We start from the raw sequence: 53,364 nt of genomic DNA on the forward strand, positions 1-53,364 counted from the left end.
GAATTTGCCGGATAATCTGTACCATCGAGCTTTACAACATCAAATTTGATGTATAGATCTGCTCTGTGGGGGTGTATAAATCCATCCCCTACATCAAGATCAACCTCAATTTCTGTGTTGGGTTGATTTAAATTTGCAAATGTCCTCCTGTTTGGAGGGAATGATTGTAGCTCATAACTCTCAATATTTTCCATTTTCTTCTTGTATGTATTTTTATTTAAATATTAATCTCTATGATTGCAGTTGTTGTGGCTCCAGCAAAATCAACTAATTCTTCTTTTTCATTAGTGACCATCAATTCAATATAATCTATTCTATTATGACACACAGGAAAATATAATGTTGGGGATGGATTGTAGATGATTGGCTCCATGAATTCAGAATTAGGTTTGAATGTTGCAATGATGCCAGTTTGTTTGTGAGTGCCTATGCCATTTGATTTGGTGATCATACCCTCGGCCACATTACAGTGAATATTCAGAGTCTCTATGGCTAAGAATTTGGGTATATTCATAGCAGTGTGTTTGATGCCTGGTTCAAGTTTTGTGTTGTTCTCAAAGCCTAACAGCTCTCCTATAGTACCCAGATCCACTGTTTCTGTGGCAGATACAATTTCTACTCTGTGAGTGACAGAATTTTGACTTAATACTACACCTCTGGGTAATTGAGCATTTAGAGTGGATAGATTATATTGCCCTGGAGTGATGACAATTTTTTCATCCCCAACTGCAATTGTATTGTTGTGGTGTGTAATATTAGGGATTAGGTACATGCCATAAAATGCCCTGAGAGCTATTGTTTTGGGATACACTATGTCATCATGCAATTTGAGTTTCAATATTGAATTTTGGCTGGTGAGATGAAATACCCCCATGATGTTTTAAATACCACAAGGCTTTTTGAAAATCTTCAATTGATGGTTTATTTATTTGAGACATGTATCTAAGAACAGATAAACACAAATGTCCGCAATTAACATCTTTGAAATTTTGAACACGGGCATTATTGTAATAAAGATTAGGTGATTTTAGATATTTTATTAAATTTTCAGGTGGAACACCTCCAAATGAATCAAATACAAATGCCTTATTTTTTAAATATTTAAGATAACAAATCCAGTGAGTGCCCTGATTTTTGAACTTATCCAAATTAACAATGCCACACTCTTTGTTGAGTGGTTGTTCCGGTAAAGAATCAGACATGTACACACCTCTAAAATGTTTGATGCCCAGTGGCTTGATTAAAGCTTTAATATCTTGGTTTGTAAGCGGCTCTTGTTTTTTTTAAACTTATTCATGGCTCTCTTAACACCTTTCCCCTGTTTCTCCATGGCCAGGTTATGGCGCCTCTGCTCATCTAATTCTGCCCTATTCTTCTTGGCATCTATTACTGTTTTTGCTATGGCGGCTGATCCCCCAGCCAAGCTCCCCACAGCCCCGAGAGCAGCTAAGATGGCAGGGATGGTAAATATAAATCCCCCCACGTGATTTTTTTCTTGATTGCTGTAATTTTTTTAATTGGGGGGTACTAAGCAACAATTTCATACCATGACCTTTTACAATACAAGAATTTTTTTTCTTGCGCTGCTTTTTGGTCAAAAGACTGTCAATAGTTTTAAGAGATTTGAGACCTGCATAAGGTACTTGATACATAACACCCTTGGCCTTCATTGTAGGTTTATTATATACATATTCACAACCCCCACCCCAGTTTTTGCTTGGTGCTCATAGCTATGGTGGTTCCCAATGCTGCTATTTTTTCACTCAAAGAAGCATCTTTGCTTACAAATCTGCCAAATGCAGCCTCTTCTAATTTCTTGTCTGCAACATGTCTCTTGTCAAGATCAGAATGTGTGTTGTATGCAATATCATGGTCTCTACAAGCAGCATCTAAGGGATTAACACCAGGATCCCCTCTGTTTAATCTATGATCCAATTTTGTGCCTGGACCACAATATTGATAGCCTGGAATGTGTAGTTCAAATGGCAGCTTGTTTATAATGTCATTAACAAGGCCCCGACCCTCAGAAATATTCCAAAATTTAGGTGGTAGAGTATTAATAATTTTTATGAGATATCCAATCCCCTTAGTGTCATTCACTATAAAATTAGACAATTTGGTGCTTATCATGTCCATAATTCCAACCTTTTCATTGTAAAAATTGTGGTTCCCAGCATTTTCCTCCCCAGCTATCACCAATAACCTATCTACAAGTTTCCTGACATCATCAACCCATACAAATTCTTTGGGCAGGGTGTTGTATTGTTTAATTCCACTGCCAGTCTTGATTTGTGACCATATGGGCTTGATTAAATTGTTGTATTTTGCCCCACTGCTCGACTTGACTCTTTTTTGTGTGGGATCATTGTTCTGGTATAGAGCATCTGATTTTATTAATATTTCTTTGTAATCCTCATAATCTTGATCTGTATAGCTGCCAGGCCTTTTCCTAGTCATCAGTTCCCATAATCCAGGTGTTCCGGTGTACTTAACAAAAGCACCTTTTTCTCCAAGACGAGATTCTGAATATACAATTATATCATCTCCCATAAATGTTACTCTGAAATTGCCAATTCTATGTATGATGCTGCCATCAAGCTCTGTGTCAGCATATAAGCCAAAGACCTCATCTTTATTGTCTTTAGGTGTGGTTAAATATTTTTGAGCAAGAAGACCCAATTCAATAGGATCCTGACTAGCCTCAATTCTTCGAGGAGCAATAGGACTAGGTGTATGAATACTTGAAAGTGGGGTGAATGGATAATCTAATATGTTCCTTGCAGCTACAGGTACAAGCTCTGTGAGCAAATTTTGATTTTGCTCTGTAACAGTTTTGATATTCTTACCTAAATTATTAATAGCATCAATTACAGGCTGTTCTGTTTGTTTGTGTTTTTCATAAATTCCTCGGTTCTCTGATTTCCATCCCTTAAATCTTTTTACAAGATAATCTCTTAACTTAAGATCATCAATGATTGGCCTTTTCATGGTTATTTATTTATGTTTCAATGTCTAGAAAATTGTTGATTTTATTTCTGTATTTGCCACTATTGGGTGTTCTTGTCATATCAATTGTGACAAACCCATAACTGTCCTGGTTCCAGCACTTGCTGCAAAATTTAGAAAAATCATTGTAACTCAGGTCCCCACCTACATATTCATCATGTATGTGTTTGAGGTTGGTATGGTCTTGATGAAACACACATATAAAATTGCTATTGTCTCGGATCAGTTGCTTGGGTATTTTTGAAAAAGTCTGTGCCAGGTAGAAGCAATCAATATTTTTGTGCCGGCCCTGTGTAAAGAAATTTCTAACCTTGTTTTGATTATCCAATATAATGTCATCAAACACAACAACAGAATTATCGAGACATTCATGGAGTGGCTTAACATCTGGTTCAAAAGTGGCAATATCCAATCCATCATATAGCTTCATCAGCTGCTGATATTTTAATTGTTCCAAGCTCTTAGAGAAGATATACAAGTGCCTGTTTTTCCAGTCTAACCAGTTGGGTGCCAATAAAAAATTATCAACCATTAGTGTAGTTTTACCACAAGCAGATGGCCCAACAATAAGACACCTAATATTATCAGGTAGCAATTTGCCATTTCTCTTATTCTGTTGTTCAGGTTCTGGCAGCCTTTTTATAACATCCCAGGTGCTCATATTATTATTTTGTTTGCATCGATCCAGCTGTGTTCTGGGAGTCCTAGCCATTTAACAAGTAACTTGTTGCCTTTTCTGCGGATAATTTTTTCTATGAGATATGTGTCAGGCTGTTTAGTTTTGCTGAGCTCTTGTTCATAGAACCTGCCTTTGAGAATTTCTCCTCGGTGATCCTTTATTATATATGTGTTAAGGGTCCCGGGTTTAATTTGAACCACTGTAAATAATTCAGTGCTCCAGTTTCTTGTAAAGCCTCTCTTGAATAAGTGCTTATATTTGCTGATTCTTACTTGATCCCCAATCTTGTATTTGGCCTTTCTTGTTGTTGGCTGGTATCTAGGATAATAAACAGTGCTGATCAATTTTTGCTCATCAGATGAAGTTACTTCAGAGGGTTTCATGTTGATTGTGGAATGGACCGAGTTGTTATATTTATGTAGAAGTTCTGGAAGAATATTAACCCATTTATAATTACCTTGCAGGGTAAATTGTTTATACATAAGATTTTTTAAGGTTCTGTTGAATCTCTCTACAATTGAGGCCTTGAGGTCACTGTAACTCGAATAATGTTGTATTGCCTGGCTTTTAATGAATTGTTGAAACACTGAATTATAAAATTCTTTGCCATTATCTGTTTGCAAATAGCGCGGGGATCTTCCACTCTGATTGATAATTGTTCTAAAAGCTTCTGTAACACATGCCCCAGTCTTGGATTTGAGTGGCACAGCCCAGGCAAATTTTGAAAATGTGTCTATTACAGTGAGTAGATACTTGTAGCCCTTGTTGATTTTGTCCAAGTTTTTCAACTGTCCACTTGCCATTTCAATCAAGTCGCTCTGCCATAAATCATCTATGCCCTTTGTGACTACTGGGAGTCTCTTAAAATTATGTCTGGCTTGTCTGTGTAATTCATCAACAATAATTTTTCTAGACATAATATGTAAACAAGAATATTGCAACTATGGGGTGTTCAGCAGCTGATACTGCAGGATTTTCTAAATATAATTTGTCCCCTATTTGTATTTTAAATTCCAAAGAGCCATCATCTTCAGCATAGGCTGTTTCTAATGTATTGGGGTCTGTAAAATCCTCTAATTCTACACGGGTGATTTTCACTTTGTTATCAGCATTTGTTATTGATAAGGTGGGGTAGTGGTGTGCCTGTGGCTGTAGCCAATATTTGATCTTGATTGGTCTCAATGTGCCCCCAACAAAAAATTGGTAATAAAATTGTGCAGGGGACAGCATATATATTTTGCCACCTGGTGTAAATGGAGAATCATATTCTTTGTTGGGGATGCTGTACAATTCAAGAATTACTGAATGTTTTGGATTCTCGATTATGCCTGTTATTTCCTTTTCTGCTGTGAGCAATCTGCTTGTTACAGATTCAAGGTGCTCATTGATGGTCCTAACAACATCATCATGGCCTGGCTTGATTTTTATGTCCACAACAAGTTTTTTGTATTGTTGCACAATTTCTTGAAGCTGGGTGGCAAAAACAGACAGAGCATTTGCTTGATTGGATTCCATGGTCCCTAGCTGTTGCTTGATATTAGCTACAATTTGTTGCAAATTTTCAACAACTGCCAATTTTGAATTTTGAGCAGTAAGATCATGGATTTGTCTTCTGATATCCTCAAACAGGGCATGCAGTTCATTAATATGTTGATTGGTTGGAAGAGTGGCCACTGTCTGAGTGAGATGTTTGATCTCTGCCTGGATATTCTTGATATCTTCTGATTTCAATATCCTATTCACTGCCCTCTTAATATTTTTAAGTTCCTGTGATGTAGGAAGATTTGATACTGTATTTTGCAAAAATTCAAGTGCCAATTTCACATTGTTTAATTCAGAAGCATCAGCCACATTTTGCATAGCATTTTGGAGCAGGGCTATATCTGCCTGAGAGGGTGTGGATTGTTGTAAAATTTCAAGTTTTGTTTGGATATCATCTATCAAGTGATGAAAATGAGATAGTTCAGATTCAGTGTTGAGGTTTTCAAGCTTTGTGATTTGTTGCTGGACACTAACAAGGGTATCTACAATCCCAGGCAATCTGGATTCTAGTACATTTGCCAAATCATTTTGCACTGCTGCTATTGTACCTTCAAGATGGGTTATGGAACTTTGAATTTTTCCAAAATCTTCATATGTTTCAAGTTGCAGCTTAATATTTGCTACACTCCGAGTTATTGCATTCAAAGCATCAGAAGATGGCAAATTGTTCATAAAATTTTCAAGTGTCTCAATTTTTTCTTTAACCTCGGCTATGGCATTGTTCAGAGGGTCCAGATTAGGTATTTGGAGTGACTGAATCTGTTCTTTTAGAGTGAAAATCACTAGATCAAAATCTTCTTGTGATTTTATGCTTTTGACAATTGTTTGGAGCTGTGCCTGGACATTATTTATTTGCTTTTCTAATTGTTGTTTCAATTGCTCAGAATTGGTGGCTTGGGTCTTAAATTTGGCTTGAAGAGCTGCTACAGCTTCTTCCAAACTTTGAAAATTATCTAATGTAGCCAGGTCAGTATATTTCTGAAGCAGCAATTTAAGTTCAGAATCAATTTTAAGAAGAGGGTCCATGCATTGTGATTGCAAATTTGTAATTTCTAATTGAAGACTGGCATTGAGTGTAGTTTGTAAAGCTTGTAAATCACTTCTTAATTTCTTGACTCTGACATCAAGCATCAGAATCTCATCACTGTGATCTTCATGTCTTGTATGGCCAAAAATATCATTAGGCATTTTGTTTAGTAGTTATTTATTATAGAGTATCTGATTCTTAATTCTATAAAAAAGGGTATAAGATCCAGGGACCTCAATATATAAGCAGTCACCAGCAGAAACAGTATAAACAGTGCCAGAAACCATGTTTGAGTGCTTAATTCTGTAAATATTTCTCCCTACTGAAATCTTGACATCACCCTCAGGGGTTGTAATAAATTGCAATTGCCCACCAACAGGTAATTGGTAATGATTTAAATTGTTGTTAAATATGTACAATATTTTGCCTGTTTCATCATCAACATCTGTAAGTATGCTGTTCAGATGAATAATTAAGAAACCACTCAGTTTAGACAGTATATCAGAAGAGGGTTGTGGTGTTGGCAGGTCCATAACAGCCCGTTTTTTGAACCCAAATAAGTTCATAGGCATGTTTATTTATTTCAAATCATGCTCTGTGCTTGTGCATTGATTGCCATTTTTCAAATCACAATGACCCCATGGTAAAGTATGTATGCCACATGATAAAATGCATCTCTTATCATCATGTGGGTCCAGAGCCACTTTTCTTACAACATTTGAAGTCAATAAGTGATCCACACTCTGAATTCTGGATTCTGATGTTTTGATTAAATTCTGGGATTTGAGACAATTTTTATAATCTTCAAATTGGAGCTCTTTTTCAACAGTTACTCTGCCAATGCCCTTGGCCTTTTTGACAACAGCACTACATGTTTTAAAACTGTACATCTTGGCACTTAACCCAGAAAATTCCACAATAACATCACCAAGTGTCTCATCTTTTAACTTGCCAGGCACTTTTTTGTTGTGGTGTTGTTGAATCTCTTTATGTTCACTGGTATCAAAGTATTGAAACAATTCAGGCTGTGCCATATCTTGATAAACATTTTCTGTTTTAATATCAAGAATAAAACTATCCGTGTCCATGTACATCAATTTTACATTATCACCATAAAAAGGTTTCAGCACATCATAATACAATTTTAACATATGTAATTTGGCCAAATCCAATATCACAGCCCCTACATAAATAGGCTTATCAAACTTAATTTTTGTTTTTTTCATGTTGAAAAGTGCCATATTTTCATTATAAATTCTTCTGTAGTTGAAATTAGGTTTTGCAACCAATTTTTTGCTCAGGCTGGGGTCAGTAATTATTTTAACATCGGTATGTTTTCTGACATTTTCAATTGTTTTGCCATATACTGAATTCACCATCAATTTAAACAAGCCCTTATCAAATTGGCTCTTTGCAGATGTTCGAAGCTCCGTGTTTGTATCAATATATGATTTCAACCATCTTGAGTGCCTGAACCTCAAAACTTTTCTAAGTTTGGTCACTTGAACACCATGTTTCATCAGGAACTGGAGGTTCTTGTAATATATAACATAGCCCTGTTTTGCCTCCAGTGTCATCATGAGCTTCTTCTGTTTAGAGCCAGGTGAGCACTGAACCTCAGGAATTGGGGGCAGATCAGAAAATTTGTTGTGTAAATCATCAGGAATTGTCAGATCAACCTCTAAGAATAAGCCATAATTACTGTCATCAAAGTTCTGAAGATCCTCAATATTGAAATTTTCAACCCATTCAAGCCCTGCATATGGCAGTTTTTTCATCATAGCGTGACCATAGAGGCTGTTGGCATCTACATACACTATATAATTTGATGGCAGTGCTGGATCATAATCAGGCATATATTTGTTATTTGCTCTGGCATATCTCTGAGAACATTGCACCATACCTCCTTTTATACATTGCTCCATAAACAGATACATATCTTGATCTTGGATCAGATCCAATTGCTTTTTAGTGTTTAAAAACATTGCATCCCATGCTAGGCCCGGGGCACTGTAAAAATATATTGGGTCCAGTCCATAATTTTGCATGGAAGATTTTCTGAATGTCTGCATTATATCTGCTAAGATGGTCACATCAAGTTTCAAATATGCCATGTGATAATCACCAAATGTCCGGCATTTTAAATTGTTCCACACCAATTGGGCATGGCGATAATCTTCATCTGTGATTCCAGAACCTCTGATTTTGCTGTAAAACTCTTCTTGTGGAGGCAGGGAACACTCATCAAATTTAGAAAAATCTGTAACATAATCATAGGGATACACACCCTTCCGCCTAATTAATTTCAGGTCCTGATTTGGAAACAATGCACGTGTGATTTTGAATTGACCATCAGATAATTGAGTGGCCAGTGTATCCAGGCTAGCAGATAAAAATCTGTAAGAATCAAGAAATCTTATGTGAATAGGAACACCATTAACTTTAATTGTTTTGCTAATAGATATATATTTTTCATCATTTTTAGCTAAAATATTTAAATTCTGCTTCTCAAACCCCTCATATCTGATCAGATGATGAAAATCATAATTGGATGCTCCATGACAAAATATGGGGACAAATCTTGGTCTCTTGATCTTAATATTACAGCTATTACACAGGGCCTGTTTATATCGACCATCTGTATGAGAATGGTGTTTCACCTTGATATTTGTATCTGAAAATTCAGAATCACATACCGGGCATTTTTCTGCTTTGTTGAAATCTTCAATCTGTTTCTCTGTTAAAGGCAACATGGGTTTTGATTTTAATAAGATGTTAGATGCTATGTCACGGCACTCATTTTCTATTTTATGTGCAAATATTTTGATGGCATCTGGCCCCATGTATGAATATTCTTTAGTAACAACACCATCCTGTACAACCACATAATAAAAGCTGGAAGGTTCATGTAGCTGGTATGGTGTAATTGAAGATTCTTCAGGATCTGGATTGCAGGATGCAAGAGATTTGAGATTTGATTCAGAATCCCAGACAATATATGCTGGGTGTTCCAACAAGGCTTCAAACTTTTTGAATTTGCAATTTTCACTTGGATTGGGCATCACCATATGAACAGGTTTATGATTTTTACAGTATTTCAGATGCTCAATTAACTTGTTTTTGGCAATTTCGGCATTTTTTTCAGGAACCCTCTTCACCATTTTTTGACCATCAAATACAGTTAAACATCTTCTACACAACTAAAATATTCTATTAGATTTGTCTAGTTGTGTTCTCACTAAAGCTTCAAGATTATGTATCAGAGTGTAATGATATTTGCCATCCTCTTCAATTAAGAGCAAATCAATTGGAATAGCAGATTCATCATCAATTGTACTGATTCTGAGAGGTTCTATTGAGCAATTGCCAGTGGAGCAAATAAATACATTAATAGATAATTGTTTGCCATTGATATGCCCGGCCCTTTTTTCAAATTTATCAATATTCTGTACAGACATTGGATATTCCAAACCATCCATCGCATCGTCAAAATCATGTTCATGTTGTTTGTAATAATTTATTCTCTCAGGATGCCTTGAAACTGGAAACAAAGCAGCTAATATACACCACAAAAAGCATTTCTGGTCGGTATTTTTTATATTAACCACGGCTCTTCTGTTTTTAATATTATCAGGTAATGGCAAATACGTAGAACCTTGTAATGGGCAGAATTCAGAAATATTAACATAGAGCCTGTGTGAAGAGCCGCATAGGCTCCATCCAGACTCTTTTGCTGCAAATTCAGAGTGTTTAATATTTAATTGATCTATCAATCTGCTTATTATTGTGTCTGAATTTGCATTTGAATATACCGGTACAGTTTCTGTTATGTGGGGCTGTGTAAATTTTGTGCCGTTTGGTTTCTTATATTGAGTATACAATTTGAGGGAGAGCTTATAAGGGCTATTTTGTGCATTTAGAATTGCCTGCACATCAGGATTTATAGTGTTCAAAAAATTGTTAATACTGCATCTTGGCTCTGATACAAACCGATAATCCCTAAGTTGGGCATTAAAACTGCTATGGATAGGTTCATAGCGTGGCTGCTTTGCTGCTCTGGCATTAAGAGGTGCTTCATGCTTTCTTTTCAGACCAGATGTGGATGGTTGTGGGGGCAATGTTGATGACTGTGCAGAGCAAGTATCTTTATGTGTATATGTGAAGTATTGCATGTTATATTTTCTATGGCATTTGGGGCAAATTTTTGTGGGGGCTTTGCATTTGTCTGGATTACAAATCTTTTGGTGTCTGGCCCAATTAGAGCTAAATATATTTTTATTGCATTGGTCACAATATTTTTGACTTGGCATTTTTGCTGTTGTTTATTATATACAATTTCCTGGGTTTCAATTCAAAACTTTATACTGAATAAAAAATATCAGTTGGGTTCAGCACTGTACTTTGTGTGTGTGTGTGTGTATGTATGTGTATGTGTGTATGTGTGTTAATATTTTTGGCTTTGGTATTTATATAAAATTTCTTGGGAATCAAATCAAAACTCTATACTGGATAAAAATAACAGTTGGGTTCAGCACTGCAACAACACAACCTTTCTCTTCAACAGCTCTCACAATACTGGCTGATATGCAATGCAAAATCTCTTTATATACCCTAGGCACGGACCGCATGGAAACAATAGGCCAATCAGAATATAACACATCATCAAATTATGTCATAAGCAACCAATCAGAAAACAACACATCTGAAACAATAGGCCAATCAGAATAAAACACATAATCACATTATGTCATAAGCAACCAATCAGAAAACAACACGTATCTAATAATTTATTGGATGTTGCACAGCATGAAGCAATATAAATAAACCAGAAATAGGCCACAACTTGGCCACAAGTGGACCGGAAGTAGTCAAACTGGAAGTGGACTGGAAGTGGACCGGAAGTGGACCGGAAGTGGACCGGAAGTAAACCGGAAGTGGACCGGAAGTAGACCGGAAGTGGACCGGAAGTGGACCGGAAGTGGACAAAATGGGTAGAAATGGCCAAAAATGGACCGGAAATAGACCGGAAGTGGGCAGAAATAGGTAGAAATAGCCAAAAATAGACCGGAAGTAAATATGGGTGGGTATGGGTGTGTGTGTATTGGCTTAATTTCTGGTATGGCCAAAAAAATATCAATTTTTGACAAGTTTATGGACAACAATCTCACAGAAGTGCCTTTTGTAAGTATGAGCAAAACAATCTAAGGGGGCTCTTCCTTTCCGAAAAATTCCTGAGGGCATTTTTACAAAAATCTTGGATTAGAGGGGGTTCCACACTTGAGCAAAAAGCTCATATGCCCATGTTGAGCTAGTTTTAAGTGTAAACAAATCTGCTGGAGGGGGGCTCTTCCTTTCTACACTTGTAAGTGGTCCTTGCTATAGCATAAATACAACTACTGAAGAATCATGCTTTGGAGTATTGTAGAGCTCTCACATACATTATCTACAATAATTTCACAAACATTCCTATTTTTACAGATGCTTTAAGCGTATTAATGGCGCTGAGTTCTTCATATCATCAGATTTGTAAGTATCCATTATTTATCATTCTAATAATCCAAAAAATCAGCATGCTTATGGAAGAAATATCAACGTTCAATTTAGTTATGTAAGAGCTCAACATGTAAATACGGGAAATGAACATGTGGACATATATGCCAAAACTGCCCAATCATCTGAATCTATCTCACTTGCGAGGCTTCCTTATACAGACCTTCTCCCAAGATTTAAAAATAAACTTCAGAATATATGGAGACAGTGGTGTATAGTACAATTTCAATCCACGGGTAATACATATAAATGGCTTGAAGAAAATTCACAAATCAAACCTTGTTCTATTCATATAATTTACCAAGGTCAATTATAACCTATATTATATGTCTTTGTACGGGCCATGTTCGCAATAATGATCACCTAGAGTGGACGAGTTGTATCTTTGCGGGTGAACCTTGACCACGACTGGCTGCGCAGTAGCAAAGGGAGGAGCTACCGGCTGCCTTAGCCAATGGGTGTCATTCTCCTTTAACTTTGTAAGAGCTGTTGACCACTCAACGGCGAGTAGGTAGCATCTACGGACTTGTATCTGCGCGAATTAGTCAAGGGCGCCCGCAGAGATACAGCTCGTCAACTTCTAGCACGTTTACACATATCAAAACAAGCCTGCACATGTAGGGAAATTAATCAAGATGCCACACATCTCTTTCTACAATGTCCAGAATTTGATAGAGAATGAGACAAACTATATAATGGTTTGCACCGTCATGGTGTTCGATTCCCTGTATCCCTAATTACCCTCCTCATGGATCCCAATCCTCCTATTATGTGGATTATTTACTGATATGTCAGAAGATGTAACTTAATAATTTAGTGATCACTGAACAGTATTTCTTCTTTTTTTGGTAAAAATTTTCCTTCCTGTGGATAACAAATGCATAGTGAATAGAGTACTGCATTGGACCACTTTCGCTCGAAAATACTCGATCGAATCTCCCACGCTCGAGCTTGGTTCGCTCGAATATATAGAATATCAAATATCATTTCAATGGGACAATAATCGTACAAATATATGTGAGTCATTCCATGCCAAATCGACACAGATATGTGCAATTTCCAACCTGACCATCTCCGATTTTCATGAAATTTGGGGAGTTGAAACTATGCATGGAACTTAGTAACTATGAAAATTTTGAGTCTCGTGCGTCTTGTAATTCAAAGTTAACATAAATTTCCATTTTTGAGCCCGCTTAACTGTACTAAATGTGCTGTAACTCCGCCTCTATTTTGCCTAGAAAGCTCAAATAAAGCTTATTGTACAGGGAATCGAACAAGCTTTCCAGTGATATATAAGAAACCTACCTTTGGATAAAAATATAATTTTGTCACGTGACTTTGACTTTTGACCTTGAATGTCTCAAAACATGTCATCACCAAAAATCGTGAAAAAAATATATTTCGTCCCTCATGCCACACTCTAAAACATATCAAAAAATCATTCTGGGACTGCAATGGAATCAGAAGATACAAAATAATATGTGTAACTATGTGACTGATAGAAGTCCCATTTCATGATCTATGACGAGTCAAATGTTCCTTAACACCCCCTACAAAATGTAAAGGAGTTTTCCTGAGTATAATGGTCATCGTAAATAATGCAGAAACCAACTATAAAAAGACTTGCCACAAAATGAAGCTTAGGAAAACAATCTCTATATATAGACTCTGCAGCAAATAAACATTTCATATTAGGTACGGTCAAAGGTAAGGTTCCCTCTGCATACAACACCATGCCTTTAAAGCACATCTCAGGTGCCGGTATGTGAGGGTAGGGCCTCACACCCCCACTACATATTCTCGATCTCGGACATTTTGGAGGTGATGTGATCAGCACCACGCTCCGGTCGCCTATCCCCTCCAGGGTTGCCCCCAGGTACACATTGATTTGAGGCTGTGCCTGGGTAAAGGAAAGAGTGTCTACTTTTTTCTCTTCTCTCTTTTATTGATAACAACTTTCTCTCTTACGTTTTTTCTTGGTCTTCCTTCTAGCTTTCGACCCCTTGCTCTCAGTTTTGGTCATGGGTATCCCTAAAGAGAGCATGCAGGCCACGAGGGTGGTCTAAATGGAGGGGCGGAGAGGGCGGTCGCGCCCCTCATGAAGCCTTTGAGGGGGCATTTTGGTCGACTTCCGCTGAGAAACTTACTCGAATTAAGGGATGCGGGGGACAGTATCTCTTAGCTATCAAAATTCTTACAAAACATCCACCCAGCTGTCTCATTGTCACCATGTTCAACCATATAAGCAGTGTGCGAATTAACAGGGGGGGATGCCGGAGATTCCCCCCCCCCCCAAAAAAATTATCCCGGCAAAATAAATTATTTTTATCCCTGCCAGGGATGTTTTTATTCCCCCTTAAAGAAAATAGAAATGAAAGCATACAGTATACCATTTAAAACAAATACAATGAAGAAACCATTCGTGTCCATTAATGGGTTCAGTGATCAAGGATTTCCTTGTGGAATAGTATGCACTGCAGTAAAGAAGGGCACCATTCTGTAACTGACCAACCTCACCGAGCCGAGACAACAGCAGGCTGTTTTCCACTTAAGTTGTCATGGCATAGTGCCGATATTTTACTTGTACGTTCACAAGAAACTTGTTGGTGGGTTAGGTGGGCATTACACTTGAAATAGGCAACATCAATTTGGTCAACCTTTCGATGCTACTAGTTTCATATATCTTTTGTGTATGAGTCCTTGTTGCTAAGTGTTTCTACATTACGTGTAAATCTTATCATAAGATTTAATGACCGAAGTCAGCACCAATGTTCTCAGGGTACTTAGAACCGCAAGGCAATAGTTTAGTTTACTGACTGGTAACATACACAGATTTGCACATCAAAACAAAATCTGTTTCTCGAACTGCAGTCACAAATACACCACTGAGTGAGCATCCGCCTCCCCCTCCCCAAAAGCAAAAATCTTAATTCGCATAGAGCATAGACGCATCCCCCAACTAACTCAACCAAATATCTCCCCCAGCTAGTATTATCCACTTCAAACGCTGTTCTTACATATTGGTGAATAATTTACACATTTGGATTTTGGAGTAAAAAGCCAACAAACTTTACGTGGCATTTTGAGAGACATAAAGCAAGGGGCGGAATGAAACGAACAAAGGAGGCGACCAAAAAACCCTTGGAAGACCCAGAAGGGGCGCTGGTCGGCGACATCCTCGCAAATGGCCTAATTTAATTTTTCAGACATTCATAATGTCCTGATGGAATGAAACGCAATCAACATTGTGACATTTTAAGATTAACACAAGAGCGGAATACAGGGGGACAGAGAGGTGGGCCGAATTCCTGGAGTGTCTCTTTTTGCAAGCCATGTTTTGAAGCACAGGCCACAATTTGTAGTCCAGAGGGTGAGGTCTGGACTCAGGACTGCCAGATGGCCAATCTGAGAAGGAAATGAAGTCGTGCACATTCGTCTCAAACACTGCTGGGTTGTTCGAGCCTTGTGAGCAGGTGCAGCTCAAAGCCAAGGTGCACGCAGGATTCTTCCTCTGGGGGCAGAGTAGATTTCATATTCTCAACATTGTCTCCGATCACGTGATGTCAGAAGTATTTGACCGTAATAAGCTCACGTATACCGCCGGATACCCTCTACTACAGCCCTGCCGGAACCCCTGGCGTCGTAGCGCGCTGTGCTAACCACTCCGCCAGAATAAGTGATGATGTGATAAAATTGATGAAAGGACACTCACAAAGAACACCCATGACTGGACCGGGATTCGAACCCTGGACTCATTCCAATCGAATCCCATCTCCATGTTCATGTGCCAGTACGGCACCCTACTGTACAACCAACGCCATACAAATATTTTTCTTAATTGGCTTTTTACTGAAAAGCAAGGTTGTTAAAGGTCCAGGAATTGTAAATAAATAATTACTGTAAAATTATTATTATTATTATTATTATTATAAATAATAATAATAATTCAAAATGACGGGGTGTGAATTATCAAGGTCAGATTCCGTCTTCGGGAAATGATTTTCCAGACTTTTCGTAATGCTGAGCAGCCACGAAATTTCAAAGGATTTTATTTAAAAGAGGTTAATTCTTGATATTTTCTTCACTAATAGTGTGTACAGATATTTTCACCGCAGCGGGAAATTTAGAAAATATCCAGTTCGGAAAATTTCCCGATCCGGTCGAAGAATTTTCTCAGTGTAAAATAGACTGTAAGCTTACTTCAAATAATAATAATAATAATAATTGCTGTAACTTGCAGCCTGTAAGTCACAGAAAACAATATTTTGTTTTAAAATATCGCTACAATTTAACCATTCGAATTACATTAACTCTTTCCAGAAATCTCAGGGGCTCCTCCCTGCCGGTTCGCTTGATTACCACTACGCCATATTTCAGACAACTTATTTTTATAATAATAATATTTTTTTATTGAAGCATGCATGTTTCGGCCTCTTGGCCGTGCTACAATTGTAAATTGCCACATGAAAAATAACCTAGGTGACATACTGGATGAAAGTCTCACAACTTGTATACACATGTTTTCAATAGCTGATTTGACTAGCTCTCGCAACAGACAGTTGCTCACTAGGTTGCTCACGTATTCTTCGACGGCCAATGTCACGGGTGTGCAGTTAGGGAAGGGAAGTGCCTTGGTATATGGCAAGTTGATCTGGAACCAAAGCGAAGGAAAGGAGGTGAGTGATAAGCATCGGCCTGGTCTATTAGGCTAAATCTCTTCCAAGTCTGTGTACAGGAATGTAGTTCAATCTTCTGCAAATGTCGCAAATGACTCCATTATCGACCATAAATGCCTAATGTTGTGTGCTCGAGAATTATAAGGATTGAGTTGTATGTTTCTACAAAAACAGCAGTCGAAGAGGGAGCAGCTACATTTTCGTAACATAAGTAAACTTAGTTCTCGTGTTCCTTTTTTGTCGAAAGCGTAAAACATATCTAGCTGTGCAGTACAATTATCAAGTAAGAACCGACAATAATAATAATTTAATGAGCCAACGCTTGCTCTTTACAAACTTTATATCCTTTTGACCGGTGCCTGATTGCCTCGTCTTTCGTCCTGCTGACTCCAACTACGGTTCGGTTTAGGCCACAATTTTAGAAGACTGAACAGTGGCAATTTAACAACTTTGAGTTGGATTGACGTGAAATTATAGTTTTATTTAAAGGTTCTTATTAGGAACAAAATTCTAGGAAGTTATTTGGGAGGGACTAGGGAAGGATAAAACCTCGAAACACAAACACTAAATATCTATTCTGCATAAACACTTAACAATTTTGTATTTCATCAAAATGTTCATTCGAAAATGTACAATTTACGAAAGTGTGTGTGTGTTTATTACCACACTAACATTGTAAATACGAATATTTTAGAATGAACAGTTGTAGTTAAAAGCTACGCGCTACCAAGTTCAGTTCCAGCAAAGCAAAATTTATTTAAAGCAACGAAAGATATCTAGTAGGACTAAATGCTCTCCACCGAAAATCCAGGGTTCTGGCCCCGACCGAGCATGGGTGTTCTTTGTGAGTGTCCCTTCATCTATTTCATGAAATCGCTGCTCATTCTCGTCGTCGCAATTAGCCAATAGTGGCAGAAAGGCGACGCTAAAATAACAAAATTTAAATGTGAGTAAATGCAAATTAGAAGCAAATTGGGTCAACAGACACAAAGCGGCGTTAGGTATGTAAATACCTTAATAGATCGGATCTCTCCAAGCTCGCTCAGCGAAGGAGAAACTTTCCACATTTGAAAATACATTGCGACCAAGGATGGGTTTCATTTTTTGATAATTTCTTGCTTCATAAAAAAGCATTTAATATTTAATTACTATTTGTAAGACAGGACAAAAATATTCCGCGTTAATTGTCTATTTGCAAGATCTCTTAAGCCTGGTTTACGTTGGTCGAGTAGACAGGAGAGTAGCTGGAGCGAGCTACTCTCCCCGTGTAAACAACTGGGGAGAGTACTGGAGCCAGTATTTGCTCCAGTAGTCAGGACAGTCTAGTGGTTGTCCACGGAGGACAGTGACTTGACAGAGTTGCTTCCTCTCCCATCGATTTTTTCACTGGCGCGTAAATTCGACAGACCACTCTGTCAATGTAAACGCTTTGAGGACAGTATAGAGTCTGGGTTGTGTGAGTGTCCAATGTCCATGGAATTTGTGTAGATTATAGGAACAAACAAAAGAAACTACGGGCGTATGATGCTTTAAGTGTAGGAGATGAGAAGTAAAATAAAAAATAAGTAATTTACGTTGTACTCAACAAAGAACGATCGAAAATAGAAAAATCAAGGAATTTGGTTCTCTTTCGAGACTATTTTTAAGTCTCGCCCGTGCATTATTGTATTCTTTTCTCGTGAAAAAAAGTGTGTAAACAGTTTCAGAACTTTTTCAAAGAAAATCGGCAACGACGTCGATGGTTCATTCTGTGAAAAGAGCACCAAGCAGCTGCAGCTACTATCCCAGCGAAGAAACTTGTCGACAGAATGGGAGGCTGACTTTGCTATAATGACTATTTTCTTTCAATATTGGGTTGATGCACAAGTTCGTATCGTTTTTTTCACCGTGGCAAAAGTATTTTTATTTGATACTAATTTGAGATGAACAAAAGACATAAATGAATTAAAGTAATTTATTTTTCTTCATTGTCTGTGACTGTCTACTAACGCTGGGACAATTTTTTCAAAACAACGCCTAATGAAATCAGGTGATCCATATACACTGTGTCCCAAAAGTCCGGTAACACTTTTATTAATTCATTATACAAAAACTACAAGTCATATAGCTTTCGTGTATATGTCATATGAAAGAGTATCTCAAATGTTTTTTTTAATGTATGAGTTCACAATGCCTCGATATGGGAATCATGTGTAACACGACATATGTCTACACGGTAATACAATTCTTGCCAGAGATATGCTCCAAAGAGTATGGCAAGAATTTGATTACCATGTAGACATGTCGTGTTACACATGATTCCCATATCGAGGCATTGTGAACTCATACATTAAAAAAAACATTTGAGATACTCTTTCATATGACATATACACGAAAGCTATATCACTTGTAGTTTTTGTATAATGAATTAATAAAAGTGTTACCGGACTTTTGGGACACGGTGTATGTATTTAATCGGAATATAATCCAGTTAACGGAAACTTCTCAATTTAACATTTCACGAAACAATGTATATACTCTGAAAATTTTGGGACTAAACTAGGGTTTCCAGATTTCTAAAATAAAAAAACGGGACATATAGACATGGATATAGTTAAATTTATTTTTATAACATTTTTAAACATTACAAAATCAATTGCAGTTTAAACCATTGTTAATGTCGAATTTTTAACATTTTGACAATATATAGTAATATTTGAGTGAACACTTGGCGTCTTTTAAGAGGACCTTTGTTTAGAATAATCACTACTATAAGAACACTTTCTTTTTGGCATGACGAAATAAAGAAAACTTTTTACATCACCTAAGCCCTGAATATTATCCACTCCACTCTGATTCCATTGACCAAGAAAAGGAACAAGTGATAGCTGTATGGGGGTTATTCCTGAGTAAACAAAAAATGATCCATCAGACAAATCGATTATTGATGGCGGGGAAAGAACTTCCGGTTTGGCGAATTTTCCAATGTCAACAAGTGGAATACAGTTCGTCACCGAGCTTATTTCCTTATAAAAGATCGGGAAAAAAATGGATCACTTGAAATTTTTGAGTGCCCTACCGACGTCCATGGAGAGAGCGCTTATCAACAACCAAAAGGCAAATGCGTTATAATATGATTATAAATAGTTCCAACTTTTAAATTTAATCAACACATGTGCGCTAGACAATTATAATTTTCGAAACACGTAAAATATTTTCATTTGATTTGATGAAGTGCTGACTGTAGAGCCTACTCCCTCGTGTTTGTGTCCAATCATTTCGCTTTACTGCCTAAATCCACTGATCGGGTCTGTCTGAAAACGATCCATAGATACCTGAGAACAATTGATTGTTCCCTATCTCATGTTGAAACCAAAAGCCACACAAATACTGTCTCCTTTTCCGAAGACACTGCCTTTACACCTTTGAATTCAATGGTGCTCTTTTCAAAACCGGAAGTGCAGTCCCCGCCAGCGCCAAGGAAATACAGAAATGTAAACATCCGGTGCATAGCGCCCATTCTGCCTTTGCCAGTCGTGAGTCGCTTCTTAGGTACCGTCGACGCTCCGTACCCCCGCGATAAGGTGATGATTTTTGTGTCATTTATGAAGATTATGTTCTATACGAACGATTTGTGTTTTTAGCTTTAGAATATTTATTATAGTGGGGTAATTAGTTTCTTGATGGGACAATTTATGACGTTATTTTCATAATTGCCATTTGCATGTGATATGAAGGAACATCTTACGTTATTTGTGTTTTGTAACTTGGAGCAGTGTTGGAAATATCAGAGATTGAAAGTTGGCAATCTTGGTGTTACGTCAGGCCGCGCGAGATTTACTGCAGACGATGTTTCGGTTCATGTCACATGGTACAGGGATTTTGTTTGCAAGGTGGGCGTGCGTTTTTAGTGTGGTAAGTGCTATTTATTGAAAATTCATATTGGGGAGTGTATAGACATTTTCAGTATCGTGGCGTTCTTCGGCCGGGCAACCACCTAGCAGAAAGTGCATTGTTTTAAGCTTAGTACTTTCTTTTAAAAAAAATATATATTCTCGTTCGTATTGGAAATGGTTGTGGCATGATTTTTACAATACCGGACGGTTCCTCAATTTCTTTCATTTTTTGCATAGTCAATAATTTAGGCCTCGTAATCACGAATCTGCACTTAAAATTTGGCGCTGACTTCATGCACGGGTAGCCCCACAAAGGTTAGGTTAGGCTTATAGTTAAAATTTGGGGTCGTAGTAATGTCAGGATATGCCAGGAGTGTTAGTTTTGCTGCTGTTTGGGAAATTTTTTACGGGAAAAAATGAGCAATAGTAGTCCGGAATAGGAGTTTCTTGTGCTTACGCGGGTCATACTTTGCGATCAAATATCTCCGTTATTTGTGGTTTCCTAACGCTGGAACCACTTTTATATTACGTAAAACGTTGAAATCTGTCGATTTAAAAAAATCGACGTAATACTCTAGGGGGTACACTTCGCAACATCTTATTTGACCGCCCCAAAATAATTCTAAGTCCCGAAATCGTAAACTTAGCAACATTGCACTTCGGCTCCAGGTGAGAGTAGCCAACTTTGAGTAGGTCCTTCCACTAGACGAAAAACGCTGCGGTGAGAGGTTTTCAATTTAACACTTTCCATGAACTTAGAAACTATAAACCGCTATTATAATACACAATCAAACAGAAATAATAAATTTGAAAAAGAACCTTGAGGGATATTTACGATTCTGCGTGCTCGACTTGAAATTTGGGGGGTTTGAATCACTGAATAGAGTTTTTCTCCACCTGGAGGAAATTGCCATTAAGTTTGTCCAGAAAGAAGCAAATTTGTGAGTAGTTTATGCGACATTTTATTTACAATACCTTGCATAATATCGAACAGTTCTCAAAAACATATATTTTACACGACTTGTCGAGAAATGGTGCTTGAAACACAGGAAGGTGGGAGTCTTCATAAACGTCAACATGTTTTTAAGGGTGCAACGTCATTCAGTTAAAGTAGAGTAGTTGGTTAGGCGCTGCTATCCTTATTTTTCGTCGAGCGTGAAAGGTCGCTGGTTCAAATCCCACCCTCTCCTCTTTCTTTTTTTTTGTTTGCTGAACAGAATATTTAAAAAATGAATCCGATGCACATTTGAGGGACGTCCCTTCTGGCCATATTTTCCCTTAGAAGTTGGAGATTTCCAGGATTTAAAGTTAAAACTTTTGTTTTTAGTTATTGTTCATATGTCGTGTTAACACACACATCATGATTAATTCACAAATCACATATATGTATTCAGGATGAAAAATGTAATGTTATTTAAGTTATGTATTGTTTGTTCTTCACTGACACCTAAAATATTGATTATTTGATTTCGATATACTAAAAAAAGATATGCAGTTATGTTGAATAGTGATGTAGTGCATTACTGTAACGAAGGGGAGCGTTTAATGAGTTCAAATTGCTAAGATTGGTAATTGTATGTCCGTTCCTTCGTAATGACTGTTGTCAATCCCCTCACCACCATCTTACCATGCGTCTAAAACGAATAGTAAATCGCTAATTAACATAAGTAAATTGTTATTGCGACGATTTATATAGTGAGTGGCAAACAAAAAAAAATTCAAAACCTCATAATGATCGTTAATTCCTAACTGCTTTGTATCTAAAATGTTTGTCTTCTTTGAAGAGAAAGTACGAGTATCAGATCTAACAAACTTTCCGCACTAAGTTTGCAATATTCGAAACCACCATTACAGATTTAGCTCTATGTAACTTGATTCTGCGCATTCCACGTGTCATGTGACGTCCTCCTAACATCGAAATAACTTCCTCCAACTATTTCCTTTCCTCTCGTGAAATATAGAGACCAATGTTAACTTCTTAGCACGGTGGATAAACTTGACATCCAACGATACACTCCTGAAAAAATTCTGCCTATGTGGAGAATCGAACCTATGACCTCCCTCGTGAAAATCAAGCACGCTACCTCTTCTCCAGATAGCTCATGTTAAAATTTGCTACCAATTTGAAGAAACAAATTCACACATAATGTCATATCTATAATTTCCTCATGGCAATTTTCATGAGGAAACGAATTCAGATATAATCGAGAAACGCTGTAAGGGAAAAATGATGAACATGTCTATCGGCGTTTTGTCATATTTTGTAAATTGTGTAAAAATTCCGTGTTTTGAACAAGCAATTGTTTAGTTACGAAGTATTTTGTTGTTTGTTTAAAGTAGGAACAGGAGAGCGAAAAGGAGTCATTTGAACCAGACCCTGTTTGACAAGAAACTTCAGCTTTTTTCCAAAGACTGTATGAAATGAGAGAGGAAAGGGATATTCAACGTATGGAATATAAAATATGTGTGAAATTAAAACAATGGAAACCTTGAAAGATAATACTAACGAACTTCAAACTATGAAAAACATATTTTCGTGGTGGAAAACTCCAAGTCGTTTTCGAAATATGAACTTGATTTTTTTCTGTATTATAAAGTGGAGGTATGGAACGATACGATCCCTCAGCAAGAAAATTTTAAGTAAGCTACCTCCAACTTTTTCAATGGTCATAATTACTAATTAGGATCCGGAAGTTGATGAAAAATCAACTTTTTTTCTGACCCTTATAAACAATGCTAAACCTGATATCATGTCCGTTTCCCTTCAGTTAGAGCCGGAAAACACTTTCTATTTTACATTTTTTTTTTTTGCATTTTTCGGCCTTTTTTGCTTTTATTTTATTTGTCAGTATTTTTAAAAGTTTTTGTTGCATTTTTACTTATTTTTGAGGTTTATTTTTCTCCTCCCCTGTTGTTTCGTGCATTTTATATGCATTTACTAGCAAAACCTACACATTTAGATTTCTTGACGGGGTCCTTTTAGCAAATTCACCATGAATCGAAAATAAGGTCAATGGAAAAGCATAATATTATTCTTAACTGAAATGTTTGGCAATAGATTAAAATACTTTGTGACGATCTACTTTGAGGTTCTTTTTCTGGACACTATTATCGCTTTAATCTGTAGTTTTAAAGTAAAATTAGTCACAATATTAAATGCTATTACACTCTGGTGTACGCGAAGCAGAACTGTATTTTCGGATGCTGGCCGACTAGGAAAAAGCCCACTCTGAAAGGAGATGAATTGATTGATTTGGTGTTTTAAGTCAATTTTATGCATAGTAAGGCTAATCGGTACTGGACCTACAGTTTAAAGTGGGATCCGAACCGAGTGCATGTGTGGTGTAGGGGTATCGTTTGCTTGTGGAATGAAAGGTCATGGGTTCAAACCTACTTCCTTGCAAAATCTTTTTCGGGAAGTAAACTGCTTTTTACGAGAATGCTTATCTACGTTTCTTGGATATTTCAGTTGATATTTATGCGATTTATGTCCAGCATTTCCGGATGCAGAAAGTTGATATGTAAGTTCTTAATATGTGTTAACTTATAACAGCTGAATGAAAGGAAAAATATTTCCTAAAATCCTGCCAATCACTGAAAGATTAAAAACATTAGTAGAAGCATTACTTGAGGCATGCACAGTGGTGACGATTATGGAGTGTGGAGGGGCAGATGACACCGCACTATACTTAACATTATCTACCAAGGGAAAGAAACTGTCCTTGCCCCCCCCTCCCCCACCTTGCCCCATCAGTTTTGATCGCCGCCACTGAGCATGCATCGCATAAATATTTACAGTAATATCATATAATATTATATTACGTTATTAGAACACTTCGTACTCTGCAAATAAAAAGGAAGAAATAATAAGGAAAGGGTGGGATTTGAACCTACGATATTTCTATCTTGACGAAAACAGTAAAAAAAACACGAATGTGCTGTCATTTAACCAACTACTCCAGGAGATTGCTAACAGAAAGCTCAGTAAAGCACGTTAATCTCAGTTGAAGCAACATTGTGCCGGAGTTTCGAACCATTTTTCGCCAAGAACCAAGGAAAAGACACACTTTGCAGAATAGTTTGGTGTTGTGCAAGGTATCTTTACTAAACATTTCGCATAAAATCATCATAAATTTGCCTTCTTGCATTCAAATGTGACCGCAATTATTTCCAGGTGGATGAGAACCTGTTCAGTGTTTCACAATGCACATAAATTTCCCTATTTTCAAATTCAGAACGAAGAATCTTGAAATATTTTCAACATTCGTATTTGTACTTAACATTTTTTTGTCTACTCATATATTTTATTACTGCTTTAGGGTATCTCTACTTTATGGAATGTGAAAGAATGAAAAAAATAATCACGAGCGTTTTCATTCAGGAAGAATAAATGTCACAAAGTTGGCTACTCTTAGTTGGCTCTGAAGCGCTATGCTGCCAAATTTACGAATTCCGGACTTTGAAATTTTTCAGGGCGGTCAAATAAGATGTTGCGAAGTGTACAGTGGGTCGACGGTCCAGCTTCTTATTTGACATATCGACAATGAGCAGTTCTACGCCAATGTTAATATGATTGTTGATTGAATTGTTGTTTTAAGTCCACGTTATGCACAGAAAGGCTAATGGGGACTGAACCTATAGTTTAAAGTGGGATCCGAACCACTATGTGCCTCCACCGGGTATCGAACCCGGGATCCTTAGTTTACAAGGCAAGGACGCCACTGCGCCATCGGGGAGGCCCAATGTTAATATGAGGATTGAGTGGTAAATGGTAATTGGTATCCAATTAGGTTAGTTATAAATTATTAATTTGTAGTTAGGGTTGCCAGACGTCCCGTATATACGGGATTGTATTTACGCGACATTTAAAGAAATGTCCCGGTGTCCCTGAAAATGTTCTCGGGACGCAATTTTTTTCGCGAGTGCCGAAATGAACATATCTCGTTTAAAATTAATCATGAACTACTTGAAAACTAACATGTTCTTTTTAAAGTAAAAATTGCTTGCCCAGGGTGGTATTTAAAGGGAGGGGACAGGGGCGTAACATAACAGAGCGGGCGGGCCCAAAGTAAGGAGATCGGAGAAAGAATACAAATTATTCTCGTATTTCTCATGTACAACATTTATACAAATTTTCACGATAACTTGCTTCAACATTTATAAATTTAATCATGTCTTGCATCTCTCTTTTTTTCCTTACACTGTACCTTCATAGTGCAGAGATTGCCCTCTGTAACGAGTAAAAATAAGATTTATCCTCAGAATTTCCCCTCAATTTCTTTCCGCATCCCTAGATGAATAATCCTGGCGCCACCGCTGCCACGCTCGCTCAACCAAAGAGAGAGGCCTACTTCCCACATTTGAAAATATATGGCGAGCTTTTAATTTTCTGATAATTGCTTCATAAAAAGATTTAGATTTAATTACTATTTTTAAGACTTGACAGGGCAAAAACATTCCATCTAAATAGTATATTTGCAAGATCTTTTAATTTTTTTTTTTTTTTAAAAAAAGCTGAATATAGGGCGTACCGCTCTTTCTTCCGGTGCGGGACCAGCCTTTCTGGCAGACGCGCGCTGTTGCAGCATTTACCTACGAAGAAACTTCGGCGACAGGAGTGTGCTATTCGCTCATTTAGTATTACAACTTTATAGCTAGCATACATATCATTGTACTATTTGAAATCTTTCCAGGCACTGGCGTGTACAGAGGAGGGCTGATGGGCTACAGCCCCGTTCGAAAGAATCAACATTTTTCAAATAACAGTGAAAGACCCGGGAAAAACCAAAGTGGTAAATGTAAACTTTCCTTGAAATGATCCCCATTTACCATTTTTGAGTGTAAAGTCCTAAATAAACTAAATATTTTGTGCATTGCGCCCCCTAGTAAGCAGCTATGTACTATCTCTCTCTTTGCAATTCGAGCCCCTCCTGGGAAAAATCCTCCATATGCCAGTTTTTAGGTGAGGGAGGGGAGGTTGCAGTAAACTCTTCGAGAATGGATATCATACCCCAAAGGGCTAAACATTTGCAACCAGAAGGGGAAATGTTCCCATATCCCTATCTGAAAAGTGTCTTGTCAGTCAGACATTGGCACATACAGCTGTAGGAAGATGCAGTATCTTTGTAATCAGCAAATACCACTGTGCTGCTGTTGCTGGCACCTCGAAAGTGACTAATTTCCTTTAGACATGACTAATTGGTGGAAGGAGAGTTTTCTCAATCTTTGTAAAATGAAGTTTTCAGTTTTGGAACGTCCTTGTTCCACCTCCCTGCTGGAAATTTCTACTGTTTTCAGTAGACAAATTCTACTGTTTTCAAATGTCTTCTACTGTGTACTGTGAAATGTACTGAAATCCTATTGTAGATCTACTGTACAGCTACTGTACTGTGCAGTAGGGCTACTGTACTGAAAAAAAAACAATGTGAATAATAATGCATAATAGTTGCTACAATATATTATAAAATCATGAATCCAAGAATAGACAAATTAATTCTTGACACCATATTTTCAGTGATTTTGAAGTGAATTGGAAAAACAGTACATGAACTGAATTTCTACTGTTTTTCTAATGAATACTACTGAAAGTCTGATATATCTTAATGAATAAGTTACTACAATTCTTTCTTAAGAAATAACTAAACTTTAAAGCAGCTAGCAGTTTTAATACATGATCATATCAGTTTATTTTTTATGTAATGAATTTGTTTTCCAAAAGCAACTGTTCCTTGTGACTGCATTATTCCAAAATATATTATTAAGTAATGTATTTGCATTTCTACTATGTTGCAGGAAACAATCAATCAATCATGCCAAGATCTAAAGGAAGAAGTCACAGCAGAAGGTCTGATTGTCCCTGTCAAGATTCAGACAGTGATTGCTCTTCAGATGACATAGTTTTCCACTGCCACTTTTCTCGCATGTCCTCAGATAGTTCAGCCGATAGTTCAGAAAGCTCCAGCGAGACTCCCCCATGCAGAAGTGTTTGCAAAAGAAATGCCAAATCAGCTTCTTCAGCTTTCAAGCTATCTGCTAATTCTGACTGCTCCAACAGGAACAATAAATCCAGGTCCACAGCAGCAGTATGCACTGATCTGGGACTACGGGGTTGCAAGGGGATTTTTAATGCTGGTATTATAACTTTAAAGGTGTGCTTTTTCTTGGGCAGGCAGCTCTTCGGTATCATGTCGTATATTTCCAAAAGATCTTTCTCCAGCACTGCATTTAAGCAATTTCCTCAACTAACAGAAAGACCTTCCAGCCATTCAGAACATAAGCCTTCTGCAAGGCGAAGCCAGTTGCCAGAAAATGCAAGTTCTCAAGATAGCAGTTGCCCAGTGTGCTTGGATTCGATTGAATCTATGAAAATGAATAAAACCAACATCATGTCAACTTCTTGTGGACATATATTCTGCCAGCCTTGCATAAATTCTCTGTTAACAAATACAAAATCTTCAAAGTGCCCCACCTGTCGTAAGACTTTAAAAAAATCTTCTGTGCATCAAATATATCTATAGACCAATGTGAAGTCTGTCGGAGCATCATGATTGAAACTTAAAATATTCATTATTACAAAATCAAATGTCACTGGAGGTAGTTTTAGATTTTATATGCTAACAATTCCTTTATGAAAACAATTCGAAGAGGTTATCTGCAATTATAATTATTTTAAATGCAGTTGTATTCGATAATAAAATGTTGAAGCTCTAACACACACAAAATTATAATATTGTAGCTCAAATTAGTTTTAATTTATTCTAATTTTGCATGTTAAATGTGGGTAAGGATCATCTTATTGTATTGAAAATAATTTGTAATCCATTAGAAAAGAGTTTTGAAATTTAGAATTGTATTGTCTTGATCAAATATTTCATTATATTTCATGTTGGTGTATTCTTAGTTTTCACTACTATCTTTTATACTGTATGAGTGTATATTTTTATGTGTAGTTTAATAAAAATCAGTGAGAGTAATTGGCTAATTATTGAAGTTAAAATGTAATTATAAGTATATACTATCTTGGTCATTTTTAAAATACCAGTGAACTAAGGTTAAGAATTTTAATAATACGAATGTTCTAATTTTGTTAAGAAATGTCTAGGCTATCTACGGTGCACCAGTGATTTAAGAGGTGCAATAAAGGACGCAAAAGTTTAGAAACACATTTTTTTTCAATTTCCATTTCGCATTTCATTTTACTTGATACACATTTCTTCATCAGTGCAAATTATTGAAAAATGCTATATACCTTAATATTTTTGTAATATATTTCTAAATATTTCATCCATAGATCTAATTCTTGAATGATCTTGTTTCACAGTTTACCAATAATTTATATTGGAAATTTGTTTATAATTTATAATTCATTCTGTACAGAGCTTTCCAACTTTTTAAGCCACTTGAAATTTATTTCTCCTGACATACGTACTTATCATGATATAAAATATATCTATTTAATGGGGAAAAAACCTACCAAAGGGCAAGTTAAGATAAATTGAAGCTATATTTGACAAGAGAATTGGACTTGCTTTATCTATTTATGCATCCTGGACTGCATTTGGCAGACTAGAAAGGCTCTGGCATCTGGATACTTAGCCAGTATAATCTTATATGGGGCTCGTGTTGTCCCTTTATGATAGCAAAAATTATTGACCACAAGTATAATTTCTTGACTTTTTATTGACGACTTGGCATACATTTTGATTTTTTTCTTGACTTTCAGGACTTTCTTCACTCGTAGACATCCTGCATATTTACCATAGTAGGCCATTTTTATGTAAATTTAAAAGTTTAGGGCTGCTCGTGTGATAATTTTATTATTTTTCATCTACAATTGACTTTGAATGCGAAATGTAACATAGTTCAGGGCTGCTCGTGTGATAATTGTATTATTTTTCATCTACAAGGTGACGGGGTGAGAAAATGCGGGTTGTGTCAGCGGGCAGACAACAAGTGATCTTCTGCGGCGACTTCATTCTGAAGAGACAAATCTTAGCTACTGCAAGATAATTCTCATGGTTGGGACGAACGATATGTTAAAGGCAAGTTATTTTGTTTGATTAGCTGTATTCCGAATGTTTTAGTACAAAGAACGGCAGTGAACATTGTCACTTCTGAAATAGTATCTTCAATATAAATATCTTTCTAGTTGCTTGTTTAATTGATAGATTGAACGAGTTAGTGTTTTAACTTCACTATGCACATGAAAGCTACTCGTGACTGTATCCACGGTTTAAAGTGAGATATGAACCACTAATTGCCTCCTACGGGTATCCTTCATCGCAAGGCGACGATGCTACCACTACGCCATCGGGGAGGCCAGCTTTCAAGTATTTCATGTATATACTGTGTGCACATGTGGAATGAGCTAATAGTTGTTTATTTTCAGGGACAAGAGGCAGGCTATATAACAACCAATATACGATGCATCATTGAAATTTTGGAGAGGATGGGAAACTCTGTTACAATGCTTTTTCCACCTGTTGTTCCGTATATGATGAAGAAGGGATGTCGTGAAAACTTTATAAAAAATTTAAAGGCTGCTTGGAGTCTCTGAAGGCATGTGTGTAGCTTTCTTCTATCATGAAAATTCAATTATTAAATGCTAGTTTGGACATACACATCTCGAAATTTTACATTCATTCTCATTGTTGGTGTATGATAACGTACGAAAAGATTGGGCAATTGTTTTATTTTCAACTTTAATTACTGCAATTATTGTAACTACTTTGATTATATTATTGTAGAAAATTCATGCATTTTTTTCATATCTTGTTTCTCTATTCAGGTAACCGGAATGTCTTTAAATGTCGGACAACTATTCCAAAGGAGAGATGGACACGTGCTATATTCCTTGTTTGAAAGGTTAGTCTTATGGTGTTTTCTTCCCTTTGTGTATATTGCCCTAAAATTACTGCTATAAACATTGGTTTCTTGGCCTAGAAAAGCAGTTCCCAAGAGACACTGTAATATCACATAAAGAGAGAGCATAATGTTGGAAAATATAGAAAATATATAATATGAAGTAAGCTTTGTTCTTAACATTCAGTCCTGAAGTCCTGCATGGGTTCAAAAGTACATTGAAAGATTCTTTTTTTTTAATAGGAGATATGGAAGAAGCTCCAGGTCAGACTTAGTTCACTGGAATAAAGATGGAATGCTGGCCGTGAAGAACTTTCTAGAACTGAATCTATAACAGCAGGAGTAACAGGGACAGGTTATATTGAAATTCGGACAATGCGGAGAAATTTCCTCTGCAAAAAGTAGGCTATACATGTGACAAGGTATTTACGAAAGAAATACCGCAATTTCTGTGTGTATCACAATTAATGTTTCTGTATTTCGGTAGGGAATGGAATTTTATATTGCACTTTAATAACATTTAATGGTCAGTCTGTTTCAGTCCCCTATATTTAGGAGAGAATTGTTTCTAAATATTAAGTGTCCTCCTTCCTGAATTTAGGTAAAAATTGCAAGCGGAAAAAATGGCAAGAATAGAAATGGGAAATGCAATATATTCTGATTTTGTGAAAATTGAGAAATTATGTCTAGCGTTACATCATTTGTAAAATATAATTTTGATGTCTTAACACTGTCTTTGAATAGTTAATTTTTGGGAACATCAAATACAATTTATTATTATGCTGTTTAAATTCTTCATTCTTTAATCTGGTAGAACTTGCGACTTCTATAAAATTACTATAAAATCGCATGTTAATGAAAGGTGACCTTTTTGAATAATTTCAAGCATGTGAAATGAAACTTGGAGGCTAGCATAGCAGGTGTTTTAATTTTGACTGAAAACAAGTTTACATCTTGCGCGCACCTGCTGACCAATCACATGTCTAATACAAGTGTGACTTCACTCCAACCCTTATCTACCCCCATCACTGATTTGTGTTACTCATTCCGCTCAGGGAGACGAACTTGTTTACTTCTTCGAAATGGAAATTATTAGATCGCAGAAAGGTGGAGAGAAGCTCTTCTTCCTAGGATACCCGTATACAAAACAGTCTGATCTGAAGAATGTTATAAGGTGCAGGTGTGCTGACAGGAACAAATTCAAGTGTCGAGGAATTTTAAAAACAAATTCAATGAACAAAATCCTGTGTGTTCCTATGACCATACGCATCCACCTGATTACGATGCTGTAAAGATAGCGAAGTGTCGTAATGATATGAAGAATCGAGCTAAACTCACGGCCGGTGTACCATCGCAAATATATGCAGAGATTCTTCAAGGGCAAGATTGTGTTCGTGCACGACTACCTCGGGAAGATACCTGTAAATGTACTATGAGAAATCAACGTCCGTGCAATCCAAGTGATCCTAGAACTCTAGAAGATTTGATTTTGGACGGTAAGAGAACATTTCATTTATTTATTGTAATTTCAAAGTTTCCTTGCTCCGTGTTTTATGACTAGGCACTCTAAGGGACAGTTCGTGGAGTGGTATGCTGCATCTTAAGTTTCCATTTATGACCTTATGTAGTAATTTCATATCTGCAGCGTATCTACTTCATTCTGGACACTTTCAATATACTTCAAGCTTGCCTGTTTTCTGATTATATTTCTTTGTGCATTGTTTGTCTGTTAGAATATAAAGTCAGAGATTTAACATATGAGTCATTCCATGCCAAATCAACACAGATATGTGCAATTTTTAACCTGACCATCTCCGATTTTCATGAAATTTGGGGAGTTGAAACTATGCATAGAACTTAGTAACTATGAAAATTTTTAGTCTCGTGAGTCTTGTACTTGTTAAATTATTCAAGGTCAAAGTTTGCAGAAATTGCCTTTTTTGAGCCCGAATAGCTATACTAAATGTGCTGTAACTCCGCCACTATTTCGCCTAGGAAGCTAAAATAAAGCTTATTGTACAGGGAATTGAACAAGCTTTCCAGTGATATATAACAAGCCTACCTTTGGATAAAAATATAATCTTGTCACGTGACCTTGACTTTTGACCTTGAATATCTCAAAACATGTCACCAAAAATCGTGAAAAAAATATATTTGGTCCCTCATACCATAGTCTATAACATACCAAAAATTCATTCTGGGACTGCAATGGGATCAGAAGATACAAAATAATATGTGTAACTATGTGACTGATAAAAGCCCCATTACATGAACTATGAAGAGTCAAATGTCCCTTAACACCCCCTACAAAATGTGAAGGAGTTATCCTGGGTATAATTGGTCATGAAAGAAATAGGTTAGGCACAGGGAGATCCCTAGCCGTGTGTGTCAAGCGCAGATCCGGCATATTGTTGACCGCCATATTGAATTCAACGCAAAAATTTCAAAGGAAAGGGGGTGATGTGATATATCAAATGAGGCTAGAATTTCACGAGAAATGAAGTGACGAAGGTTTATCCAACATATATTTAACCAGCAAAAATTTATTACTGCATGCTTGTAACCATTTTATCCTTTTCGAGGTGTTAAAAACAAAGCATTGGAATGCTCCTAACGTTGTAGGAACTCGTCGAGATCACGCTGACATCTTGGGAGAGAAAAAAATATACGCACCATTGCATATGATTTTAATCAGCTACATTCACCAAATAGTTGAATAGTGAAGAATATTGGGAAAAGTATCTCAAACAATTACGTGACACTTCCTTTGGAATGAAAAATTCTTCAGTGACGAGGCAAATTTTTATGTTCACGGTGAAGTTAATAAAAATAATATGCAATACCTGTGATTTGCTCAGTCGAATGGTTGTTGCTGGTAAGCTAATTATGTGGTATAATGTATGGCGAACGGAAATGGTTGGTCCATATTCAACAACGGAACCTTAAATGGTGAGGGCTTCTTGGATTTGTTAAGTGAACAGGTTTTTTCACCCTTGCTTACGGGATATGGCACTTTCCAGAGTTTTGAAACAGGACAGTGTGTGACCACACTATGTAGACATTTTCGCAATTTCTTCATGGTAATTTTCTAGGTAGATTGATGGGCACACGGGGATCTATTAAAAGGCCTGCACATTCCCCAGATCTAACATCTTAGGAGGACTTTTGCCTTCAGAAACATTTGAAGAGAATGGTGCATGCACTAAAAGTCCCTGATATTGACCATCTGAGAAAAGGCATAGTTGCTGCTTGCGATGTTGTTGCACATGCTACATTACCAAATGTTCTATGCGAGTGTGAGAGACGTCAACGAGTGTGCTCACAGGAACATTGACGACATTGTAATGTGCATATATCGTAAGTGAAAGATATGCGCATAACTTTTTGCTGGCGTAAGATACGTTGGAAAATCATTCGTCACTTCATTTCTCGTGAAATTCTAGCCTCATTTGATATATCACATCACCCCCCTTTCCTTTGAAATTCTTGCGTTGAATTCAATATGGCGGTCAACAATATGCCGGACCTGTGCTTGACACACACGGCTAGGGATCTCCCTGTGCCTAACCTATTTCTTTCATGACCAATTATACCCAGGATAACTCCTTCACATTTTGTAGGTAGTGTTAAGGGACATTTGACTCTTCTTAGTTCATGTAATGGGGCTTTTATTAGTCACATAGTTACACATTATTTTGTATCTTCTGATCCCATTGCAGTCCCAGAATGATTTTTTGGTATGTTTTATAGTATGATATGAGGGACCAAATATATTTTTTTCACGATTTTTGGTGAGGATATGTTTTGAGATATTAAAGGTCAAAAGTCAAGGTCACGTGACAAAATTATATTTTTATCCAAAGGTAGGCTTGTTACATATCACTGGAGAGCTTGTTCAATTCTCTGTACAATAAGCTTTACTTGAGCTTCCTAGGCAAAATAGGGGCGGAGTTACAGCAGATTTAGTATAGCTAAGCGGGCTCAAAAAGGGCAATTTATGCTAACTTTGACCTTGAATAATTTAACAATTACAAGACGCACGAGACTAAAAATTTTCATACTTACTAAGTTCCATGCATAGTTTCAATTCCCCAAATTTCATGAAAATCGGAGATGGTCAGGTCAAAGGCTGTGTTGATTTCGCATGGTATGACTCGTATTTTCTTCTGTTCTTTCAGAGGAGTGGAAATTGACGAGCGGAGGAAGCAATGAACAATTTCTCATCTACGATAATGGTGCTGACTCTGAAAGTCTGATCCTAATATTTGGTACGAGGGAATGTCTGGAGCTTCTTTCAAAATCCGACACTTGGTTCATGTATGGAAATTTCGCCGTTGCACCACGACTGTTCAGCCAACTGTATGTTATATTGGTTCCATTGGGAGATAGTTCTGTTTCTGTTGTCTACGCACTACTGCAAAATAAAACACAGGCAACTTACGAGGAGTTATTTGAGGTAAACATTCATTCCATTCTAATGTAGTCAGGTCAACATAAATAGGTATTTTCGGAAGTTAGTAAAGTGTTTACTTTATGACTAGGAACACAGTCCTATCTTAGATAATTAACAGATTCCTTATTAATCATTTTTCTTTCGAAAATATGTCTTCTTGGCATTATGTTCAAAAAGTTTATTAGTTTGCTCTTTTTGTTTAAAATATGTTCTTGATTAAAACAAAATCTCGGTTATGTTTCTTTTTTAAAAAAATCGCAAATTTTGCCAACCCATATTGGCTCCGGGAATTATGCGTGAATTATGCTTAAATTTTTCTCCTAGACGCGAAAAATTGCAACTTTTCAAAATCCCAATCCCAATTCCATTGAATTTATACATATTTTTCACAGTTTAACATTTATTTTTAATTTTGTTTTGTAAATGTTTTTTCTTGATTTTATTAATTTAATAGCAAATACAATATTGAAAGGGAATTTACAGCACTACTATTTTCTCTTTGCAGGCTTTACTGAGCAAGTGTCAGAGCTTCGGTTGCAATCTGTCCCCAGTGAGCGTTGTCTGTGATTTCGAAATTGCAGTTCACAATGCAGTGCAGAACAAGTTTGGACATAGTGTTGCCATAAATGGGTGTTTCTTTCATTTGCGACAGAGTACTTGGCGAAAAATACAAGAACTTGGGCTCTCGACCATGTATAAAGAACGAACAAAATTTTTTTTTTTTTTTTTGCTGTCAAATTGATTCTCTGGCTATTTTGCCATGTCCAGATGTGATCTCCTGCTTGAAGTACCTTAAAGAAATTGCTCCTTCTGAGGCCGAAGAACTGGTAGACTACTTTGACGCGACTTATGTATCGGGAAGTTTCAGAAGAGTTGGAACACATGTTGACAACTCGTTGAGGCTCAGAAGCGTCCCTCCACGCTTCCCTCCGCATACTTGGAACACTCACGAGGCAACACTAACAAACAACCCTCGTACAAATAACATCTGCGAGGGATGGAACAACAAGTTTTTGCATTTGGTGGGCTACAAGCATCCTACAGCGTGGAAGTTAATCAGGTGCATCCGACAAGAAAATGCAGCAGTGAAAGCGGTTATTCTGCAGGCTGAGAGAGGACAACTGCCAAAGAAGAAAACCAGGAGAATATATACCGACAATGCAACACAAGACTGCGAAATTTGTGCATTGATTACAGTGCTAACAAAAGAACATTGGAGGATTTCTTACGAGGAGTTTCACATAACCTAAAGTTGCAATGCATGTAAAGTGACGAAATTAATGGTGATACATATTGCTAGTTAAATACAGAATTGTAAAGTGACTAAACCTAAGGTGAATATATCTTTGTTAAATACTGCATCAATGTTTTTCTTCCTTCCGAATTACATGTACATATGATTTGCTTATAACAATTACTTATATTTCCCTAGTTTTGGAACCCAAACGCAACCACTGGATATGTACAATAAATAAGAATTGTTGCTGTAAACCAAGTGAAAGTTTCAGAATACGTGCCTATGACTTTTGCCTTTGTGGGTACATTTATTCGTTCGCATTCTAAAAAGGAAGAATAATAAGTCTGTAGTAATCGTATTCGGATACTTTGTTACGTTCATGCAATCATGTAAGATTGATTTCGAACTGTACCACGAACATTTTATTAGGTTTGGTAACCTTATCAGTTATTTATCATTTGCTCTTCCTTTCTTCTTGTCGGCATTTTTACTTTTGCCATTTTTACCGGACACCCTTTCCTGTACTGGCGGCAGCCTCTGTAAAGATCAGAGGCCGTTTTTTTCTTTCGTCAGCATTATGATTTCTTCTTTTGTTTCTTCAAGTGGTCTGTTCGTGGTTTTTGATAATTGCCTATAGCAATGATGATACTCCTATAGGAGTTATGTTTTTTCTTTTTTGCATTGTTGATAAACTGTTTGTTTTCCGTCTACTTGTTCTTCCTTACACTGGAGCAAAAATTTGAACTGCTTTTAAGGTATCACCAGGTCGTGCTCGGGAAAATTATTAAATGCGAGTTGTAACATGAAGGGTAGTTTCTTAATACTTTCTATGTATTTGTTCCACGTAACATGTCTAGTAAACGTCCCATTTCAATCTTTTTCAAAAACTGTTAGGAAGAAATTTTACAGTTAGTTTTTGGACACAGTGCGGCAGAAGGGATTTTAAAGATGACACAGTTGTTGTGCTCTTCGCTACGTGGCCGCGCAGCGTTTTTGTAAAACACCTTCACGGCAAAAGCGTGTTGTTCGCCGGTCCACGACGCCATCTCGGCTGAACACCGATATCAGTGTCAATGGCAAAGGTTTGTTGTCCAGATGACACCACTCCCGTTTTCTGATTCCTTACGTAACTTACTATTTCCAGGGTTGCCAAATCGGCCGTTTCACTGCCGCACCTGTTAGATTTGATAGGCGGATGATCTAAAACATCATTTGAAACAAAATTATTTTGAAATGTTAGATTGAATAGTTCAGCTCGATCATTACCAACAGCTGAAATGTCATTGTGTGTTACTTCTAAAGGGATGCGCTTGGCTTGTCTCCGTGAATTTATTAATGTCCAGAATCTCTTTGAATTAGTAAGGAGTTTGTGACTGTGTTGACATATTCGGTGTATTTCTGTTTCATAAGGTCTTTACTATGCTTTCGAAGTGCTTTGCAAGTGTTGTGTGTGTGGGGATTGGGGAAACGTTTCCACAGTTGCCATGCTCTCTTTTTGTTATGTAACAGATGCTGCAACTCTATCAAACCAAGGGGGGAACTTTTTACTTTTCATTGTTTTATGTGGCACATAGTCCTGAATTAGGGCATGAATCACGTCCGGAAACAGTTCAACAGCCTCGGTCACGGTCCCTTCGGTAAGCAGGTTTCAATTTGAAAGGTCAAGGGCTCGACGGACGGCGTCCCACGGCGTTTTCTTCCACAACGGTGTCTTATCCCTGGGGGTGCAGAAGGGGAGCTTCGTGCTTTCACTGGAATTTCGAAAATAGCACAAAGCGACTCATGGTCTGACTGAACGAGATTCAACGAGGGTGTAACTCACAGTTTTCAAAAGAGGAGAGAATGTAATCAAGGTTTTTGTCCTTCCTGGTGTTGTGCATATTTTACTGAAGAAGACCTAGTCCATGAACCAGTCTTCGTCTCCAGTGGCTGGTATGCCATTTACAGGATTATTCCACTTTATATACATATTAAAATCCTCACACAAAATAACTTCGTGGCTGGATAGAGCTGCCAGAATAGATACCCAGTAGATGTCCAGTAGACAAATTCTACTGTTTTCAAATGTCTTCTACTGTGTACTGTGAAATGTACTGAAATCCTATTGTAAATCTACTGTACAGTGGGATCTACTAGTATTACTCGGCAAATTGTCCATGACTATTTTCATTAATTTTTTCACTTATCTCCTATGTGTTTTCAAGCAATGGATTTTTATGTATGCTGATGCAGAAGTTGTCAACAGCTTGTTTTGAGTTTTCTTTTAATTCTTGAAGCTCTTATTGGGTAAAATAAAGTGCATGAACATGGTGATGGACAATTTGCACGGTAATACTCATGGATCCCACTGTACAGTCATGGAAAAAAGTTCTTCCCCATAAGGCTTTAATAGGAGCAAGTAATGCAGGAGGGTAGGCAACACATATTGGACCCTTCGATGATCGGGTGATTTTGCCTGTCTTAACACCGAGAAATGTGTTCCACGCGAAGGTCAACATGACAGGAAAGCAAAGAGGGTCACGTGACTCTTGGTTACGTGGAGTGTTGTGCTTCTCCACGTCCCCAGTTCTTGATCCACATTGCAGAAAAAGTAGAGGTGCATGCAATATATGAAAATAGGTTGTTTTCAACTACACGCTTAATTATGATTTTCCCAATTGTAAATCTATCAGACGTGTCTCCCGATTTAGTCGGGACAGTCTTTTACTTTGAATTCCTGTTCGTCATAGGCGTAACTTGACGGGAGCAGAAAGGGTATTTGTAACCCCCCCCCAAATCAGGTTTCTTAAAGCTGCTAAAACAGGAATTAAATACCATGATTTGAAGCGTCCAAAAAAAGTATTATATTGAAATATTGTTCCCAATACGTAGATAGCAATTTAATACTTTGAAAGTGTCTCAGATTTGTTTATTATGTCACATCTTAGTGTGGCAAAGGTCTACTATAAAAGTGGAATTTCGTAACAGAAATATGAACCCACTCCTTTTATTTCGTAGCCGATTTCATCTTGAAACTGAAATTAAGAATATTAGTTAACAATGTCATTGGTAAACAATAAAAAAATGTGTTAGACCCAATTCTTTAATACCTTATCATAATCTTTATCGCAAGTTTAAATTTTGTTGTAAGTCCACTTTATGCAAAAAAAAAAAAAAAAAGGTAAAGTGCTCACCTGTGCTTAGCGCTACGCCATGAAGGCGTATAGGGGGTGTGGGGGTAACGCCCCACACTTTCTTGATTCGTTCGTGAGTGGGGGAAGATGTGATCAGCATCACGCCCCTGACCGCCTTTACCCCCAGGATTTCCCCCAGGTACTCATGTCATTCGACGCTGGGTGGGCGCCGGGGCCGCTTCCAACGTTAGAAAAATTCCCGGGCTTGAACCGGCCGGGGATCGAACCCGGGGTCTATAGCATGGTAGTCAGACGCGTTACCGACTGAGTCACCGGCACAGATAGACTAATCTGAACTGCAAACAGTTTAAAGTGGGATCCGAACCACTATGTGCTATCACCTGGTATCGTACCCGAGACCCCTTGATTACAAGGCCTTACCACTACGCCATCAGTGAGGCGCACACAATCTTTGTATTTCGACCTTCTTAAACCTATATTTATCATATAATAGGTTGTTTAACGTTGCTATGCCTCTATGGATTATATTTAGCCAGTATTCGAGCACATAGCGTCAGGTTTCATAGAATATAAGCTTCTCTTCCATGTTTATGGTTTCCTGTCTGCAATAGAAAAACTGGCAGGTTCCCATAGCTTTTCTTTCAATAGTCTTACAATGGTTGCATATCATATCACTCAAATTTGATTAATTCGTTTCGAACGCAATCCCCGATGGCGCAGTGGGATCGTGGACACCTTGTAATTAAGGGATCCCGGGTTCGATACTCGGTGGAGGAACATAGTTCTTCGGATCCCCCTTTAAACTGTAGGTCCATTCACGATTAGCCTGACAGGACATAAAGTGGACTTAAGACACCAAATCAAGCAACCAACACAATCCCGTTATTTTCCAGATTATCGAATTCAGAACCTTCGCCGCGAATAACATAAGCAGAAAGATAATGTGAAATTACCGAACACAAACAGAACTTAAAATCTACAACGGATAGATTGGATTAAGTCGACGATACAGCACGCGTTCTAAAGTGAACAACAATACGAAAGTTGAAGGACCTCTATACGCACCCACTTTTCCTCCACTCAATGGGGAAGATATCCTTCTAGCTGAGAAGCCTTTACGTAGGAGTGCCCTGAGGGAACTTCAAGGCCACAACGATAAAGTGTTCTACGTGCAATGAGGGGACCAAAACATACGTCAGATAGCTGTGTTCCTCCTTATTTCGTAAGCCATTGATAACGAACACGTGACCTCGTCTTTGGTGGAGCAGAAGCCTGCTTGCTTGCCACCACCCTTTAGTTCAGTGACCTTCGCCCGTAGTCAGCAAGAGTGAATGACTCACCAGATACTTGTTGTCTGTGAGGCTACACAAGAATAGATATTTCGTTAGTGGCTGTAAGTATTGTTTCATCTGCAGTTAAATCAGTTAACATTTCAACAGTTTCCTAATGGTTACGTTAGTGATAAACATGTAAATTAGTTCTCGAGAGTGAACGTTTTATCTATTTGAACGGGAGATTTTTATACAGCCTGCATGTATTATTTTTTTCTGAAACAAGAAGAAATTCGAAGTCGCAAGAAGAGTTGTATAAGAGTAGTTCACAAAAGGAAAAAAGAAGAAGAAAATGTAAATGCTGAAATAAATTATGGAAGAGATCGAGTGAATAACATTTTGTCATGGGGCCTCCTCGATGGCGTAGTGATAATGTCGTCGCCTTGTATTCAGTGGATCCCGGGTTTGATACACGGTGGATGCACGTAGTGGTTAGTATCCCACTTTAAACTGAAGGTCCAGTTCAGATTAGCATATCTGTGCACCAAACCAAAACTAAGAAGAAATTGTCAGTGTAAGAAAATTTCATGTTCAACCACATACGAAACAAAAGGGAATAATATATTGCAGGTTGGAGTTCACATCTGTAGCATCTAACCAGCACAATTATGAATCGCAACATATCGTATCAGATCCATTTTTATTATACATGTATGATAATATAAGAGAAGTAGAGGAAAGAGAAAACCAAGCGAAACACGGACGCCTTCTCCAGAATTTCATATCTCGTTACATAAGGTTCTGGGTTGGAGTCCCGAACAGGCATGACTTTCTTGTTCTTGCCCTTTTATCTGCTTCATTTCATCATAATTCATCGTTATGGTTTACCTGCAGGGGAAGAATAATGACAATAATTGCCAATACAAAGCCAATAACAAACAGAACAACTCAATTACGGAGGTGCCAAGAAGAAACGAGACTTGACAGTTTCTCCGTCTCTCGGTTTGTCGAATTGAAAATTGCTCTCCCGTTCTCGGTCTCGATTAGTTAAATATAGAAATCGAAAATGTATGTGAATGAATATACATGTATTTTATATATTCCGGTTTTGTAGGAGATTTCGTGAGAGATGAAATAAGTACTCTTCCATCGTATTTATTTTTATAATTTTTATTCCCTGTTCGATGATCGCGACGATAAGGACGAGTGACCATTACATGAAATTGATGACGAAATAGTCAAACACCCCCGACAAGGACGGTACTCAAACCCGGGAACTTTGGCGACGATATCAAATGTCAATCACTTAATGAGCTTGACCACCGAGCCTGCTTAATGTTGTTTCTGTCAGGTAATTCGTAATAACTGTCAATATCCCACATTCACTATCATTTGCTTCATAATTTATCTTATTGTTGTGATTAACCTGAATTCAAAGAATTAGTTGAAAGGCAAAAATGCAAGATTGAATGTCTCTGATGTTACTTCGTGCCGAATAATATGACGTGGTATTATGATATGAATTTATTAATCATATAATATGCCTATTCATTCCATTGATTGATCCCAATTGAGCACACGAAATATGGTACGTATAATGTCCACTCCATGGAGGAGTGGTTAGCACAGAGCGCTACGATGCCATGGGTCCCTGGTTAGAATCTCGACTTGGGCGTGGGTGTCCTTGGTAAGTGTCCCTTCATCAATTTCATCATAGCATCACTCATCTTCATCGTCGCTATTTGCCAAAAGTGAAAGAATAGCAAATCTAAATAACAAACATCCAATCAAATCGAACATCTCCACCGATTTAATTCTATACGGTACCAAATTCCCACTTTATTACTGCATCTTAAGTCATTTTACAGCATCTCAATTGTTTTCCGATTCGAAAACATTTGGAATGTTGTTTTGTGCAGTTGATTGTGCATTGTTTCGTTGTTTGGATTGTTTAATTAACGTCGCATTAATTAGTTTTAGACCAATCGTGACGGGGGAAGCAAGAGCACAAAGGAAGCGAAAAAGACAAGGAAGAGACCACGGCTTTCTTTAAAGATAGCATCCCGTGAATACAACTCAAGTGACTGCAGAATATTATGAATAAAATTTATTTCGCTTTTTCCTTTTATTTCTGTTTGTTATTTTACTTCGCTTTTCTTCTACCACTCGCGTTAATCGTGTCGGTGAGGAAGAATTATAAACTCGTGAAATGGACGATGGCACAAAAAAAAATATATGCCTCTCCCACGGTTCGAAACTGTCAGTACAAAATATTGTCTTATTTTTAAAATTTACGGGCAAATATGGTTTGTCACGTAGCAATTTTCGCTTATCTCTTTCTCAAGGGGTTCCATTGCCTCTCTGATGTCGTAGTGGTAACGTCTTCGCCATGTAATGAAAGGCTTCCGAATTCAATACCAAATAGAGAGGTATTTGGTTCGGATCCCATTTTAATCTGTAGGTCCAATGCATGAACTGGACTTAAACAATTAACGTGTGGCATGTGGTCTGTGATGAGAACCATCATTTCAGCGAACCTTCTTGACAATGACTCTAATATCACTCGAAAGAATAGTATTTCCTTACGAGTAGCTCTTGTCAAGAAATCAGTTCCTGAAATTTTCTTCTGGAGGCCTCGTAGCACCCAGCTGTTTGTTGTGGCTGGGGCACGAGTCATGTGACTCATGCTATCAAAGCTCAATCCTTCCCGAGAACTCAGAATCACCAGGCAAACTTAAGCGAATATTTTGTTATTTGGGTTGCATAAACAACAGGCTTTAAGACGTTACGAAATTCTACGTCCCGTGGCCCAGGTAATTTTTTCTCTGACTGTACAGCTACTGTACTGTGCAGTAGGGCTACTATCATGTGCGTCTGGAAGGGGGGGGGCAAGGGGGGCCGTGGCCCCCCTGGAAAATGAGTCAACCAAAAATTATATATTTTTGACATATAAATTTATTTCAGCCACAACAATATTTATTAATTATTGTATGAATATGATAAATTGAAATTTTAGCAATGTTTTTTGAGGGAACAATACTATTATTGGGGAAAATGTGCCTTGTTTGCACCCACTGGAAAAAAATACCTTACTTGCCCCTCCCTGGAAAAAATCCTGCGGACGTCCATGGCTAGCTACTGTACTGAAAAAAAAAAACAATGTGAATAATAATGCATAATAGTTGCTACAATATATTATAAAATCATGACTCCAAGAATAGACAAATTAATTCTTGACACCATATTTTCAGTGATTTTGAAGTGAATTGGAAAAACGGTACATGAACTGAATTTCTGTTTTTCTAATGAATACTACTGAAAGTCTGATATATCTTAATGAATAAGTTACTACAATTCTTTAAGAAATAACTCAACGTTAAAGCAGCTAGCAGTTTGAATACATGATCATATCAGTTGATTTTTTATTCAGCATGGAATTTCCATGGTTATTATATCTGTGTAATGCAATTGCAGAAAGGATCCATTTTTTTTATCAACGTAGTTTGTTGTTTTGATTTTTCAAGCATTGAGGGTCAGGTCTCGATTTAAACTATTTTTTTTCTGTTTTCGTGTGAATATAGCAGGAACAATATATCAACTTATGTATAAAAGACTATGTTTCTAAATTTTCTACAAATGCGTTAAGCACAATGAAGCTACACACTTAAAAACGTGTTCACTTTATTTGATTTCTTTGTTGTGTGAACACATTCCTAAGTAGCAAGTTCCACATGCTTTATCATACATGTTTATATGATTTTTCCATTGCATTTCCAGTTGCATAGATAACAAAATTTTCATTACTGACATGAGTACGGTTTTCAGACAGCAATATACTGAACACAATAAAAGATGTTAGTTGTACAATTATATTACTGAAAAAGTTACGAGTACAGTTCATTGCAACATATCCAAAAATTGAAATTTTGTTTTTTAACGGTAGTACCTTTTGTCTTGCGCAGTAGTCGTGCTGTCTAATTTGTTTGTGTTTGTCTTATGCAGTAGTTGTGGTGTGTAGTTTGTTTGTTTATATTGTGTAGTAGTTGTGGTGTGTTTGTGTTTATATTGTTTTATAGTTGTGATGTGTTTGTGTGTGTCTTGGGTAGTAGTTGTGCTGTTTAATGTGTTTGTGTTTGTCTTGTGTAGTAGTTCCTCCATTCATATTGGGGGTTAGGCGTAGAGCTGACAACTCTGCACTGTAAAAAAAAATGTTAAGAAACAGCAATATAAGGCCATGGATGTTCCCAAGGTAAAATATTCCGGAGGTAAAATATTCCCCCGTTCGGATCTCCGGGTGGGGACTACTTTGGGAGGTCCCTGGACTAAGGATAAGATCTACGTTAGGAATAAGGATATTAAATTAGGCACCTGGAATGTTCTGAGCCTTTACCGGCCTGGGGCATTTCAGTGTACAGTTAATGAGATAGTTAAGTATAAATTAGATGTAGTAGCTGTCCAGGAAATTAGGTGGCCAGGAGAAGGGAATTGTAAAACTAAAAATTATACTTTTTTCTATGGTGGTACTGGAAATCATAATTTTGGAACAGGCTTTTTCATAAATAATAGAATTATCTCGGCTCTTAAAACAGTAGAATTTATTAATGATAGGATATCATATGCAGTTTTACAGGGTAGGTGGTGTAAAATTATTTTAATAAACATACATGCACCAACGGAAGATAAAGATGATAATACTAATGATGATTTTTATAGAGAGTTAGAACAGGTCTTTAATAAATTTTCTCAGTATGATATGAAAATTCTGTTAGGTGACTGTAATGCACAGATTGGCAAAGAAGAGACATTTAAACCCACGATTGGTAAAGAAAGTCTTCATGAATTAAGTAATGATAATGGTATAAGATTGATTACTTTTGCAACCTCAAAGAATTTAATTGTGAAAAGTACCACTTTTAAACATAAAGATATCCATAAATATACCTGGTCTTCTCCAGATGGTAAAACTCATAATCAGATAGATCATATTCTCATTGATAAGAGAAGGCATACTAGTATAATTGACGTTCGTACACATAGAGGTGCTGACTGTGCCAGTGACCATTATTTAGTAATTGCTAAATTAAGAGAAAGACTCTCAGTGATAAATCATAAGCAACAAAATCTAAAAGTTCTAAAATTTGATACAGGAAAGTTTACTGATGAGAGAATTAAGAAAGATTACCAAATTAAACTGTCAAATAGATTTGATGTTTTGTAGGATTTAAATGATGATGAAAATATAAATGAAACAGACGTAAATAAGAATTGGGAGCACATACGTAATGCAATAGAATCAGCAGCTAAAGAAAGTATAGGATACCATAAACCGAGAAAAAGTAAGACATGGTTTGATAATGAATGTCATAATCTAATAGAAATAAGAAATCAGGCTAGACTTAGGTGGTTAAATAACTCTGATGATACAAATCTAAACAATTATAATAGAATAAAGCGAGAAGTTAACCGCACGTTTAGAAGTAAAAAAAGAGATTACTTGAAAAGCAAAATTAACGAAATTGAAACAAACAGCAAAAACAAAAATATCAGAGATTTATATAAAGGTGTAAATGAGTTTAGAAAGGGGTGGCAACCTAAAGTAAACTTGATAAAAGATAAAGACTGTGATTTTCTAGCTAACCCAAGCGATATTCTAAATAGATGGAAGAACTACTTTAATGACCTTTTCAATGTCCATGTAGGAGATAAATCAGAAGTAAACGAAGTCCACACAGCAGAACCTTTAGTTCCAGAACCTAACTTGACTGAAGTTAAAGATGCTATTAAAAGGCTAAAGAATAACAAAGCACCTGGCATTGATTTAATACCAGCTGAGTTAATTAAATATGGTGGAAATTCATTAATATGTCAAATTCATAAATTAATTTGTTTAATATGGAATATAGAAGAAATCCCTCAACAGTGGAAAGAATCCATAATTGTTCCTGTGTTTAAAAAAGGTGATAAAATGAACTGCAATAATTACCGTGGAGTTTCTCTACTCTCAACAACATATAAAATATTATCTAACATTCTTTTAACAAGACTAACCCCATATGCTAATGAAATTATAGGTGATTATCAATGTGGATTTAAACGTAACAGATCAACTACAGATCAAATTTTTCACATCAGACAGACACTTGAAAAAAAGTGGGAATATAATCAAAATGTCCATCAGCTATTCATTGATTTCAAAAAAGCATATGATTCGGTCAAAAGAGATAAATTACATAATATATTAGTCGAGTTTGGAATACCTAAGAAGATTGTTAGTATGATAAAAGTATGCACCAGTGAAATAGAAAGTAAAATTCGTGTGGGTATTAGTATGTCTGACAAATTTACAATTCATGATGGGTTAAAACAAGGAGATGCATTATCTCCATTGCTCTTTAATTTTGCCTTAGAATATGCTGTAAGGAAGGTAAAAGAAACTAAAGAAGGACTAAAATTAAATGGTGCGACTCAGTTGTTAGCATATGCAGATGATGTAGACTTACTGGGGGATGATGTGAATACAATTAAGAATAATGCTAAAATATTTTTCAAAACTGCTAAAGAGATAGGTTTGGAAGTTAACAAAGAGAAAACTAAATATATGCTTACAGACCGAAACCAAGTGTTAGGTAATAATCAAAATTTAATTATTGATAACAACTCGTTTGAACCAGTTTCCAAATTCAAATACTTAGGAGTAATATTAACAAATGAAAATTATATACTGCTGGACAATGAAAACCGGACACTTTAATATTTGACATCTGAATTGCAATAACAGCTCGCAGGTATATTACAGAATGTTCGGCAGATCATGTAGTACCATATGCACCATTCATAGGCTCGGACTTTGTTTATGCATTCGTACTTAATTCAGTTTCTGCAACATTTAGTTAGCCCTTGTACCAGAGCTTTTATCGATCCATTGCGTTATCACAAAAAATGCAAGTGTCCGGTTTTTTTTGTCCAGCAGTATATTAAAGAAGAAATAAAAAGTAGGCTTACTTCAGGAAATGCATGTTACTTCTCTCTTCATAAACTTTTGTCTTCTCGTTTAATATCTAAGAAACTAAAAGTTAAAATATACAAAACAGTAATTTTTGCCTGTAGTATTATATGGATGTGAAACTTGGTCCCTTACATTGAAAGAGGAACATAAGTTGAGAGTATTTGAAAATAAGATCCTTAGGAAAATCTTTGGACCTAAAAGGGATGAGGAGACAGGTGAGTGGAGAAGGTTACCTAATTTAGAACTACATAATTTGTATTCATGTCCAGATATTATTAGAATAATTAAATCAAGAAGACTTAGGTGGGCAGGCCATGTGGCACAAATGGGAGAGGAAAGAGGAGTTTACAGGATTCTTGTTGGGAAACCTGATGGTAAGAGACCTGTAGGAAGGCCAAGACGAAGATGGAGGGACAACGTTGAGATGGACCTAAGGGAAATCGGTAGGGATGGAAAAGAGTATATAGAACTTGCTCAAGATAGGGAAAGATGGAAGGCCTGTGTTGCTGCAGCGATGAACCTTCGAGTTTAAGAAGGCTAGGGAGTTAGTTAGTTAGTTACGAGTACAGTTCAACTACTCAATAGCGTACGCAGGATTTAATCAAGGGGGGGTGTTATTTCTAATTTTTTTTCCAAATTCACATTACCATTGTTTTATTATACTTTAATTAAATAATAATAATCACAATTAATTAATAATACTTATAATTAATTAATTATCTTAATTAATACTAAAATACTAATACCACTACTACTACTACTATTAAGTAGTAGAGATCTACATAAATATAGTATTTATGAAAACAATAGAACAAAATTACTTTCTAGTCATTCGATTTTTATCAAATTCTGGGAGAATTTTTTTGTTTCTTTGTTACGAAATAATTAATTGTCTGGTCAACGAGGTGAGACATTTCAAGGGTGAAGAAGATCCATAAATACAAGAAAATATATTAAAATAAATTGAAATAATCAAAGTATGGAACTCATGAAAGGAGCTGCGGTGATCTGGTCGGTAGAGCGTCTGACAAGTGACAATCACGCGGGAGATCCGGATTCGATTCCCGAAATTGGTTGGGAATTTTCCCGGCTTTTTTCCCGCAGAAATGTCCCCGATAATTCACATCCTGCGGACGCCAGTGTGTTGAACATTGTTGCAACTGAGATACAAAACAACTTTTTTCTCTCCCTAACCTAACCTCATAAACTCGTGTTTATTTATAAGGAATCACTCTGAAAGACGCATGTGTTTGGAATGCTCTGCTTTTCTCCATGCTGCATGGAAATAATAATTCAAATTATTATTATTATTATTATTAGTAGTAGTAGTAGTAGTAGCAATAGTAGTAGAAGTAGTAATAGTAATATTATTGTCCCAGATGTTTGACTGTGAAAAATTGGACATTTAATTTTTTTCCACAAGCTCAAGGGGGGGTTTAAACCCCGTAACACCCCCCCTTGCGTACGCCACTGCAACTACTTAACATAGAGGAAACAGTTGGACTACCAAAAACAGTAAAAGACAGTAGATGTTTCAAAACCCCCATTGATCTACTGAAAACGGTAGACAATTTTCAGTGGGCAACTCAAGCACTTTTGACACGATGAAAAAAAAAACAGCACAACAGGCAACCTTTAAATGGACGATGTATTAAAATTATTAATGTAATTGCATGCACATTAAGCTCAAATATGCACTAGTCTCATTTATGTATTTATTTGCACTTACAACTCCACAGAGAATTCCCAATGAAGTGAAATGAATTAATCTGTTGAAAGCATTTGAATTTTTCCCAAGGCAGGAAAACCATGCAAAAATACTCCTAGTTAATACATAGAATGAGATTTGTTTTTTGGTTTCCTCAAAACCTACCGAGCTTTCTGCAAAATTTATTACAAAGTGATTCAGAAAACAGACTTTCAGACAAGGTTTCTTCCATTATAAAGCCTCATCCCTTGAGACAGGTTTTAGTTGTTTTTTTTTAGTTACTTTCTGTGGGAGACACATGTTCTAAATTTTACCTAAACCTAGTTTTAAATCACGGCTGTGCCTTGTGAGTGGTTCATTATTAAGTAATGTATTTGCATTTCTACTATGTTGCAGGAATCAATCAATCATGCCAAGATCTAAAGGAAGAAGTCACAGCAGAAGGTCAGATTGTCACTGTCAAGATTCAGACAGTGATTGCTCTTCAGATGACATAGTTTTCCACTGCCAGTTTCCTCGCATGTCATCCGATAGTTTAGAAAGCTCCAGCGAGACTCCCCCATGCAGAAGTGTTTGCAAAAGAAATGTCAAATCAGCTTCTTAAGCTTTCAAGCTATCTGCTAATTCTGACTGCTCCAACAGCAACAATAAATCCAGCTCCACAGCAGCAGTATGCACTGATCTGGGACTACGGGGTTGCAAGGAGATTTTTAATGCTGGTATTACAACTTTAAAGATGTGCTTTTTCTTGGGCAGGCAGCTCTTTGGAATCATGTTGTATGTTTCGAAAAGATCTTTCTCCAGCACTGCATTTAAGCCCTTTCCTCAACTAACAGAAATACCTTCCAGCCATTCAGAACATAAGCCTTATGCAAAGCGAAGCCAGTTGCCAGAAAATTCAAGTTCGCAAGATACCAGTTGCCCAGTGTGCTTGGATTCGATTGAATCCATGAAAATGAATAAAACCAACATCATGTCAACTTCTTGTGGACATATATTCTGCCAGCCTTGCATAAATTCTCTGTTAACAAATACAAAATCTTCAAAATGCCCCACTTGTCGTAAGACTTTAAAAAAATCTTCTGTGCATCAAATATATATATAGACCAATGTGAAGTCTCTCGGAGCATCATGACTGAAACTTAAAATATGAATTATTACAAAATCAAATTTCATTGGATGTAGTTTTAGATTTTATATGGAAACAATTTCTTATGTTCTCTGCAATTATAATTATTATTTTAAATGCAGTTTTATTCTATAATAAAATGATGAAGCTTTAACATACACAAAATTAAAATATTGTAGCTCAAATAAGTTTTAATTTACTCTAATTTTGCATGTTAAATGTGGGTAAGTTCATCTTGTATTGAAAATAAGTTAATCCATTAGAAAAGAATTTTAAAATTGAGAATTGTATTGTCTTGATCAAATATTTCATTATATTTCATGTTGGTGTATTCTTAGTTTTCACTACTATATTTTATTCTGTATGAATGTGTTTTTTTTATCTGTAGTTTAATAAACATCAGTGAGAGTAGTTGGCTAATTATTGCAGTTAAAATGTAACTATAAGTATATACTATCTTGGTCATTTTTAAAATCCCAGTGAACTAAGGTTAAGAAATTTAATAATACGAATGTTCTAATTTTGTTAGGAAATGTCTAGGCTATCTACTGTGCATCAGTGATTTAAGAGTTGCAATAAAGGACGGAAAAGTATAGAAACACCATTTTCTTCAATTTCGCATTTTCAATCATATCTCTTTTCTTAATACATATTTCTTCTTTATCAGTGCAAATTATTGAAAAATGCTATATACCTTAATATTTTTGTAATATATTTCTAAATATTTCATCCATAGATCTAATTTGTGAATGATCTCGTTTCACAGTTTTCCAATAATTTATATTGGAAATTTATTTATAATTTATAATTCATTCTGTACAGAGCTTTCCAATCTTTCAAGCCACTTGAAATTTATTTCTTGTGACATACGTACATATCAGGATATTTACCAAAATAACAAATCCAAAATTCTTGCCTCTTTTCGTTTTCCTTCACCTTTATTAGGTAAAGTTGGAACTTAGTAAAAAATATATCTATTTAATGGGAAAAAAACCTACCAAAAGGCCAGTTAAGATAAATTGAAGCTATATTTGACAAGAGAATTGGACTCGTTTTATCTATTAATGCATCCTGGACTGCATTTGGCAGACTAGCAAGGCTCTGGCATCTGGATACTCAGCCAGTATAATCTTATATGGGGCTCGTGTTGTCCCTTTATGATAGCAAAAATTCTTGATCACAAGTATAATTTCTTCACTTTTTATTGACTTCTTGGCATACATATTGATTTCTTTTTGTTGACTTTCAGGACTTTCTTCACTCGTAGACATCCTGCATATTTACCATAGTAGGCCATTTTTATCAGTAAATGGGTGTACTCACAATTTCCTCTAGAATATAAGACCTGCATTTTTTGAGTCAAAGATTCAATATTGTGGGAGGCAAGAAGCTACACTATATCTAGAAATAATGGGCAATTTGCACTGGTTTGGCCTGTATCAGCATGGCGTAACTTGGGACCTCATTTTGAGGGGACAATCAAACTGCTTAATATTAAGGGGCAGAATCAGATTTGGGCCTAATTTTAAGGGGGCAGAATTAGACTTGGGCCTAATTTTGAGGGGTAAAATCAAATATGTGGCTTAACTTTGGGGGAAGAGACAATAAAAGTTTTCCATCCCATAAAAACAGCATCCAGGATTTTTTGCTAATATAACTATGATGTTTGAGAAATCACAAATATTACTCTAATACTTTGATCCTCAGGTCCCCTAACTTGTAAATCTTAATAAACCAGAAAATTGGATGCAAGCTTTTTGGTCATAACAAAGAATGTAGTTAAAATACAGCAATGTTGGCTCATAATTAGGAGGTGTGCGGTGCATATTGATACCATATTTTGTCACGAAATAATGCGAAATTAACTGCAAAATGCGAAATATACTCTTAAACATGAAATTTATAGTTTAGACTTTTTATTGACTTCTTGGCATACATGTTGATTTCTTTTTCTTGACTTTCAGGACTTTCTTCACTCGTAGACATCTTGCATATTTACCATAGTAGGCCGTTGTTATGTAAATGTAAAAGTTTAGGGCTGCTCGTGTGATAATTTTATTATTTTTCATCTACAATTGACTTTGAATGTGAAATGTAACATAGTTCAGGGCTGCTAGTGTGATAATTGTATTATTTTCCATCTACAAGGTGACGGGTGAGAAAATGCGGGTTATGTGTCAGCGGGCAGACAACAAGACAACTTCATTCTGAAGAGACAAATCTTAGCTACTGCAAGATAATTCTCATGGTTGGGACGAACGATATGTTAAAGGCAAGTTATTTTGTTTGATTAGCTGTATTCCGAATGTTTTAGTACAAAGAACGGCAGTGAACATTGTTACTTCTGAAATAGTATCTTCAATATAAATATCTTTCTAGTTGCTTGTTTAATTGATAGATTGAACGAGTTAGTGTTTTAACTTCACTATGCACATGAAAGCTACTCGTGACTGGATCCACGATTTAAAGTGAGATATGAACCACTAATTGCCTACTACAGGTATCGAACCCGGAACCCCTTCATCGCAAGGCGACGATGCTACCACTACGCCATCGGGGAGGCCAGCTTTCAAGTATTTCATGTATATACTGTGTGCACATGTGTAATGAGCTAATAGTTGTTTATTTTCAGGGACAAGAGGCAGGCTATATAACAAACAACATACGATGCATCATTGAAATTTTGGAGAGGATGGGAAACTCTGTTACAATGCTTGTTCCACCTGTTGTTCCGTATATGATGAAGAAGGGATGTCGTGAAAACTTTATAAAAAATTTAAAGACTGCTTGGAGTCTCTGAAGGCATGTGTGTAGCTTTCTTTTATCATGAAAATTCAATTATTAAATGCTAGTTTGGACATACACATATCTCGAAATTTTACATTCATTCTCATTGTTGGTGTATGATAACGTACGAAAAGATTGGGCAATTGTTTTATTTTCAACTTTAATTACTGCAATTATTGTAACTACTTTGATTATATTATTGTAGAAAATTCATGCATTTTTTTCATATCTTGTTTCTCTATTCAGGTAACCGGAATGTCTTTAAATGTCGGACGACTATTCCAAAGGAGAGATGGACACGTGCTATATTCCTTGTTTGAAAGGTTAGTCTTATGGTGTTTTCTTCCCTTTGTGTATATTGCCCTAAAATTACTGCTATAAACATTGGTTTCTTGGCCTAGAAAAGCAGTTCCCAAGAGACAC

The 53,364-nt window shown here is 36.6% G+C and overlaps 1 long non-coding RNA gene across 1 annotated transcript; it reads left to right on the plus strand.

Moving 5' to 3' along the window:
• The first annotated feature begins 16,380 nt into the window (after window positions 1-16,380).
• LOC145991446 (uncharacterized) lies at window positions 16,381-27,664 on the plus strand. The gene is made up of 2 exons (XR_014442060.1): window positions 16,381-16,480; window positions 27,148-27,664. It is a non-coding gene; the product is annotated as an uncharacterized LOC145991446 (long non-coding RNA).
• Window positions 27,665-53,364: the final 25,700 nt, after the last annotated feature.

The sequence above is a fragment of the Lepisma saccharinum genome, chromosome 8 (genome assembly GCF_977018435.1).
Source record: "Lepisma saccharinum chromosome 8, izLepSacc3.1, whole genome shotgun sequence".
Classification (NCBI taxonomy): Eukaryota; Metazoa; Arthropoda; class Insecta; order Zygentoma; family Lepismatidae; genus Lepisma; species Lepisma saccharinum.